This window comes from Oreochromis aureus, linkage group 3 (genome assembly GCF_013358895.1).
Source record: "Oreochromis aureus strain Israel breed Guangdong linkage group 3, ZZ_aureus, whole genome shotgun sequence".
NCBI lineage: Eukaryota > Metazoa > Chordata > Actinopteri > Cichliformes > Cichlidae > Oreochromis > Oreochromis aureus.
Genome location: NC_052944.1, coordinates 99,358,897 through 99,430,985, shown reverse-complemented (window position 1 = coordinate 99,430,985; position 72,089 = coordinate 99,358,897). Strand labels below are relative to the sequence as shown.

The following is a 72,089-nucleotide window of genomic DNA, read 5'->3' as shown; positions in this document are numbered from 1 at the left end:
GGGCTGAATGATGTTATCACAGTGATCATGAGGCTCAATGTAAAAAGTTCAAATAGACTGACACACTGTAGATAAAGGTCAGAGGTCACATTGATGCCTTCATGTTTGACCACAGAGCGGTCAGTCTGTGTAACAGACTCTGTGATCAGTGATCAGTGCTGTGGGTCCAGGTCAGAGGACATGTTGGATCTCTGATTCTTTCACGTCCATATTAAACAGCTGCTGCGATGAACTGTGACTGTTAGCAGTAACTCATTAAACATGTCTGCACACTGTGAGAGAGCCGTCCTCCATCAGTGAGGCTGACAAATACTCACACTGGGAACAGGAAGCAGATTTCTGTCTGACTGTCCTGATGGACAAAGGATGAAATCCTCTGTAACACAGTCAGCCTGGTACAGCCCATCATCCAATCCAACTTTATTTATACAGCACTTTAAAAACAACAACGTGACCAAAGTGCTTCCAATAATAAAACAGAGACAGCAGTTAAAAACCATCCATTAAGCAAACAATGAAATTAATATAAATAAAATAAATACATAAATGAAAAAGAAGATAAATAAATCAGTGTGTAAATTAAATATTAAAACACGAGTAAAATAAACAATAAGATTAACAAAATAAAAGCATTAAGAGTGGAAACAGCTGACTACAAACTGACTACAAACTGACTACAAACTGACTACAAACTGACTACAAACTGACTCTGGTACGACTCCTAAAAGCCTTTGAAAAAGGTGTTTTTAAAAGTGATTTAAACATTTCAAGTGTTGGGGCCAAACTAACATGGAGGGGCCATTTGTTCCATAGTTTGGGGGCCACAACAGTGAAAGCTCGGCCCCCTCGGTGTTTCAGTCTCCACATGGGGACATCAAGGAGTGACTGGTCAGATGGTCTGAGAGACCTTTGTGGAGTGTATCGGTGTAGAAGGTCTGACAGGTCAGAAGGAGCCATTTAAAACTTTAAAAACAAGCAATAACATTTTAAATGATTCTAAAATGGAAACCAGTGTAAGGATACAAGAACAGGGTCATGTGCTCACGTTTACGTGTCCCTGTCAGCAGGCGAGCAGCAGCTTTCTGGACCATTTGCAACGTGATAGTGAAGCCTGATCAATACCAATATGAAGTCCATTACAATAATCAATTTAAATGAAGCTGAAACTACATGAGACATTTTCCACATTTATTGTCTTTGAACAGAGAATAATCAAAATATATCAAAATCAATAATCAATAAAACATGTATTATCCATCCATTCACCTCTACTTTTCTTGCATTACATCACATAGTCAGCATAAATATGTTTTTGAATGAATGATGAGAGTGGGATGAATTTAATGAGCCCTTGTTGAGAGAGGTGGGACAGAGAGAGACAGAAGTCCCCCCCTCACCTCTTATTGGCTCTGAGAGAAATAAAAAGGTTTTAACATTTAGGCTGTTGTGTTTACAATGATATGAAGTGCTGTTAGTAAATCATCTTCATTCTGAATCAGAAGTTTAATGAATATGTTGAATGAGAATAATTGACCTGATTTAAATGTGTAGATGTTGTGTGTGTAGACTCAGCTTTGAGAGATTAGTGTGTGTGTGGCTGCAGGAATGTTGGAAGATAAGAAATGTGCCAGAACTCCATCCTGATAAAAGACAGGATATTAAGAGTTAACAACAGAGTCATAATTCATATGTGATTGTGCTGATAGTTAATCCTGCTTAACTGACTGAAACTGTTTAGAATACAATCAGGTAGAAGTTTAACCAAAGCAACCAATAAGAAACTATGATAATAACTCTGTAGGCCCCACACTGAGAGTCTGTGTGGAAAGGATGGAGGAGCCACTAATCTAACATTAACATGGAAATCAAATCAATTATACTGAATATATTTTTACTGGGAAGAAAGTTTTCCTGTGTATTTGAATCAAAAAGACATTATGTGGATGTTGATGTGAAAATGAGCTGATGGTGAATCTAATTGAAGATGAACTGCATGGGTTGATGCTTCATAAAGTGAAGTATATTCATATGCAGCCAAATGTTCATAATGGAATTTTCTATGTTAAGAAGAAAAGAAGAAAATGAAATGAAGCGATTTTGAGGCTAAAAGTCAGACACAGAGAGGATGAACGTTTATGGTTAGTTGCTCGAGTTCTTGCGATGAGCAGGAGACGTCATCTGAAGACTCGTCCCGTGAGTCCACAGTTTGACAGAAATTCATAGAAACTCTATCAGGATAAGATAGAAGATCTTTATTGTCACTGTTACCAGAACAATGAGGAGGTTGGCATAGAGATGTGGACTCCGAGGAACTTGAAGCTCTCCACCCTTTCTACCTCCTCCATCAATGTAGAGGGTGGAGTGCTCAGATGGCTTTGTTCTGCTGAAGTCGATTATCATGTCCTTGGTCTTGGCTGTGTTCAGATGCAGGTTGTTGTCGTCACACCATTGCTTCAGATGCTGAACCTCCTCTCTGTAGCTGAATCATCGTTGTTGTCCATCAGTCCTATGATGGTGGTGTCATCAGCACATTTATAATGGTGTTACTGGTGTGGACTGGAGAACAGTCATGGGTGAAAAGTGAGTATAAGAGGGGACTGAGGACACACGTTCAGGGTGAGGGTGGAGGAGGTGTGGCTCCCATCCTGACGTTCTGGGGTGTGTTGCTCAGGAAGTCCAGTATCCAGCTGCACAGTGAGCTGCTGGGTCCTAAGTTGCTGAGTTAATTAACCAGTTTGTGGGCTGGTTCAGGGTCAGGCTGAACTGTCCGCTTTTCACATGCTCGTCTTTCTTTCATGGAGGCCAGGTCTGTTTGATTCTGTTGGCAGTAGCTCTGAGCTTCAGTCCAAGTCTTTGCATCATCCACATAGTGGTACTGACGGGGACAGCATGTGGAGACAAACCAGCCTGAAAGGGAAAAAGTTTGACTGGGTCAGTTTGTAGAGACACTCTGAGTCTATCTGAGACTCTGAGCCTATCATGGACTAAGACTGATCTGAGTAATAAGTGCTGTTGTAGACGATAAAGAGCTGGACTTACCTGAGAAGCAGCAGACACACAGCAGGATCCTCTCCATGATGCTGCTGCTCTGGATTCTGTGTGTCAGCAGATTCACTCACTGATCTCTGTTTGCTGCTTAGACTCATTAACACACATTCAAAGCTGCTTCATCACTTCAGTGGAAATGCTGATGTATGCAAAACCTCACTGTGTGCTCTCCCTGCACAGCTGTGAGCTCACATCTTATCTTCCACAGTAAAGTCTGCTCACAGCACTGCTCACTGTCTCCATCCAGCACACAGTGAGAGCATGAGGGAGTGAGCAGGTGTGGTCCTGGTACTCCTGTCATGTTGTTGATCAGAGTCCAGTGCAGCACTTTGTTTCACTTTATTTGGACTCGGCTTCAGTTTTTCATCTGACTCTGAACATCGTGTCATTACTTACATTTGCCTTCAAAAGTGTGGCAGCCGTCTATAACCTGTGATAAACACACAGCTGCTGTGTGTCCTATCACACACACACATTTACACACAGTGTGTGTCAGCACCAGCTGATGTTCTAAAAATCACATACTCATCCTAAACTCTGTGTGAATGTCCATCAGCACCACTACCATCTGACCGTGGCTCAGAGCCTTCAACACAGGATGTGACATCATCACCATGATGACAGGCTCCACAGTAAATATGAGTGAACATGAACAGCTGGGAGCTCAGCTCACTATAAACAGATCAGCTCATGCAGCAGTGACGTGTGCTGAAGGTCAAATCAGTGAATCCTCAGAGGAACAGCAGCTTTCACACATGGACAAAGAGTTTGTGCAACAAGCACAATAGTTACAGATGAGTTTACAGATTTTGTGCTGCTTCATGAATCAAAATGACAGTAAGAATATTTAAACTAGTGACCTGATGCTGTCACATCACAGCCACACAGCACTCTGAGTCTCCACTGGGGAACTCTGTGCTACAAACAACATGAAATGGTTGATAAACAGCAGCTCAGCTGGATGGTGGTTTCTGTCTTCTAAGCTTCACATGGAGGAAAATGAATGTGAAGCTTCATCTGTCAGTCTAACCAAATCTCATCATTTCCATTGCTGACCTCAGAGCTTTATCAGCTCTCTGTCCTTGAAGCAACACTTTCATTTGCTTCATCAAACACAGATGTCGCCCATGTTTGAATGTTTTGCTGTTCAGCAGCTGAATGTCTTTATGAACTGTGAGTACTGAGATCTGTCCCACTCACCCAGCCCAGTCTTCCATTTACGTCCTCGTTTACACAGATGTCTTTCAGGTGTTTCAGTGCTCTTTCCATGGAGACACGGAGAAACAGGTGAGAGGAAGCAGAATGAAAGAGAAATACATGATCAGGGTGGATGCAGGACCAAAACGCAGGACTTTCAAACCAACAGGAATTTCAGGAATCAATGTGTTATTTTATTAGGTGGCAATATGTCCTAGTGCAGTCAGACGGGAAAAGCCAGGGTCAAAGGTGAGGCACATCAAGCACATAATAATAATTTTGTGTTAATCTTAGATGAGTAGTTTTATGGACAAAACCACCAGGACATCCAATGTCACCTTAGTGCTGGGTATTCCCTGGCCCCATCTCTATATACAGGTGTATAATTATTCTTTCTTTTCTTTCCCCTACAGATTAGGTGTGTTTTATACCTTTTAGTTTGTTTCTTTTGTGTTCCTTTTCATATTTTTGTTTGCATGTACCATAAATTTGGAAAAGTACAAAACAAATAAGTTAAAAAAAAATAAATAAATAGAATTTTTGTCATGTGTTAGAACATTAGATATATTGGAGTGTGTATAATGGTTCATGTGGTAACTGTTCTTAGCGTGCATCCTTTTTGAACTGGTTTTTTATAGGAAATTACCCGACACTGCTAATTCTACAACTACTGCTACCAATAATACTCATGTTAATAAAAAGTAAAATATCAGTAAAACATACATTAACAGCTCCAGTAATACAGAGTTCTGTCATGCTCATGAGTATCGGTGATTGGCTGCTCTTCCTTTCAGGGTGGTGGCTGCCTCGGGCGGTGTTTCTGGGGCTGGTACCTGTGAATCATTCTTTAGCTGTCCTGTTACCCTGACACAGAGAATAATGAGAAGTAAACTCGTGATGTCCACACAGTGAAGTTTCTGCTAAATGAAGTCATGTAGTGATCCTGCTGAGCTGCTCTCTTCTCTCACTTCTTCAGATTCTCTTGACACGCACCGAGCTTTTACACATGATACAAAGATATTTCACATGCTGAACAGACTTTATTGAAACAGAGACAATCATCAGAATACAGTGAGACAGAGCTAATCAAACAGATTGATTGTAGGATCAATGATCATTGTTGGAGTCAAAGATCTGAGATCACAGTGGGTGAACATCATTTCAGAAAGGAAAGAAAAACAATCAAACTGGTTAAACAGGAACACCACAGACTCTTTGGTTTCTGCCCAGTGAGCATTCCCAGCTCTGTTACTAAAACGAACTGAAGGTCAGGTACAGCGTATTACCTTTGTTCCCACTGTTGAGGTTTTTTTGTCTAATGAAGACCCTGGGATATCTGTACTGCTCCACAGCTGCTGTGTTGACGATCACAGAGACCGCCCGAACGGGAAGACCGGAGTCTTTCTTGTACCACAGGTACACGTAACTTCCTCCTGCCCCCTTGCTTAGATCAGTAGTTACCCTTGTAAAGCCCATATACTGAAACAACATCTCGTCTATATCATCAGTGGAGATCTTCAGATCTGTGATGGCTCTTTGAGAGTTAGTGGTCTGACGGTACCAGATGAAGACAAAGGATCCTCCTGCACCTCTGTTGGTATCTTCATCCACTCTGATGTAGCCGTTCTGGAAGTAGTCAGCATCTCCATCATAGTCAGCATTGGCAGTGATGTCACAGATGTAGGTTGGTCTCTCTCCTCTTCACCCACAGGTAGATCCATTTTCCTCTAGCTTTCGGTTCAGATCACAGGCCAGTCTCTCCCATCCAAATACAAACATCTGGGCTTCCTCTCTTGCTTCTATAGAGACATGAAGGTTCACAATGGGAACATCGTACTCTGAGTTACCTCTGTAGTACCACAGGTAGATGTAGTCTCCACTTGTTCCGGCATTGAGGTTCTTGTTAATCTTCTGGTAACCTGCAGTGATCAGACCCCTGCTCATGCCATCATTGAATGTAAGCTGAATCCTGGTGATTGGTGAGCTGCTGCCTTTTTTGTACCAAAGGTAGATGTATTTTCCTTCAGCTCCTTTGTTCAGATCAACATCGATTTTGATGAAACCTTGACTGCTAAGCTACGTCTCTTCAGCTTCATCCAGAGACACCTGGAGCTCGGTGATGTACTGGCCCACTGATTGTTCCTGCATCAAAGTTAAAAGATTAATGAGTAAACAGAAAGATTTAAAATCTGTTTTAAAAGATTGAAATCAGGAAGGTGCGTGGTAGCTGAAACTGCTGTAGCATTACTACTTTGTCTACATTTACAGTTTTTTCTGAGATATAATAAAATGACATGATTTTGCTACTAAACGGATCGTTAGTGGTTTTTTTTAAATGTATAGCTAATTAAACTTGAATTTTCTGAATGTTTTTGTACTTTATGCTAAAAAGTAAGTTTGACCCCATGTGATGAAATAAATGTGTGAAAAACTGAAAAGCAGCAGAGAGCACATTTTCACACAGACTGGACACAAAAGAGAATATGAAGCATCACCAGAGTGAAGGGAGGTCCGATCAGCAGCAGCAGATAAACCTTCAGCAGAGTCTTCATAGTCTCCATCTCTTCCTCCTTAAACCACAAACACATTAAGGTACCTGTGAATTGAACTACTGATAAAGATTTTATGCTCTCTGCCTCCCAAAAAACTTGCCTGGGAACGCACTGTACAACATGCTGGACCGAGAAATGATTTTTAATTGATTACCTCAAGATGGGTAAAAAAAGGGTAATTTTTTGCCAAATTTAAAGGAACATAAAGAGCAAACAGAGATGCTGTGTGAGCAGTTGTATACTTACGTGTGTATAGACGGCGTTTGGCTGGCTGAAAGCTGCTGATCGTTCTTTATACACGCAACAGCATCAGTACAATTGTGAAATCACCTCTGACGTGCAGTTTCAGCCCTCCTCCTTTCCTGCTTCTCTGCATTCACGTGATGATCAACTGAGCTAAACATGAATTTCAAAAAATAATCTGTTGTATATTAATGAATAAAAACACATTTGAGCACTGTGTGGACTGTCAGTAGCTACATGGGGATTAAATATATCAATGAAAAATGAAGGTGAAGTTTGATTTCTCAGAGATATTAATCTGAAATGTTTCTTTTTTTGTTTTTTATCTGAATATCTGTAAAAGTACCTGTTTTCACTGCCAATGCTGACTATGATGGAGATGCTCAGTACTTCTGCTTCCAGTGTTTATCTCCTTCAGCAGTGGCGCACTTAAGTTTCCTGTTTTCACAGTGCAGCCTCTGTGGTTTAGGATGTCTTGCATGCCCAACCACACCCCCCGTGTGTTGTTGCTGGACAGGTGGGACTCTATGCTACTTTTATGGTCCGTCTTAGCTTCTTTCAGATCGGGTTGAGCAGACCTGTACAGAACTCAGCCGCCCGACCTGAAGGCAGCATCCCGGGCTTTGAGAAGTGTGCGGATCTGGCTGGTCATCCAGGGTTTCTGGTTTGAGAATCACGTAATTATCAATAATTCAAAATAAATTTCATTATAATCCTTTGCCTTCAGTCCCACTAACTGATACAAATGGCCGTTCAAGCAAGGACACACAAGGTCGTTCAGGATCTAAATGTTTAAGTTTGAACAGAAAGCCCAGGACCAGCACAGAGGGACTCTGCTGCAGACCCATGTACAGCTACACGTGTAAAGCAGGTGCTTATCACTGCCTTTGGTTCGTGCTGAAGGCCAAGCTTAACAGACCAAAGGTTTAAACATCTGTGTGTCTGAAATAGACCAGTTTTGGTGGTGCTGAGGTTGATACAGACTGAAGACTCTCCACATTGGAACTCTGTATTATAGCTCTGAACTCTATGAACCAGGCAATATGCAGACTGGGGGCCGGCATCCGCCTAGCTCAAGATCAATCCATGTCTGAATGTGAAAGAAGGCACTCCATCATACCTTAATAAATCATACCATACATCTTTAACTGGTATCAAGCTGTTGCTTCCTGCAGTGGGAAGAGCCACGGACGATATTATCGGGAGTTGCAATTCCTCTCCAGGACTGTGTGTCGGGTCATGATGGTGAGCAGACCAAGGTTGCATTACTGCCCAGTAGTGATGTTCAAAACACCTTGAGGTGCACTGTTTAAATAAAACTGAACTAAATTGAAACACTGTAACATTTAAAGGTTTAGAAAAAATCTGACATCATCTTCACAAGTAGAATGGGAGGCAGAGCCTTCAGTTTTCATTTTACTTTACAAATGGACCTTCATGCATTCAGCTTCTACTGGGATCTTTGTGACGGACATGATGGAAGCAGGTGAGGAACTCTGAGATGATGACATTTCTTGACCTGTGTCGTTGTCATCTCAGCAGCTGTTTGGTGGAGTCAGGAAGTGAATGATGAGTTTTAACAAAACCTCTCAACATTTGAAGAAACGAGTTGTGTTCAGATTAAACTCATTTCTTCAGAGGACACAGCAACATCAGAGTTTAACTCATCCGGATCTTTAATGTTGTAAAGAAAGAGAAACTCCTGGTGGACTTTCAGGTTCCAGCTGTTTACACACTGACTGCTGTGAAATGTGTACAATGTTCAGACTTTTAAAGAAATAAATGGCTTCACAGAGAATTAACTTGACGTCTGCTGAGAAACTGTAACTGTTGGATGCTGTGAGGAAAACTGCTGAGCATGTGTGAGAGTGTCATGTTTAACGGCCTTTCAGAGAGTCACTGCCTTCACTTTCAGAGTTTCTTCATGTTCTGCTTCATCAGCACTTCTTCACAGCTTCTGACTTCAAAATGATGGGTCATGAACAAGTGTTGAAATGATTCTTACTAATGAAAGATATTTTTAATAGCAGCAGCAGCTCTTTCACTTCCTTTTACTTCTCTTTTGAGAAACTGCCTCATGAAAACCAAACTGTGTTGTAATCTCTTGTAATCTGTATCTCTTTTAAATCACAGAAAAACAAAACATCTTTAATTATTTTACGTATAGTTGGTTTTGTTTCTTTCTTTCTTACTGTGTAAGAATATTCAACACTGCTATCAATGCATTTTTCAAAAAAGGTCTCTCTGTGCAAAATGGGCCTAAAAACATAAACAGCTGTGGGATACTGTTTGTCCGTGATTTGAACCGGGGGAACAAACTGTGGCAGGATGAGTGTTGTGTCAAGTTTGGTATCACTGACAAAGTGTGTTCCCCGTGCGTCGTGAGCATTCGCTGGGCATGGAGCGCAAATTCAGTTTACTCCGCCTCCATTACAGACGATTAGACGTGGCAGTAGTGATGTTTTAGTTTTGTGAAAAAGTGAAAAATGAGTGTCGTTACATTACCATTCAGTTTTAGGGTGACAATAGAAAATTATATATTTATTGTTCTCACGTGGTATCGGACGGGATTATTTTAACAAACGAATGACATTTTGCCTGATAATTATTTTTATCCTCCTGTAACTTCCCTGTAGAGAGAGCTAAAACCTCCAAAGTTTCAGGATTAGTTGGTCGTTCTAAGAAGTGTTTGTGAACTAAAAATCAAAAATGGGGAATACTGTTTGTCTGTGATTTGGAGAGCCCAGCGTGTGCTCCTGACGCAGGGCAAACCAATTCTTTTGGGGACACCTAACTTGGCACGACAGCTGTTGTGCAGGTGAAGCTGAAGACAATATATGAAGGCAAGATTGCGTAAGGTTGCAGGTCCAGATGGCTTCAGCTCCAGGCTCCTGAGGTGCTGCGCAGATGAACTGTGTAGCATCCTATGATATGTGTTCAACCTGAGCCTGTCACTGGGGAAAGTACCACAGCTGTGGAAGACCTCCTGTGTGGTACCGGTACCAAAGACCTCCCATCCTACGGACCTCAGCAGCTACAGGCCGGTAGCCCTGACATCGCATCTGATGAAGACCCTCGAGAGGTTGGTTCTAAACCATCTGCGCCCCCTGGTGAGGTCGTCATTGGATCCGCTGCAGTTTGCTTACCAGCCTGGCATCGGGGTGGAGGACGCCATCATCTACCTCCTGCACCGAGCTATTTTTTGGTTTTTTGCAAAGGATTATTCTATTCTATCTAGTCTTTGGCTTGGAAGCATATTTGGCAATGCTAAAAAAAACTGTCCATTATGCTAACAGTGTCCAAGCATTCTTTTTCTTTTTCTTTTTAAATTCTTACTGCCCTCCCACAATGGCTGGGCATGCACTCCAGTTTGTGAGCCACTACCTTAGCTCATGTGATGAGACACATGATCAATAGTGTGCTATCAACCATCTCAAAGGACAGCCCCACTTTGCTTTAAATATCTGTGACTCTACACCAGGGGTCCCCAATCCCAGTTCTCGAGGGCCGGTGTCCCTGCAGATTTTAGATCTCACCCTGTGTCAACACACCTGAATCACATGATTAGTTCATTACCAGGCCTCTGGAGAACTTCCAAGACATGTTGAGAAGGTAATTTATCCATTTCAATCAGCTGTGATGGATCAAGGACACATCTAAAACCTGCAGGACACACCGCCCTGGTGGACTGGGATTGAGACCCTGCTCTACACCATATGGGTTTAGAACTGAAGAAGCTTCTCAGATGAGAGGTGATACGTCTTCATAAAGCTTAAAGAAGTCCATTTGCTTTCTTTCCAAGCTCCTTAGACTATAATTGTGGTTATACTTTGTAATATAGATTTCATTGATCCATCATTACATTTATATATCCAGTTGTATGTACCCTATATGCATTATCACAGCAGAGCTCAGTATTTACTCCACATGTCAGTACTTCCAAATGAGCTGTTAATCAGAGCTTTGTGTGATCTGCCTTTTGGTGAAGCAATGGTCCAGAAAGGGCAAAAAAGAGTGAAACATTAAGGCCAATTACCACAATGAGGTAGCTGATGATCTGGCAAGTGAAGGGCTGAGCTGGTCTTAAGTACACCCACATGATTGCTGCTAATGATCTGCAGGTGAGCAGGGATAGACACACAAAAACTGGAACTCTGGTCAGAGGTTGGACTTAGGCCGGATCATGACACAAACAGTGAATTCTTCCTAACTATAACTCATTAAACAAATACAAGTACAAATGTGTAGAAGATACAGACTTCCTTCTAAACTAAACATGACATTTTTGGAATCACTTGAATTATGGGAAAACTGAAGGCTCTGCCTCCCATTCAACAAGCAAGCCTGCAGTGTGAGAGCGAAGTGCTCTAATAGGGTGATATGGTACTACAAGGTCATTAAGATAAGATGGGGCCTGATTATTTAAGACCTTGTATGTGAGGAGCAGGATTTTGAATTCAATTCTGGATTTAACAGGAAGCCAAAACAGGAGAAATCTGCTCTCTCTTTCTAGTCCCTGTCAGGACTCTTGCTGCAGCATTTTGGATCAGCTGAAGACTTTTCAGGGAGTTTTTAGGACATCCTGATAATAATGAATTACAGTAGTCCAGCCTGGAAGTAATGACATTTCTTGACCTGTGTCGTTGTCATCTCAGCAGCTGTTTGGTGGAGTCAAGAAGTGAATGATGAGTTTTAACAAAACCTCTCAACATTTAAAGAAACGAGTTGTGTTCAGATTAAACTCATTTCTTCAGAGGACACAGCAACATCAGAGTTTAACTCATCCGGATCTTTAATGTTGTAAAGAAAGAGAAACTCCTGATGGACTTTCAGGTTCCAGCTGTTTACACACTGACTGCTGTGAAATGTGTACAGTGTTCAGACTTTTAAAGAAATAAATGGCTTCACAGAGAATTAACTTGACATCTGCTGAGAAACTGTAACTGTTGGATGCTGTGAGGAAAACTGCTGAGCATGTGTGAGAGTGTCATGTTTAAAGGCCTTTCAGAGAAACAGCAAACCACCTCTGCCCAGCATCCTGCTCGCGAATCTCCAGTCTCTTGACAACAAACTTGACGAGCTCGGATTAAACCCCAACAAGACATCAGGGACTGCTGTGTTCTGGCCTTCACAGAGACATGGCTGGAGCCCAACGTCCCCGACTGCGCCATCACGCCGGATGGATTCACTGTTTACCGGAGAGACCGAACGAAGGACTAAGGCAAGAAAAAGGGAGGAGGGGTGTGCTTTATGGTTAACTCTATGGTTAACACTTCTAAACAACAGAGGCTGACCCAAGTGCCTCAGAGCCAGGCACGCTCACATCACAGCTCTCTAAATAAGTTTCAAAATAAGAGCTGAAAGCTGTGTTTGCTTGTGTTAGCTTATTATTGTGGAGACTAACATTCAGTGATCATGTGTTCAGACTCATAATGATTACTCTCATAAATCCTGATCTTTGTATTTACTGTCTGTTGGATCAATAACTGAGATTCATCGTATCACACAGCTGTGCTGCTGCTGCTGGGAACTGTGACGTCAGCACATCTGGAACAATACGAGGTATCTGCTACCAGACTGAGCAGGACGTGAGACCTGTGGACTGTTTAAAGCTGTCCCTCCACAGGTCACTCAGACCTGATCCACACCTCAGTGAGATTCTCTGACTTCCTCAGTAGAGACAGAAACCATTCAGATCTGGGACGATCAGCTGACTGATGATGTCACACAGACTGTGTTTTTCAGGAACAGTGATTCTGATGTGAGCCTGCTAGCTGACAGCAGACCTGATGAAACCACATGTTCACATCTGTGAGGACAGACTGGACTCTTTGACTGCACCTTGGTTCTCCTCAGAGGTCTGTACAGGAGCATGTCCACCCCACTGAAGATCTCAGTCACTGTCAAACATAGAAACCTGCTTGTGTGGCCTCTGCCTCACATGTAGATACAGCTACAGGTTTCTCTGTCAGTCAGACTGAAACAGTGTCCTGATGCTGCATCATTCAGCTCTGTGCCCCAGTCAGCATCACTGTGTCTACCAGTGTCAGTGTTTCTTTTCCTGTAACACTCAGCACAGGCTCAGCTGGTATCCAGTGTTGGACTTTCAGCTGCTGTGATAGATCCTCTAACATAGATCAGCTCTGCTACATGTTGTTAGATAAGTGCAGCTGCCTGTCATGTCCTGATGTTTCTCTGGGTCAGCAGCTTCTCCATCAGAGGTTCACATGGAGCTGATCCAGTATCTCCAGTAACTGTGTTCTGTGCCTCACTGGTTCATCCTTCTGTCTGTGTGACGTCAGTCAGATGTTGAAGTTAAACTCTGTAATCTTCACTGTGTCACAGAGTTCAGTGAGTCCCGTTATTCACAGTATCAATCAGATCATCAGAGAACAGCTGATCAGCAATCAGTGTGGTGAGAGGATGCAATAATGCAACGTAGCATTTTTACACTGAACACTTCCAGTCATGGAAACTGTCTGTTGGATCTGTGTGACGTTGCTTTCTTGTGTTGCTTTCTTGGTTAGAGTTCCTCACAAATGTCCAGATTATTCTTCTAATGAGGCGTCGACCATGTTTTCAGTTCTTTGGAAGAAAACATCGCCCTTTGCCATCCTTACTTTTCTTTGACTTCTTCAAATGCAGCTGAACTCCAGCTGGTATTTGATTGGACTCTGCAGCTGTTTCTGGTCATCAGTTCATTCCTGCAAACCTCTGAACCTGAACAACAATGATGCTGCATTGCTGGCTGATCCCAAAAGGTTGATTCTGTTCATCTGGACGTTTTCAGAAACGTTTGCTCACTGATCAGGTGACTTCTTCAGTCTCAGCTGACTGCAGCTTTACAACCTTACAAACAGCACATTTGCACAATGACTGAAACCAGCAGCAGCTCCTGATATATATGATACTAATATAATACATATACATATATAATCCATACTAATGATGAAGGAACTGAGCTCACAGTCCATTGTTCATTCAGTGAACTACTCAGTTTATTTTGGGCCTCAGAAATGCTCACTCTGTTTGTACATCACTGATTGTCAGCAATAGACTCATTCTGCTGTGTGGACAGGAACACATGTGACATCACTTCCTGTTTGTTTGTGACTGAAGAGGAAGAAGTTTACAAGGAATCATTTAGAAGAGTTTCAAACATCAACTGATTGAATCCATGAATCTCAAAACGTGTTTGAGAGTGAAAGAGACAGACATGTACAGACTGAACTATCTGTTCAACAGTCAGAGTGTTTCTCTAACAGGAGACACTCTTTACACTCCACTCAGCACAGGGACACTGAGGAACCAGGAGACCAGACTCTAAACCCAGGATAAAGAGTTTGAGTGAATGTGGTGTTAAAGGTGTGGAGGTGGATCAGAGTGTCAGAGGAGACTCTGTAGAAGGACAGAGTGCCAGCAGGACAGTCCACATACACTGCTGCTCTGTTAGAGACAGAGGAGGAGGAGGAGGAGGAGGAGGAGGAGATGGTTGTTTGTCTCTTGTTGTGATAAATATAACGAGGACCATCATCAGAGCAGCTCAGACTCCAGGACTGATCATTCCATCCAAACACACAGTCACTGCCTCCTTTCCTTCTGATGCTTCTGTAACTCACTGATATATAAACGTCTCCTCTCCACTCGACCTCCCAGTAACAGCGACCAGTCAGACCATTTCTACACAGCAGCTGATAAAAACCATCAAATCTGTCTGGATGATCAGGATATGACTGAACCTCCTCCACACGTGTCACCTTCCTGTTGTTGTCAGACAGTTGGAGCTCTGTGTTCACTGTGTTTGTGTCGATTGTGAGTTGACAGGAATCTGATGGAGAGAACAAACACAATCCAGCTGCAGTTATTGATCCATCATCTGTTCATTGATTGACACTTTGATGATGACTCCTGACATGATGAAGATGGTTGAATGTGTGCTGCTTTGTTTTCATGAATCCCATTAAAAACACACTTACACTTCCTCAGACCTGGTCTCAACCATCGGACTCCAGCAGGCTCCACCCTGAAAGGAGGAGGGGGGTCAGAGCAGCACAGTCAGCATGCACACATGGACATTACATGGCTCTCACACACACACTGTTACACACTGAGGACGGCTCAAAGCTCGGCTCCACTGTTTTATTCAAAGAAATCTACATTTATTTATCAGCACATTTAAAAACAGGTTGAGCCAAAGTGCTGCACAGAGTAGAGATAAAATAGGAAACATACACAGTAATTACTATAAAGACTCGTCAGAATTGAAAGCTACAGAGTACAAATGTGTTTCCAACCGGGTTTCAAAAATGTCGAGTGTTGGTGACGACCTGATGTGAAGGGCGACTGTTCCAGAGTTTGGCTGCAGCGATCGATAAAGCTCACCTCTGTTTTTACGGCTAGTTCTGGTCAGAAGCTGCTTATCTGCAGACCTGAGGGCTCGACTTGGATTATCTTTGTTAAAGAGAGATAAGATGGAGCCAATCCATTCAGAGATTTAAAGACAAACAACAAGATCTGGAAGTGGATTCTACGACGTACTGGTAACCAGTGGAAAAAGCTGGTGATGGGTCACAGAGCCACTGCTGGAACCAGACAATTCATGAGGGAGAGAACTGTGACAGCGCCGTTCCTTCGCTTGACCTCAGTCGCTCTCGTCTGCTCCCTCGTAACACTGCTCTTTATTGAGGTTACATGAATATGCATAAGTTCATTAACATATGACGTCTTACACAGGTATGAACAAAGAGTACCAGTCTGTGCATAGTGTAGGTATGTGTGTGTGTGTGTGTGTGTGTGTGTGAGTGTTCCAGATGTGTGACCCCAAAGCTGGTGCTAAGAGTCCAGCGGTCCCCCTGACAAAGGGCTCTTATACTTAACCAGACACAGAGCAGGTGTCCTCCTATACCAGGGCTCAGCAACCTTTAACACCCAAAGAGCCATTTGGACGGGGTTGAAAGCAATTTTCACACTCAAAATGTGGTTTTAGTGTCAGGGTTACAATTAGGTTATGGTTAGGTTTAGGGTAAGGGTCAGGGTTAGGCATTCATTTTTGATGGTTAGGGTTAGGGTAAGCGGCTAGGGAAAGCATTATGTCAATGGGATGTCCCCACGAGGATAGCAAACCCGCACATGTGTGTGTGTGTGTGTGTGTTCCAGATGTGAAATGTGTGACCCCAAAGCTGGTGCTAAGAGTCCAGCGGTCCCCCTAACAAAGGGCTCTTATACTTAACCAGACACAGAGTAGGTGTCCTCCTACACCACACATCAGTAAGAGAAGGTACGACCTCTCTCATGACCCCAAGGTGTGTGTGGATGCCAGAGCACTCTGGAACAGTGTTGCCAATTTAGCGACTTTGTTGCTATATTTAGCGAGTTTTCAGACCCCTTAGCGACTTTTTTTTCCAAAAAGCGACTAGCGACAAATCTGGCGACTTTTTCTGGTGTTATTGGAGACTTACTTATGACGACTTTTTGACGTGAAAACGCGTATCGCTCTTACTCTCAACAAGCAGCGATGCTGCCATGGGCACCTCAACCGTGCCAAAGCACTCACAGGCGGAGGATAGTCCTCCCCCAGCTGCTATCAGGGCAGGAGATGTTCACACCTATGCCTCCAAACGGCAAATGAATCGCGCATGAGCGAAGCCGCTGCTCCCGCACTGACTGTAACGCAGTCAGTTCTTTTACTGTTATGCTGTTTTGTATGTGGATCACAAGGTTTAAAACTACTTATAAACACACACACACACACACACACACACACACACACACACACACACACACACACACAAAGTAACTCCACCAGAGTGCCAATTTCTGATCACTTTTGCCGGTCCAAACCCGGATAAAGGAGCAAGGTTGGAATTGTGACATTAAAAAACAATAATTACTAAAAGAAATTTAATTTGTAGTTCTAAATAAATTCTAACTGCATTTAGGACGTTTTTTACTCATTTTATGTCTCTTCCACGATGTTATTTCTCTTTCCAACAACGTACGTTACAATTACATTAGCGTGACCAATTATGCAAATTAGGCGATGACATCATTTAGCGACTTCTAGCGACTTTTAGGACAGCCAATAGCGATTTTCCTTACTGAGGAGTTGGCAACACTGCTCTGGAAGGCACACAGAGTCTTTACAGACTACTAAGGATCAAACCTCTATCATTATGCAATCGATTATCAAACTCTAAGCATACTGTATATGAGTAAATATTTCTAAGCATAAATGACAATCAACAATATAAACCTTACAGCGGGTTTTAATAACAGAATTCATTAATTTCTCAAATGAGAAAAAGCTATCGAGAAACACTCCTAAATCTTTAGCAAACAGAGTTCTGAACTTTTCCAGTGGGCCAAAGTAAGCATTATCCGCTAATGCTAACTGTTTTCTCTTGCATATGACAATGTGAGCAGCTATCCGGTTGTTCATTGATGACGCGACGAATCCTACTTCCGGGCCTAAAGTAGTCTGCGTTTAATATGGCTTTTGTGTTGTTAACATGTTTAATGCTTTGTATTTTCTTCTATTTAATCTCAAAAGCTCCTAAAACAGTCAGTGATCACCGTTGACCTCCCTCGGCTTTTATTACCGCTAATCATTTATTTAAGCTCAGTTTTTAAAACCTTACGATGTAACTACAGCACAGCCCATGCAACAGTATATGAATAACTAACCTCGTATTGTGGATGGATTATCTCAGTTGTTCTCCTGGCTGAAGTTTGGTCCGTTTACAGCATCCTGCCATGCGATTACATTTGTTCCTGACCACTGAGAACACTCACGTTAACTTTTATCGAGTGGAAAAAAAGTTAGCTTGTTTATATTATGCTAACATAGCTGTGTCGCTAGCGGTCACGTAGCACATCATTATATACCAGCTAGCCAAACTTCAGTAACCCTACAAACGTCACTGCTGTTTAGTTTTCTGTCTTCATTTATGTTGGAAGTGATAGAAGAGCTGTACGTTTGAATTTGTTTCTAAACCCCTGCAGTCAGGACATGCTATATTGTATTTAGATGGAAGCTAGCGAGCTAACTTCCTGCTAACTTCTAACTCCGTTAAATGTCATAAATTCCGTTTTCATGGATGCCTGGATGTTAAACTCAATTGTTACACCTGGTAGAGAAGAACGCTGATCATTTTATTAAAGATGAAAGACTTTAGACAGTGTTTTAACTCTCAGTAATGCCACAGTGATCATTTGATATATGGACCTGCAGCAGAGCTTAGGCCCAGACACGGCTAGTGACGTCAGACTGAACAACCGGATTGCTATGTAGGCTGATGTTAGCAGCTAATGCTAATTTGATATGAATTAACATTATATTAGTGAGGAGTTAATGCTAAGTAGACTGCCATTAGTGGCTAATGCTAATTTTAGGTGAATAGGACTTGGCCGTTAATGCTAACACTATATTTTCTTGCTTTATAACAATGTGACCAGCTAATTGTAAGTAGTTTGCCGTTATTAGCTAATACTAATTTTACGTGACTAAGCATTTGCAGCTAATGCTCATACCGTTTTCCTTTGCTTTGTAAGAATGACAGCAGCTACTGATACAAAGTCTATCGTTATTAACTAATGCTAATGCTAATTTGAAGTAAATAAGCATTAGTAGCTAATGCTAATACAATAGTTTCCTGCTTTATAACAATATCAGTAGCTAATGCTAACACTAGATTCCCTTCAACTAAGCCTATAGCATTAATTAACTTCATTTAGCATTAAGACGTTAATGCTAAATAGGCTACCATAGGTGGCTAATGCTAATTTTTGGTGAATAAGCATTCGAAGCTAATGGTAACACCATATTCTCTTCCTTTATAACAATGTGAGCAGCTAATGCTAGGTACGTTGCCTTTATTAGCTAATACTAATTTGAAGTGAATTAGCATTATCCGCTAATGCTAACAATGTTTTTGCTAACTCTTTTCCCTTACATTTTAACAATATGAGCAGCTAATGCTGACACTACTTTCATTTCAGTTAAGCCTATTTAGCATTAATTAACTTTATTTAACATTAACAGGTTTATGCTAAATAGGCTACCATTAGTGGCTAATGCTAATTTTAGGTGAATAAGCATTCAATTTTAACAATGTGAGAAGCTAATACTCAATAGGTTACCGTTATTAACTATTGCTAATTTGGTGTGAATTAGCATTATCAAATAATGCTAACTCTTTTCCCTTGCATTAGCACAACTCCTCACATTGTAATTAGTACGTTCCCATCCATCCTCATCCGCTTTATCCGAAGTCGGGTCGCGGGGGCAGCAGCCTAAGCAGAGAAGCCCAGACCTCCCTCTCCCCAGCCACCTCCTCCAGCTCATCCGGGGGAACACCAAGGCGTTCCCAGGCCAGCCGAGAGATATAATCTCTCCAGCGCCCTGGGTCTGCCCTGGGCCTCCTCCCGGTGGGACATGCCCGAACACCTCACCCAGGAGGCGCCCAGGGGCATCCTTGTCAGATGCCCGAACCACCTCAACTGGCTCCTTTCGATGTGGAGGAGCAGCGGCTCTACTCTGAGCCCCTCCCGGATGGCCGAACTTCTCTCACCCTATCTCTAAGGGAGAGGCCAGCCACCCTTCGGAGGAAGCTCATTTCTGCCGCTTGTATCCGCGATCTCGTTCTTTCGGTCACTACCCACAGCTCGTGGCCATAGGTGAGGTCGGGGACGTAGATCGACCGGTAAATTGAGAGCTTCGCTTTACACTCAGCTCCCTCTTCACCACGACGGACCGGTGCAGCGTCCGCATCACTGCAGCCGCAGCACCAATCCGTCTGTCGATCTCGGCTCCCTTCTCCCATCACTCGCGAACAAGACCCCGAGATACTTAAACTCCTCCACTTGGGGCAGGAACTCATCCCGACCGGAGTGGGCATTCCACCCTTTTCGGCTGAGAACCATGGCCTCAGATTTGGAGGTGCTGATCCTCATTCCCGCTGCTTCACACTCGGCTGCGAACCGTTCCAGTGCGAGCTGGAGGCCCCCACCTGATGAAGCCATCAGAACCACATCATCCGCAAAAAGCAGAGACGAGATTCTGAGGCCACCAAGTGAAAGCCCTCCGCCACTTGGCTGCGCCTAGAAATCCTGTCCATAAAATTATGAACAGAATCGGTGATAAAGGGCAGCCCTGGCGGAGCCCATCACCCACCGGAAACGAGTCCGACTTATTGCCGGCAATGCGAACCAAACTCTTACAACGGTTGTATAGGGATCGAATGGCCCGTAGCAGTGGGCCAGACACCCCATACTCTCCCGCAACACCTCCCACAGGACACCCCGAGGGACACGGTCGAATGCCTTCTCCAAGTCCACAAAACACATGTAGACTGGTTGGGCAAACTCCCATGCACCCTCAAGTATCCTCGAGAGGATAAAGAGCTGGTCCAGTGTTCCGCGACCAGGACGAAAACCGCATTGTTCCTCCTGTATCCGAGGTTCGACTAACGGACGAACTCTCCTTTCCAGCACCCTGGCATAGACTTTCCCAGGGAGGCTGAGGAGTGTGATCCCCTGTAGTTGGAACACACCCTCCGGTCTCCCCTCTTAAAGATGGGGACCACCACCCCGGTCTGCCAGTCCAGGGTACTGCCCCTGATCTCCACGCAACATTGTAGAGGCGTGTCAACCAGGACAGCCCTACAACGTCCCAGAGCCTTCAGGAACTCGGGCGGACCTCATCAACACCAGGGCTCTGCCAACCGAGGAGTTGTTTAACTGCCTCAGTGACCTCGACCCCAGAAATTGGCGGGTCATTCCCTCATCCCCAGACTCTGCTTCCTCCTCGGAAGACGTGTCAGTGGGATTAAGGAGGTCCTCAGTATTCCTTCCACCGTCTGACAATTTTCTCAGTCGACGTCAGCAGCGCACCGCCAGCACTATACACAGTGCAGGTAGAGCACCGCTCCCCTCCTGAGACGCCTGACGGTTTGCCAGAATCTCTTCGAGGCAGTCCGAAAGTCTTTTTCCATGGCCTCCGAACTCCTCCCACACCCGAGTTTTTGCTTCAGCCACTGCCCGAGCCGCATTCCGTTTGGCCTGTCGATACCTGTCAGCTGCCTCTGGAGTCCCACAGGCTAACCAAGCCCGATAGGACTCCTTCTTCAGCCTGGTGGCTCCCTTCACCTCTGGTGTCCACCATTTGGTTCGGGATTACCACCACGGCAGGCACCAACCACCCTTGCGGCCGCAGCTCAATGCAGCAGCGGCAATGGAGACGCTGAACATGGTCCATTCGGACTCAATGTCCCCAGTCTCCCTCGGAATGTTGTTGAAGCTCTGCCGGAGGTGTGCGTTGAAGATCTCGCGGACCGGGGCCTCTGCTAGACGTTCCCAGCACACCCTCACTCACGCGTTTAGGTGCACCGGGTCTGTCCAGCGTCCTCCCCGCCACCTGATCCAACTCACCACCAGGTGGTGATCAGTTGACAGCTCAGCCCCTCTCTTTACCCGAGTGTCCAGAACATATGGTCGCAGGTCTGGTGATACGATTACAAAATCGATCATCGACCTGCGGCCTAGAGCATCCTGGTGCCACGTGCACTTATGGACACTCTTATGTTCGAACAAGGTGTTCGTTATGGCCAAACTGTGATTTGCACAGAAGTCCAATAACAAAACACCACTCGGGTTCAGATCAGGGAGGCCGTTCCTCCCAATCACGCTCCTCCAGGTCTCGCTGTCGTTACCCACGTGAGCATTGAAGTCTCCCAGTAGGACAACAGAGTCTCCAGGTGGGGCACCTTCCAGCACCCCCAGGGACTCTAAGAAGGCTGGGTACTCTGAACTGCCACTCGGCGCATACGGCGCAGATGACAGTCAGGACCCGTTCCCCGACCCTGAGGCGCAGGGAACAAACCCTCTCATCCACGGAAAAACCCCAACGTGCCGGCAGCAAGCCGGGGATATTAGAATACCCACCCCAGCCCGCCGCCTCTCACCAGGGGCAACTCCAGACTGAGACAGAGTCCAGCCCCTCTCCAGGAGACTAGTTCCAGAGCCCAAGCCATGCGTGAGGTGAGCCCGACTATATCTAGCCGGTACTTCTCAACCTCACGCACTAACTCAGGCTCCTTCCCCACCAGAGAGGTGACATTCCATGTCCCTATTGCCAGTCTTGGCAGCCGGGGATCGGTCCGCCAGGGCCTCCGCTCCTGGCCACCGCCCGACACACATTGCACCCGACCCCTATGGCGCCTCCTGCGGGTGGTGGGCCTGCGGGAGGATGGGCCCATGTCTCCTCTTCGGGCTGTGCCCGGCCGGGCCCCATGGACCAAGGCCCGGCCACCAGACGCTCGCCCTCGGGCACCCTCCCCGGGCCTGGCTCCAGGGCGGGGCCCCGGTAACCCTATCCCGGGCAGGGTAAACTGTTCCCTCGATGTTCTTTTCATACGGGTACGTTCCCATTACTAGCAAATGCTAATTTGACGTGAATGAGCATTATCCGTTAATGCTAACTCTTTTCCCTTGAGTGGCTAATGCTAATTTTAGGTGAATAAGAATTGGCAGCTAATGCTAATACCATATTTTCTTGCTTTATAACTATGTGACCAGCTAATGCTGGTTGCCGTTATTAGCTAATACAAATTTGAGGTGAATTAGCATTATCCGCTTATGCTAACAATGTTTTTTCATACTTTTTAACAATATGAGTAGCTAATGTGAACACTTTTTTTCATTCAATTTGAACTTTTCCCCTGCAATGCGAAGACTTAATGCTAAATAGGATGCCATTAGCATTAGCATTTGTTCAAACTGTTTGCTTTGTAAGAATGATAGCAGCTAATGATACGAAGTCTAGTGTTATTAATTTTAATTGATGTGAATTAACATTATCCGATAATGGTAACTCTTTTCCCCTGCATTATAACGATGTCAGGAGTTTATGCTAAGTAGGCTGCCATTGGGGGCTAACTCTAATTAGGGGTGAATAACTATAAGCAGCTAATGCAAATACCGTTTTCTATTTCCTTATAACAACTTGAGCAGCTAATGGTAATTTGATGTAAATTAACATTATGTTAGTGAGCAGTTAATGTTAAGTAGGCTGCCGTTATTAAGTAATGCTACTTTGATGGGAATTAGCATTATGCGCTAATGCTAATAGTTTTCCCTTACTTTTTAACAATGTGAGCAGCTAATTCTAAGTACGCTGTTGTAAATAGCTAATGCTAATCTGATGTGAGTTAGCATTATCCAATAATGCTAACAGTGTTTTCTCTTATTAAAAATGAAAGTAGCTAATACTAATATTCTTTTCCGTTGGGTAACAACGATGTGAAGAGTTAATAATAAGTAGGCTGCTTTTAGCGGCTTATTCTAATTGGAGGTGAATAATTATTAGCAGCTAATGCTAATACCATTTTCTCTTTCCTTATAACAATATGAGCAGCTTATGTTAATTTGATGTGAATTAGCATTATATTAGTGAGGAGTTAATGCTAAGTAGGCTGCCATGAGTGACTCTTTACCCTTGCGTTATAATGATGTGAAGGGTTTATGCTAAGTAGGCTGCCATTAGCAGCTAATGCTAATACTGTTTTCCCTTGCTTTCTACAACTTGAGCAGCTAATGCTAAGTAGGCCTGCTCTGCTAAGGATTTGTGTCACGGTTCTGGGTCGGTGCGACCCAGTATTTTGAGTTCTAATGTTTTGGTTTATTCTTGTATGATCATTTTGTTACCTTTGTGATATGTTGGTTATTGTTTGAATTCTATGTTTCTGTTTATTCATGTTTAAGGATTTGTTCTTCTGTTGTATCTCAAGTTTAGTTTAGTTCAGGTTTCATGTGTTATATTCTGTCTGTCTCTCAGTGTCGAGTCTGCGTCTTTGTGTAGTGATTCTTGTTTCCTGTTTTATTGTGAAGGTCTGCGTCTCATGTGAGTGTGTTCAGTTTACCTCCCTTGTCTCATCTCGTTAATTACTCCCAGCTGTGTCCACCACCTGTGTGTAATCTCCCTGTGTTTCTCTGTGTGTATTTAAGTCGCGTCTTCTGTCATTGTAGTTGCTGGTCCGTCTGTGTATCCACCATTTTTCATTCGTGTGTTCCCTGCCGTCGTCATCATGTACCATCGTCTTCCTTCCTTTATGTCCAGATTCGTGTTCTTGTTCATGCTCAATAGTTTAGTTGTCCCAGTATAGTTTAGTTCTCCGTTTTGCCGTTTGCCTATCTATATTTCGTGTTCAGTAAATCACCTTCACGACTGCCTGCGTTTGGATCCTCCTTTACCTTTTCCACACGGCTCTTCTCACTCGCCGTGACAATTTGTGTGACCATGATGGAAACTATGATAAGCTAATGCTGCTAAGCTAATGCTGTTTATGGGCCCTGTTAGAATCAATATTTCATTCTCATTCTGTTGTTTGAGAACAATAATAGAAAAATGTAAACTTGAGAACAAATTTATTGTGAATTCAGCTGTGAATGTTTGTCATTATTTAAGCTTCCATTTCCAAATGTTAGCTGCTCCTGTCTGCCTCATTGTCACACACTGAAATGATTCACAGCCTTGTTTCATCCTTCTGTCAGTGTCACTGACTGTCACTGTGACTGTGGACATACAGCATGAGAAACACACATGGCTGACACTTTATTAGGTACACCTGTGACCTAAATGTTCCTGCACACAGACTCCTTGGAGACCCCCTACATAAATATCCATGTACAGGGCTCTAGAGTGCGACCAATTTGGTCGCAAATGCAACCAAACTTTTCAGTGGTGCTACTAAAAAAATAATTTGGTCGCACCGGTGCGACCAACTGTTCGGGTAACAAAAAAAAATCTCTGCAACTCTCCGTGTGGTCAACAACAGACACACATTATGCCCCTATCGTGGACTAAACCAATCAGAGATAGTAAGGGGCGGGACCTCTCTGATTGGCCGTGGTCCAGTTGAAAGTGCAGGTGGAAGAGGGAGGTGAGTAGCTTGAATAAAGCGATTTTGATTCATTAAATCCTGAATCGACTTTTAAATATAACTGTGTTTTGTCAGAAACGCCAGATTCTCAGATTAAAGCTCACAAAACTATTTCAACAACCACCACACAGCAAATGAGAGCAGGTACACGGACTCCACACAAAGACGTAAACACAGAGAAGACCCAACGCATCAGAATCAGCTTTGTCTTTCTCGGCTTTCTCACGTGACGGCCGAACTGTACACGGACACGCCGTCGGAGCTCAGCGATTCTGATGCGTAGGCTCCACCCTGTGTTTACATCTTTTTGCGCTGATTCTGAGCTGCAGGTTTTGTCTCTCCAACCAAAATTCGCCGAGCCAGCAGCAAAAGAAGCAGCAAACTACGCTTCACATTTGTCATGAATCCCCTCTAAATTTTGCTGTTTTGCTTCCACCACGATAAAAATCACACTTCACACTTGTACATGTACAGCTCTCTTTCTCTCTCTCTACCGTTGTTTACAGCGCTGTCTTTTTCTTTTTTCACTTAAATGACCTCGGACAAGAAAGCCTAATTTCTGCTGTTCAATACTGAAGAAATTTAAACTTCTTAAAATTATGCAAAATTGCAGAATATTGCAGAATATTTTTAAGGTTATCTGCTATAAAAGGCCAGACCAGAAAAATCTCCTTCATGTTTTTCTGTGTTTTATTCTCAGTTACTTTGACACAAAGGCATCTGCTGTGATGTTCACAATTCTGATGAAGTCTCATGTGTATCAGTACTGATAAATGATCAGAATTATAATATTTCTGATTGTCTCAGGCAAAATTGAATCAAATCAGGACTTTGAGAACCTGAATCGAATGGATTATAGAAATCAGTGATGATACCCAGCCCTAGTGAGCAGCCTAGGCCTGACAGAAGTGGATGTAGCTGTGGGTAATAAGAAAAGATGAAAAGAACTATTGATAACTTTTTTGTTAAGTTAAGGCCTGATGCATCTGAAATTCATAGCCAGCTCTGACAGGGAGCCATCAATCTTTGAATGCTGAAAAAGCAGCAGTGTATCCAGAAAACGCATTATATGCTGCAATAAATGCACTGCCCAAGTGTCCCCTCTCCCCACTGCCTTTCAGCAGCAGGCAGCAGCAAACAGGTCGTCAGAGGAGCCAAGATGATGATTAAGTTTAACATTTTCTACAATATTGAAAAAGCACTTTAAGCACAAGATTGTTAGTTAATAATTTAGAAATAAATATTGTCTGTATGGACTTCCCCCCCAAAGAAGTGCACATGTAAAACTGCGGTGTTAAGCGATGTGGTTGAAAGATTTGAGTGCGCCTATTTTGTGCCGGTGCACCTAACTTTTTAAAGTTGAGCGTACCGGTGCGCCCATGGCAAAAAGTTAGTCTAGAGCCCTGATGTACTATCCAGCTAGACTAGTGTGTCTGTCCCTGAAAATATTCCTGCATGTGTAATTGTTCATGTCTCATCTGTGGAAACAAACAGGAAGTGAGTGAAGGACACAGGAAATGTTTCCAGCTCTTCCTCCTCTATCAGACATTCTCTCCATACCTGAGAGTGTCCAGTCTCCAGCCTGGATCCTTCAGTCCAGCTGACAGCAGCTTAATTCCTGAGTCCCCTGGATGATTGTAGCTCAGGTCCAGCTCTCTCAGATGGGAGGGGTTGGAGCTCAGAGCTGAGGCCAGAGAAGTGCAGCCTTCCTCTGTGATCAGACAGCCTGACAGACTGCAGACACACAAAACAACAAACCATCTGTCAACAATTGTTTTCTCTTTATCACAATAACATCTATCCATTTACATCCATTCAATGTAACTTTATTTAGAAGTGACAACAGTCATCTCAAGCTGTTTAACAGTGTAAGGTAACAGCCTCCAATATTAGAGAGAAAGCCCCAACCATCAGACAATCCACTATGAGCAGCACTTGGTGATGGTGGAAAGGAAGAACTCCCTTTGACACAAAGATCCTCCCAGTGAAAACAGGCTCCAGGAGGAGCATCTACCACGACTGAGGGGAAAGATAAGAGATGAGCTCAGAGAGACAAGAACAAAACACAAACTAAGGAGAGAGAAGACAAAAGTTAAAAACATTCAGAGCATCATGGGAAGTCCACCACAGCCAGGCTTTCTTTGTGTTTGCTGCTTTGTCAAAACCTCAAACTGAACCTTAAGCTCCTTATTCTTCACGCTGGGATCATTTGGCCTTCAGTGGTGTCCTGGCTGACACACTGGAGTGACCAGAGTGCTAAAGAGTGAATCCGACACACCAGTGTCGTCCCTGATATCTCTACTACACTTTCAGCTTCTCCACCTGAGCTGTGGCTAAGGTGCTACCAGCATGCAGGCTCGGTGTGTCTCACTCAACAGTTACACTCGTCACCCAGACTAACACCACTCTACAAGTTCACCACTAAGAGGCGCTAAAAGACCACATACAGTGAGATCATCACTAAATGTCTGCTGTGACTGAAGGTGACTTGGTTTTTTAATAACTGGCTACATGAGCATGATTAGCTGCAGTTCCATCTTTGTAAAAGAGACTCAGCATTAGATCCAAACAGAAACATTTCTACTTTTTAGTAGAAATGTTTCTGTAAAAAATTATTTGATATTTCAAAGAAAATACTTTTTAACAATTGTTTATAAGTCAAGAATTATAGTTAAATAAAAAGAAGCAAAATATCAATAAACACTCATTAAAACCTTGTACAGCTAAAACTCATGTAGACAATACCAGGGGAGGAAGTAAAACTAAACCTTTGACACCAGAGATGATAACTACCAAAATAAAACAGGAAGTTAATAACAACCATGAGGGGAACACCTGAGTGAACCTAGTAAAGGGATGTAGTGGAGCACTGACGGAAGTAAATAAACTCAAAAATACAAACAGTAACTAAAACTAATGAGAGCTGATGGCAATGTAGTCCGTGCTGTAGCGAGAATGGACAGCCATACACGTTATGTGTCCATGAGCAAGAGGAGGGAGAAAAAGGAAAAGTAAGAGTTGTCACCGAGCAGAAACGGGAGCTGGAAGCATGTAAATATAATAATAACCACTGCAGCCAAAAAGAGTGCCTGACGAGCCCAGTTGTAAGTAAGCTATTAAGACTCGACTGTACACTGTGTTTGTGTTTTCCTCCGAAACAATAAGTTCCGTTGGAGCAGCCTTTCAACGCCTCTCTCTGTCTCTCGCAAGCAAAGTTGACCCAGACAACAAAGTAAAGCTATTTTTCGACCACTGAGCCCGACATGAACCCGACATATTAGCCAGAGGTCCCTTTGCTACGGTTCGGACCATGAGACGTGTTTTATATATGCACAGAATAGTTTTCTATACGAGATCGCTGCAAAAAGTGCAGCCTTACCTAATGTCCTCCCTACTGTTACTCATTTTATATTAAGATTTAAACATCTAGTTGGAATTGGTATGGTGAGTAACCTTCATAATAGTAATAAATCACACAGCAATAGTACATTCATGTAGCTGTAAAAAGCATGATAATATATTAAGTAATCCAAAGTATTCTGTTACGTTACTCAGTGAGAGTAACGTAACAGAATGCATTACAAAATACATTTTGGGGCATGTATTCTGTAATCTGTAGTGGAAAACATTTTAAAAGTGACCTTCCCAACACTGTGAAGATGTGAATCCAGTGGGTGGATGGCAGCATCACCATGAAGGATCAGTGTGAGAATACATCATCATCCACAATGAAAACCAGTCGCAGCTTGTGGCTGCAGTTAGCTGATTTGATACTTAGCTTGGAGTTATCTCAGTAGAAGATAGAATGCTAAACTGTCTAAACCAGGGGTGTCAAACATATGGCCCGTCGGCCAAATTCGGCCCCTGAGATAATTTGATATGTCAGTTATTACAGTATTTTCAGGCTTGCTGATATTCCATGCCAACAGGGCTGGGACTTTATTCTGATGGACACATTATGTCGCCAATCACATTAAGAGACAGACTGGGATCATGCCACTATTTAAAGAAAGGGATGGGGGCAAACGTTCAGAAGAAAGCAAGCATAGTGGTACAGCCCAGGTACACACAGACACAGGTTTAAATGCCAGCGTGTCAGGACAAAGTGAAAACACAAAATGAGCAGCATCTGGCTGAATTTCAGTGATACTGGAGACGGCAAAGCTGAGTGCAGAATTTATGAATTAGAAGCTGGATAAAGTGATACCCATGTCCGTTCTCTTCTTAGTGGTAGTAGATGCATAAAATTAAGACTAATGAAAACACTGAATTAAAATTGCTTCCCTTAAAAGCACCAAGTTTACAATTAAATTTCTAATTATGATCTTCAGCACCCAACACCATGACTATGTACATATTGTCAGGTGTGAGAATATTTGTGTTGTGTGCTGTGGATTCAACTCTGCAAACTCATCACTATTTTCCATCCATCCATCTTCATCCGCTTTATCCGAGACCGGGTCGCGGGGGCAGCAGCCTAAGCAGAGAAGCCTAGACCTCCCTCTCCCCAGCCACCTCCTCCAGCTTATCCGGGGGAACACCAAGGCGTTCCCAGGCCAGCCGAGAGATATAATCTCTCCAGCGTGTCCTGGGTCTGCCCCGGGGCCTCCTCCCGGTGGGACATGCCCGGAACACCTCACCCAGGAGGCGCCCAGGAGGCATCCTTGTCAGATGCCCGAACCACCTCAACTGGCTCCTTTCGATTTTCTATTTACTATTTTCATCATCAAATTTCTACTTAGACAGCAACAAAACAGAAAGCAGTTCCCAGGAACTACTTCTTGTTTTAGAATCTTTCAACATAAGAGTATGTTGCACATCAGAACACCTCCATATCTCCTCTTATTAAAGGATTACCTTATCATTAATTTGCTATTTCTGCCAGTTGATTAAAAAATGTTTGATCTCACCTGAGAGTTTCCAGTTTACAGTGTGGATTCTTCAGTCCTTCAGACAGAAACTTCACGCCTGAATCCTGCAGGTCATTGTTACTCAGGTCTAGCTTGATCAGATTAGAGGACTGAGAGCTGAGACCTGAGGACAGAGCTTCACAACTTCTCTCTGACAGGTTACAGAGACTCAGTCTGAAAAATAACAGCAAAACAATTAAAAAAATACTTTTGATCAAGTGTAATGAGATTATATAACATTTAGGAATATTCCATTCTCTTTTGTCAGGAAAGTAATGAGCAACATGTGGAGACAATCAGAGAGAGAAGAGAGAAGTGAAGAGAGAACAGAGCAGTAAAAGAACACTGGATAGTTCAAATTTGACACATTTTTGGTATCAACAAAATGTGTCAAATTTCTTTATTTTGTAATCGTTTCAGAAGAGTTCATGATTAAAACTTACATCAATAACCACCCAGAAAAATTTCAGAAATGCCGACATGTATTCAGTGTTGAACAAAGTGAGTACTGATTATCACTTTATAGACTTTTCAGACACCAGCACTCATGACTGTATTTTGGGGGTTATTTTGTTAGTTTTTTTTAGTTGATCGCACCTGCTTTTTACCAACAACCATATAAGTTGAAATGTACTCACAGAGCTTTGTTGGAGGCTTTGACCACTGGCAGCATTCTCAGAAGAGCCTCCTCAGAAGCAGAGTATTTCTTGAAGTCAAACTCATCCAGATGTTCTTCTGATGACAGTAAGATGAAGGTCAGAGCTGAGCACTGAGCAGGAGACAGTTTACCTGTGGAGAGACTTCCTGAAGTCCTGTATTGTTGGATCTCCTCCACTAGAGAACGATCATTCAGTTCATTCAGACAGTGGAGCAGATTGATGCTTTTCTCTGCAGACAGATTCTCACTGAGCTTCTTCTTGGTGTACTGAACGGTTTCCTGATTGGTCTGAGAGCTACTTCCTGTCTGCGTCAGCAGACCTCGTAGGAGACTGTGATTGGTCTGCAGTGAAAGACCCAGGAGGAAGCGGAGGAACAAGTCCAGGTGTCCATTTGGACTCTGTAAGGCTTTGTCCACAGCACTCTGGTAGAAGTGTTTCTCTACAGATTTTACTTCTTTTTCTGGTTCTTGTTTTCGAAACAATATAGACCATGTGGATGTTGTTTGTTTCTGTTCAAGCAGATTGAGTCCAGAGTTGATGAAGGCCAGATGGACATGAAGAGCAGCCAGAAACTCCTGAACACTCAGATGGATGAAGCAGAACACCTTGTCCTGGTACAGTCCTCTCTCCTCTTTAAAGATCTGTGTGAACACTCCTGAGTACACTGAGGCTGCTCTGATATCGATGCCACACTCTGTCAGGTCTGATTCATAGAAGATCAGGTTTCCTTTCTGCAGCTGATCAAAAGCCAGTTTTCCCAGAGACTCCATCATCTTCCTGCTCTCTGGACTCCAGTGTGGATCTGTCTCAGCTCCTCCATCATACTTGACCTTCTTCACTTTGGCCTGAACCACCAGGAAGTGGATGTACATCTCAGTCAGGGTCTTGGGCAGCTGTCCTCCCTCTCTGGTTTCCAGTACATCCTCCAGAACTGTAGCAGTGATCCAGCAGAAGACTGGAATGTGGCACATGATGTGGAGGCTTCGTGATGTCTTGATGTGGGAGATGATCCTGCTGGCCTGCTTCTTATCTCTGAATCTCTTCCTGAAGTACTCCTCCTTCTGTGGGTCAGTGAACCCTCTGACCTCTGTCACCATGCCAACACACTGTGGAGGGATCTGATTGGCTGCTGCAGGTCGTGTGGTTATCCAGAGGCGAGCTGAGGGAAGCAGTTTCCCCCTGATGAGGTTTATCAGCAGCACATCCACTGAGGTAGACTTTCTAGGGTCAGTTAGGATTGTAGCTTTGTGGAAGTCCAGAGGAAGTCGACACTCATCCAGACCATCAAAGATTAACACAACCTGGAAGTCTTCAAAGCTGCAGATTCCTGCTTCTTTGGTTTCAGTAAAGAAGTGATGAACAAGTTCCACCAAGCTGAACTTTTCCTCTTTCAGCACATTCAGCTCTCTGAAAGTGAAAGGAAATATGAACTGGATGTCCTGGTTGGCTTTGTCTTCAGCCCAGTCCAGGGTGTATTTCTGTGTTAAGACTGTTTTCCCAATGCCAGCCACTCCCTTTGTCAGCACTGTTCTGATTGGTTCATCTCTTCCAGGTGAGGCTTTAAAGATGTCTTCTTGTCTGATGGTTGTTTCTGGTCTGTCTGGTTTCCTGGATGCTGTTTCAATCTGTCTGACCTCATGTTCATCATTGACCTCTGCAGTCCCTCCCTCTGTGATGTAGAGCTCTGTGTAGATCTCATTCAGAAGGGTTGGGTTTCCTGGTTTAGCGATCCCCTCAAACACACACTGGAACTTCTTCTTCAGAGCAGATTTAAGGTTACGATGAGAAACTGCAGCTGGAAGTTCTGAATAATAATAATAAAAGTACAACTTCAACAATCCTATTTTACAAAATGCTGATGACATTTTCTGACCCACTGAGAAATGACTCAACACACTGGTATCACAGGTGTCTCATTTATCTAACAGGTTAAAACCTTAAGTAAGAAATCCTCTTACTGCTCTGCAGACGGTCAGCCAGCTCCTCCTGCTTCATTCTCCTCAGGAAGTCCACTGTGATCTTCACAAATGCCTCTCTGCTGCTTCTCTGCTCATCATCCTCCCTCTGAAACTCCAAGCACTTATTTGGATTCAGAGCCTTCTGGATCTTCTTCAGCTCGGTCTTCACAAAAGTGATGATGTTGTCCTCCAGCAGCTGGAACAGGATACTTTACGAATGAGCCACCACTCTGAACTTCAGTCTCCACAACAGCCACTTCTTTATGATCAAGGAGCATATCATCCACGATCTCCTCACCAATTGTAAGTCTGACTTTATCTGATTAACTGAGACTTTGTCCACAACTCCATGATCCCAAAACGTTGATTCTGTTCATATGAATGCAGTGATTTCAGTGGGAGAAACATTTCACTGGTGTTCAGAGCTGAACTATCAACGGGTTGATGATCGAAGCCAGAAACCTGGAGATGTTATAAGTGACTGAGATGATCATACAGCCAACTGGTCTTAAAGGTTCACTCTGTTTACACATACAGATCAGTATTTAAGGTTTGACTCTCATCATCCACTGGAGCACAAACTGGGCGTCATCAGGACGCTACAACACAGAACAAACACCATCCCCACAGACACAGCAGCCAGGGAAGCAGAAGAGCATCACATCCAGAGGGTCCTGAGTAAATGCGAACGCTGGTTTGAGGGCGGAGTCAGGGAGGCCATTTATATGAAAAGGGAAAGACCATCTCTGAATGGAGGAGGGGCCTAAGGGTACATCTGTCACCATCTTACAATGCTGTGATTGCAGCGTACCAATATGTGATATGCGTACCAATGATTAAGGAACTGACCTCCCAGTCCATTGTTCCTTCAGTGCTGCTGGTTTCAGTCATTATACAAATGTCCTGTTTATAAGGCTGGAAACCTGCAGTCAGCTGAGACTGAAGACGTCACCTGATGATGAAACGTTTCTCCCACTGAAAACATCCAGATGAACAGAATCAACCTTACCTGGATGATTGAGCATCAAGACACAACTCTGTGACTTTTCGCAGTTGAATAAATCCTCTCCTCCAGGTTTGTTTACATCTACCAGCCCTGTGGCTCTGCCCAGGGACAATAATCTATGTGAGAGGTGGAAAGTCATACAGGTGTCTGCTCCTGCCTTCAGTTATTTTTATCTACTGTGTGTCAACTGGCTGAACCTACTCCAGCTGTCTACCATCCCCCTAAACTCAACAATGACTTAGTGATCTATCCATTCTCTGACCAAACACATCCTGCTGCAGGATGTTAACATAGCAGCCAATGATGATCCCACTCACTGTGAACAACACATTTGGACCTGATTTGCTGCTCTGGTTTACACGTGAACTTTGACTGCTGTCACCAACTTGAGAGGCTCTACAGAAAAACTGGACTTGTCCACAAAAAGATGTATAAAAATCATAAACTACATTACAAGGACAGCATTGCTCAATCAACTCTAATTACTATGGCCATGTTATCTCTTCTAATTAAGGTACAGACACTCAAACTTGCTGCTTTCAGTGAGAAGTCAAATGTCTGAATATGAGCTGGAAGCTGCTGAGAGTCCTCCCTCCTTCCAATGGGGTTTACTTTCTCTACTACTTTCACTATAAACACGCCCCTTTCATGCACCTGCAGAGGACCACCAGCAGATGGAGCTGTCTTAAACAAATCCACTTGGATAGTTAGCTGTAGATGATTTTCTCAGTAATATTGTAGGATTTTGAGTTCCTCTTTAGATTTATTTAAACTCTTATATTGTGCACAAGTGTTAAACGACCCATAATTTCTCTGTACTTTTCATAAGAGCAGCCAGACTTTCAGCTAGTTTTTCTTTTGCTCTGCAGGCTTTATGAAGGTGTGTCAAAGTTGTTCTTTGGACATCGGCTGCTTTTTAAATCATTTTCAGTCCTTGTACAGGAACCTTCTTCAAGCTAAATCCAAGTGTGTTAGACCACACTGTAAAATGTAATATTGTGTTTAATTAAAAATATTAAATAGGCTGAACTCAATTTTTATCAATTTGTTATTAGAACTCGATTTAAATAAGTCACCAGTACTTTTTATGTAAAAATGCTGATAAACTCAATTTATTTGAGTTGTCTTAACTTAGAAAAACTAAGTAAGCTGGAAGTTTTGCTTCTCAGGGCGGAAGGATGAAAGATGTGTTTTGAAAATTCCGCCAGTCCTCCTCCCTCGCGGATCAGTCCGCATGTTCATGGTGCCTTTTTTTATGGAATATGTTGAGCAAACCTGGAGAAGCGTCAGCTCAAGAGATTAATGTTGTCATTGCTGTGGATCTTTACCTGATACACTGACTTGGTGAGTAAATGTTTACACTTATTCAAACTGATTTTGTGGCTTCTCTTAGTTTAGCACCAGGTTTAAAATCTTGCTAGCTAGTTAGTGTTAGCCTAGCGTTGCTGCTGCCGCTGGGCTCATGTTACTTAAAAATTAACACCACAGCCTTAAAAACCTTACATAAAACTATGTCTGTGAAATTTTCTGTTGATTGTTTGAAATAAATAAGTGAGATAAGAGCCCAGACAAAATTCTTCGGGAGGTGCAGCCGTTAGGGGTAGGGTGGGGTGTGGGGGGTATTTTCAATCCATAACCTTAACTAAGTAACTATATATATATAGATATAGATATATATAGATATAGCTATATATCTATAGATATATATAGATATATAGATATATTTAGATCTATATAGATCTCTCTCTCTCTATATATATATATATATATATATATATATATATAACAACACCCATCTCGCCCCTGCGGGCGGTTTATCCTTCAAGCTCGGGTCCTCTACCAGAGGCCTGGGAGCTTGAGGGTCCTCTTGCAGTATCTTAGCTGTTCCCAGGACTGCGCTCTTCTGGACAGAGATCTCCGATGTTGTTCCCAGGATCTGCTGGAGCCACTCGCCTAGCTTGGGAGTCACCGCACCTAGTGCTCCGATTACCACGGGGACCACCGTTACCTTCACCCTCCACATCCTCTCGAGCTCTTCTCTGAGCCCTTGGTATTTCTCCAGCTTCTCGTGTTCCTTCTTCCTGATATTGCTGTCATTGGGAACCGCTACATCGATCACTATGGCCGTCTTCTTCTGTTTGTCTACCACCACTATGTCCGGTTGGTTAGCCACCACCATTTTGTCCGTCTGTATCTGGAAGTCCCACAGGATCTTAGCTCGGTCATTCTCCACCACCCTTTGGGGCATCTCCCATTTTGACCTTGGGACTTCCAGGTTATACTCGGCACAGATGTTCCTGTACACTATGCCGGCCACTTGGTTATGGCGTTCCATGTATGCCTTGCCTGCTAGCATCTTGCACCCTGCTGTTATGTGCTGGATTGTCTCTGGGGCATCTTTACACAGCCTGCACCTGGGGTCTTGCCTGGTGTGATAGACCCCAGCCTCTATGGATCTTGTACTCAGAGCTTGTTCTTGTGCTGCCATGATTAGTGCCTCTGTGCTGTCTTTCAGTCCAGCTTTGTCCAGCCACTGGTAGGATTCCTGGATATCAGCCACCTCCTCTATCTGCCCGTGGTACATACCGTGCAGGGGCCTGTCCTTCCATGATGGTTCCTCGTCTCCCTCCTCTTTCTTAGGTTTCTGCTGCCTGAGGTATTCACTGAGCACTCGGTCAGTTGGGGCCATCTTCCCAATGTATTCTTGGATGTTCGTTGTCTCATCCTGGACTGTGGTGCTGACACTCACCAGTCCCCGGCCCCCTTCCTTCCGCTTAGCGTACAGCCTCAGGGTGCTGGACTTGGGGTGAAACCCTCCATGCATGGTAAGGAGCTTTCTTGTCTTGATGTCAGTGGCTTCTAGCTCCTCCTTTGGCCAGCCTATTACCCCAGCAGGGTACCTGATCACGGGCAGGGCGTAGGTGTTGATGGCCCGGATCTTGTTCTTACCGTTCAGCTGACTCCTCAGGACTTGCCTGACCCTCTGCAGGTATTTGGTGGTTGCAGCTTTCCTAGCGGCCTCTTCATGGTTCCCATTCGCTTGCGGGATCCCCAGGTACTTGTAACTGTGCTCTATGTCTGCAATGTTGCCTTCTGGTAGTTCAATCCCCTCAGTTCTGACTACCTTCCCTCTCTTTGTTACCATCCGACTACACTTCTCCAGTCCGAACGACATTCCAATGTCATTGCTGTATAGCCTGATAGTGTGGATCAGTGAATCGATGTCTCGTTCACTCTTGGCATACAGCTTGATGTCATCCATGTACAGGAGGTGGCTGACAACTGCTCCGTTCCGTAGTCGGTATCCGTAGCCAGTCTTGTTAATGATCTTACTGAGGGGGTTCAGGCCTATGCAGAACAGCAGTGGGGACAGAGCATCTCCTTGGTAGATCCCGCACTTGATGGTGACTTGTGCTATGGGCTTGGAGTTGGCCTCTAGTGTTGTACGCCACATCCCCATTGAGTTCCTGATGAAGGCTCTTAGGGTCCGGTTGATCTTGTACATATATATGCACAAGATCAACGGGACCCAGATATACATATATATATATATATATATATATCAAATATGTGATATTTTGATAAATTAAGTAGATATTTGAGCTTTACACAGCTACATTCTCGCCTGAAAATATCTTAAAAGGTTATTTTGTGACCCAGAAAGGGTAGTCTGGGGAAAAGGAGGATCGCATTTGTCGGCCGGTTGTCGGAGCCTGTGCGTACTTGTAAGCGCGGCAATGGCGGAGGAGCGCGGCTAAAAAACTTATTACTTTTTCTGGGTCACCAAACTTTTAAGATATTTTCAGGCGAAAATGTAGCTGTGTAAAGTTCAAATATCTGCTCGATTTATCAAGACAGCACATATTTGCAAAAATGCTCCGACGTTTTCGGAGACGTCTATTGTTTTTTTCATGCTTTGTGGCAGCTTTTGAACATCTGTGGCATCTATTAATGTCAAATCTAGCCTTTATTTAACAACATAATCAAACTCTATGTTACAATGATTGCACAGCCATTAAGGATCAAATCGGTTTCTGAAAAATGTTCTTTTTTCTCCCTCTGCTTGCTTCTTACTGTCTTTGAGGCCGATCGGGACCAGCACTCCTGTTGTTGGACAGAAAGACATCAACTCAGTGGTAAGTATTTTGGTTTTCCAATAGCAACTGTCAGTGACATTTATATTAATCAGGCTGAACTTTAATCATACTTTAGATCCGCCTGTTTTACTTATTGTTTTATTTGTGCTTTGGTTTGGGGAAGTTGTTTCTTCACTGATCTTTTCCTTTCTTCTGTTATTAGACTTGAGATTTGACTGCACTATGCTGTTGCTAGTGACTCCAGTTAATTCTACAAGACATGCTGTGTAAGTAAACAAACAGCAACAGTTTGGTCTGCATTTCTTGAAAGATCACGTCCCCCAAACTTAGTTTAGAGGGTCTACACTGTATATAGTGAAGTCTGCAAGTTTTCTAACAGCAAAATTTGTTTTGTCCCCAAATCATTTTGCACATCATTAGAATGAAAGTTGTTGGCCATGTTTGCATAGCCCTGTGATGCTTTCATGACATTATTGTATTTTGGGTGGTGGTCACGGCTATCCAGACTGACAATTGGGACATTGAATGTCACCTCTCCGGTGGGGATGGGGCCTGAGATTGTCTAAATTGGAGTTTGTTTTATACCAAATGCAGAAAAAAATGTTTTAAGAAAGCAATTAAGTTCATGTTCCAAAAAATATGATTGTTTGCTTGCAGGACACCAGGAGAGATGAGTCCTCCGTCACAGATGGTGTGGTCAGTGAAGATGGTCGCCTGTAGGTTCAAGCTCATTGCATCTCCAACCCACATCCACTGCCACTGTACTTAAGGGAAGTTAAAGACTTTCTTCTGCACCTACATTTGGATCACCTCGATCCATGACAGTCATTCAGGCAGTAATGCCTGGACTGGAAACAAGCCATTCTTAAAATAATACAACATTCCAGCTCATGTGTTGGAATGGAAAACAAATGTGTTGTTTAAATCAGAGACTGCACTTGTGACAGAACAATAAATATTTTATTTTGATTATATAAGTAAGTACAAAACAAACTTGTGGTAGGCCTGAACTTATTTTGAGAATAATTACATCTGAGACTTTGTTTTATTGTAACATTATAACAGTGATGGCAATATAATTGTTTGTTGTTCAGCAGAACAGTGTCCAGTATGTTGGCTGTTATACTTTGTTGTGTTTGAAAATAAAAGTTGGGCTGATTTTAACATCATTACAAAAATTGTTGTTAATTATTTTTAATCATATTCATGGTACCACAAATTGTTTTTTCATGTAGTTGAACTTGAAATGTTTGTCAGTAGGTAAACAATTAGTATTGTACAGTCAGAAATATCAAGTTATTCTTAATACTGCATACTTGCAGTGATGACTGTTATCCTAACAGTCATCTTAAGTAAGCTTTACTTAGTTTTTTTGAGGCAACGAGTTTCCTTAATTTTTTTGAGTTCTGGGAACTAACAAGGCTGTACAGTGTACTCAAAATGAGTAAGTTGCCTCAACTTGGTCATCTTACGTAAACTTGATCCAATTTTTTTGAGTTCTGGGAACAAATGAGCTTGTACAGAGTACTCAAAATAAATAAGTTGTTCTAATTTAGTCATTTTTAGCTAAGCTTTACTCAGTTTTTTTGAGGCAACGAGTTTCCTCAATTTTTTTGAGTTCTGGGAACTAATTAGATTTTACAGTGCAGAGTTAACTTGATATGTGTGGGTGTGTAACTCTTAGAAGCTGATTGGCTGCTTTTTATGGGGGCTGGGTCTTTGGAAAGTGAGCAAACCACAGTTTTAGTAACACATCCTGAACTGCACACTTTAACAAACAACATGAGATTTTAACAGTAATGTAAAAATCCTGTGATTCATTGTTATTAAGCACAAACACATCTATGGCCCCGTTTCCATTAGTAGCTGCTCAGATCGACTCACCACAGGTCGCCACGACCGGACTGGATCCACTGGTTTCCATTACAGTTGAGGACCACCTAATGTGGTCAACTCACTTCATTAGTAAGTGCTAATGCTGCTAATTTCCATCATATCTGTCATTGACAAAGTTATCGTAGAAACAGTTATTCAGCTTCATTCCCACTGATCTCGACTACAAACTGTTTCACTTTGGTTTTTGTTTAAAACCTCAATGTTTAAAACGTTTCCCTGTGATCACATTTGCACCGTCTGATTTCAAAGTTTGTTTTCTTTTGGTCATTTAGTCCACAGAGTCCTTGGTGTTCTGAAAGGGACCTATAAATAAATGTATTATTATTAGGGATGCAACGATACCAATTTTTTCAAACCGATCCGATACCGATACTTGGATCTGAGTACTTGCCGATACCGAGTACAAAAACCGATACTTCTACCACACACAAGTTAAACTTAACCAGTAGTAAAGAAATGACCCCAGACAACTCTTTAACACAAACGAAACGTTTACTGAACGTAAGGGCAGAGACAAATACTGTACAACACATCCCTTTTTTAAACTCAAATGATATTCCAATTCCTTAACCAAATGAAATACACTGTATAAATGAAATAATTCCCTTTCAAATTATATTAAACAACCCAACTTATGTTATCACCTTTTGGTAAGTGACTCACTAATATACACTCCAAAACACGTTATATAAATCCACTAAACATACAATATTCACACATGGGCCCCACACACACTCACATTCACACTTGTTGCAGGCCTGTTTGCTGCTCACCCCGGACGATGGAGAAAATCCTCTTCTCCCCAGTAAGAGCACAAAAGTCTGACTTACAGTTCCGTTGCTCGGTAGGTCGCCATTCACCAGTCCCACACTAAATCCACTCCCTGCGGACCCGATGCTGTCTCTGCTACAGCGCGTTAGCCAGTCACTGTCCAGCTCTCTGACAGTCCTGCCTCCGTGGCGCAACCAAGCAGTCCGGGCTAGCCTTTAGCCTCGGCGGTCATGGCTGGAAACACAGTTTTCCACGGTGGTGCGACCGTTGAAACAAAAAGTCACTTCACCCACACTCTGTTGCGAAGCTCTCACACGGTTAGCTTTCTAGTCACACACTCTTTTGTGCTAGTTAACCTCAGTAAAACTAGCCGAGTCTCTCACTTTGGTTTAGCTAACCTCGTGCATCTCTCCATGCCGTTCTCTTCTGTGAACTGTGAACACCTTATGTGGCATTCAAGTCCATGGGAATTATGAGTATCTACTCCCAAATTCCCATCCGGGCTACATTAGTATCGGTTCATGGTATCGGTTGACTTTTACGAGTACGAGTACGCACACATTTTACAGTATCGGCCCCGATACCCGATACCAGTATCGGGATCGGTGCATCCCTAATTATTATTAATATTAATAATAAAGTAGTTGTTGTACATGTACAGACCATAAATATGGAGTCCAGCTGTGTTTGATGCTGCTGGGCAGACTGACCACTGGGAACCTCTGAGCTCTGCTGGTCCACTCTGTGGAGGAACCATGGACACACACACACACACACACACACACAGATGAGGCCACTTTGATTACTTTGATACTCCAGAGTCCTTCCACTCCTGATCACTGACACTTCTTTGTTGGGTTTTAAACTCTGTAAAAACACAAAGATCATAATTCCCTGAATGACTTCAATGTTTTTCAAACTGAACTTTGATTCTAAAGTTAAAGCCGTTTCTCAGTAAATGTACTTGTGATACGTCATCATTCACAGATCAAGTACCTTTAAACTCAAAGTACGTATAAAGCCAAGTGTGTAAGTTTACCTCTGAATATTTGTGAAGCATTCCTTTGTTAAGCTTAACAACCGATATATGAAGCTCGGACATCTGTGTTGTCATTGCTGAGTCTGTTTGTTTGTTAATTCCAACCACCAAACTGTTTACCTGCAGCACAGTTTGATTTTTTTTTCCAAGTAAAACTGTGAAACACACTTTTTTTCATACTTGTGTTGTTTTGTATAGAAATGACGCAACATTCAGTGTCAGGTTAAATGTGATAGAAACAGCTCACACTGACATCCATCCTGATAAAAGATGAATGCCGGAAAACCGTGTTGGCATTTATTTGCACTGCTTTCCACCTTGAATGTCTATTATTTTCTGCTTTATGTATAAAAGGGTCCATTCTACAACCTGTTTTTGTGTACTTGTTGAATATTATTATTTCGTGGGCGATCATGGCTCAAAGAGTTGGCAGTTCGTCTTGTAACCGGCTCGGACAGTCTCGGTCGTTGTGTCCTTGGGCAAGACACTTCACCTACCGCCTACTGGTGTTGGCCTGAGGGGCCGATGGTGCTTCTGTCACTCTGCCCCAGGGCAGCTGTGGCTACAACTGTAGCTGCCTCCACCAGTGTGTGAATGTGAGAGTGAATGAATAGTGGAATTGTAAAGCTATATAAATGCATCCATTAATTTAATTATTATTATTTCGTGCTGATATTGCACTTTTTTTTCAGAATCAAGGAGTTGTTGAATCTGCATATAATTGCATTTTTAATGAGTTTTTGAATATTACTTTAAATACTTAGACTTTGTTTTGCTAACAGTTTATATAAAAAGATCAGTGTTGCTGAACTGTGAAATATTTTGGGTGCAGTGTAGTTTTTGCATACAGGAATAACAGAATAGCTTTAGTGGGTTTTTTTTTATTTGACTACAAAATGCAGCAAGATATATTTTTAAGAAAGCAGTTTTAGTGATTATAAAATAGACTATATCAGACTCGGCAGATATCCAAATTTATGATATCAGTAGATAAAAAAGTGGTGCCATCTCTGCCAAGAACACAAAAGAGTATTTGTTGGTCCTGATCACATTTTAATCTCATCTCTCCTCCTTGAACAACTGAGTGAAAACACTCTGATAGAAATCTGAGCTCATCTTTGATCAGCATGTGAATGTTAAGCAGCAAACAGAAGTCTAGTTCAGTCTCATTTGTACAGGTTACAAAGGTTTCTAGAGTGCGATCAATGCTCCTGATCAGCTGATCCACACCATCATTTCCTCCTGATCACATGATTTCAGCTCAGTGTATTCAGGCCTAAATGATGCAGCAGTGTCTCGTCTACAGTCAGTACAACACACAGCAGCAAAGCTCCTACACACACTGAGGACAGTGAACACATCACTGCAGCTGCACTTTATATCTCAGAGCAGCTTCAAGCTGAGACCCTCAGACCAGAGAATAAATGACTGTTACAGGGTCAAAGGTCAGGGTTCAAACACAGGACTGTGTTTCACTGTTTCAGCATCAACACTGTGGAACAAACTTGCTCTCACTGTGAGATCAGCACAGTCAGTAATGTGTAGTAAACTCCTCTGATTTGATCCAGCTGTCTGCAGATTCATCACTGTGGTCGGCAGCAGCTTGATCACTGCTTCATGTTTGAAAGGAGCTTTATCAGTCACTTCATTATAGGAACAAGAAGATCATCAGATCCTGTCTGTGTGACACTGAAGGTGAGATTAACAATGAAAGATGCAGTGTGAGCGACTAACAGTGTGTTATCATTTATATAGAAACTCACAAGAAAAGAGTAAACGCACTCGTATAAATGTGTGAATGAGGCGAGTGTCAAATTGATTTGAGTTTGACTTACACATGTTTGCACTGCAGTTTATATCCAACAACATCAAGCAGTTAAATTAAATATTTCATGTTGCTAACAGCTCACCTCTCTGCAGCAGACACAGGCTGGACTTTAAAATGAAGTGGCCAATCTTTAGACTTGTCACTCTTTAAAGACATAGAGCTGGGTTCAGGTTCATGTTTGCATTTAGTTCCTCGTTTCTTCCTGTGAATAATGATGGAGCAGTGATGTGAGTGCTGAGCTGTGACATGGAGAAGAGTCATGGACAGTTAGAGATGGTCATCTCACCTCTGAGCTTTGGTCTGGCTCTCATGTTCCCCACACAGAGTGCTTTTAGAGGGAGGGCCTCCCTCCTCTCTGTGCTCACACTGATCCATGCTGCTCAATTCACATCAGCTCACACACACTTTCTACCTTCACCTGCAGAGGAAACACAAATCATTCATGTGCACATCAACTGAAATCCTCCTTTCCATCATGTGTGCTGTCCAAATATCAGCTGCTTCTTTCCTGCTTCATCTCAGTGTCAGCTGAGAGAATGACAAACCCACTATGTGTCAACATTTGATGGATGATGACTCAGAAATGTGAAATGATGTTGACCTAAATCTGTCCTGATGATAATGAGAAGCTTTGATGAGTTGTGACTCTCTGAGGTGTCACTAAAGCAGGGGTCAGCAACCTTTAACACCCAAAGAGCCACTTGGACCCGGTTTCCACGCAAAAGAAAACACTGGGAGCCGCAAATACTTTTTGCAATCTAAAATGAAGATAACACTGTATATATTGTTTTTTACCTTTGTGTGAACAACTAAGGTGTGTTGCTTATGAAATCCATGAAGTGCTACAGAGAAAATTACATTTTATTTATGTAATTAACACATTTTGAACTCTTAAAGAAATATAACAAAAGGAAAGACACCCAGCTGAACTAAAATGATCCATGTAGCAAACAAAAACTGTTGTGAGCCGCCACCCTTATATCGCATTTGGGCTTTTGGAGCCTTGACCTGACTCTTAAAAAGTAATTGGAAAAAAAGCACTATGCTGCTAAAAAAAATAGATATTTGCAAAATTCTGCCTAAATATGTATTTTACTTTGTTAATGTGTGTGGCGGGGCGTGGTCTGCAGCGCCGCTGCAGGGGAGTCGGACGCACCTGAGCGGCACCCGCAATCGCGCCTCGCCACCTTAAAGTCTGTGCTCTCTCTGCTGTTGTGTTGTCGGGCTGTGAGCTGAAAAGTTACAGCCGGCTGTATGCGTACTGCAACCATGTGTGAAAATTGGTCAATAAAGAGATGCTGAAAAGCGTGTCCATGCAAACATCGTCGGGTCTGCCGTGATATGTTTACAATGAGACTTCTGGTCCCGAACCTCTGCGCACAGCTTACTTTGAGCGATGAAAAAAATAATGAGACATAATTTTATTTTTATATTTCAAAATCACAATAATCTTCCAATTTAGAACTACAAGTTAAAAAAAAAGAACTAAACACAAATAAAATGCACTTCAGCTAAATACTTCTTCTATTTTCCCAAACCACCCGGAGCCGCAAAATAAGGACTAAAGAGCCGCGGGTTGCCGACCCCTGCACTAGGATGTAGAAACACTGGGGCTCAGCCCTGAAATCTTTGCTATTTTCACTTGATAACAGCAGCTGTTTAAAGTTACTGAGTGTATTTGACAGTAAAGTGAATATAAATGTGAGACACTGTGTGCTCACAGCTAAAGTCTGCAGTCAGCTGTGTTAGAGCGTCTTTCACACAATGATCCTTTAATAAACACTCAGAGCTCCATGTTGATGAAGCAGTCCTGTGTGAGCTTGTGTGCTGACATGTTGACAGTTTGACTTCAGCTTTTACTGAAGAAAATCCACAGAAGGCTGAAAGTGAAGCATCACTTCCTGTTTGAGGAGAGCCAACAGTCTGTTTACATGTCAAGTTACAGCTGGAATAAATAATCATTTGCAAAGTCTGCTGCTCTTTCTGTAACCATCTGACCATCAACTAACTCTGTGCTGTTGTTGCTGCTCTCATTCACAAAGTGCTCAATTACATTTTTAACTTGTGTCTGTAAGAGCTCTTAGCGTTAGCTTAGCGTTAGCATGCTGTCTGGCTAGCTTAGCGTCAGAGCTCTGCAGGTGTCGTGTGTAAATATTAATCACAAGCTGTGTCCCAAAACGTCGGCTGCATCCTTCGGAGGACCCGGCCTTCGCGGTCTACGTGGGCCGGGTCCTTCGAAGACCGAGAATGCCGGAAGTGCGAGGCTGTGAAATGGGACGGTCTAGCCTTCAGATTAGCGTCACCGCTGTGTCGGTGGAGTTTAATAAACTCGGCCGTCTGCTCCTTGCTATCTAAAATATAACAGGACACTGGCGTAAATTCTCGACCGTCTCACACTTCTGTTTAATCAGTTTTCTTTTTGACGTTTATTCAGCTGTGTGAAAATCCCGGAGGAACCCACCCGATGGATTAATAAAGTTTTATTTAATCTAATATTCTAATAACTTTGATCTCAGCCAAACCGATTTACTCACGAACAAATAAAACACCGAAATAAGGCAAACAATTACATTTTTAAGTTATCTGAGTGACTTATATATCATGTTTAACCTGAGTAGCGAAAGAGCGGGGGTCTGAAAACGATGAAGCCGGGAGTCCGCTGCTCTCGCCGGCTCGGCGACCATTGAACCCCCGGTTTGCTATCGGCGGGTGGGTAACAGACATCGAAAGCGTCGGGCGCACTTTTGCAAATATGCGATGTCGTGATAAACCAAGCAGATATTTGAAATTTACATCGCCACTTTCTCGCCTGAAAATATGTTAAAAGTTTATTTTGTGACCCAAAAAGATTAATAAGACTAATTTTAAAACTTAGTAGCGGCCGCCATTGTTGGCAGCTGAAATTTGGCTGGACCGCGCTATGAATTCTGGGATATGGTGGGCCACGAAGGACACACCCGACCCATCCTTCAAATTTGGGAAAATGAAGGACGCATTTGTCGGCTGCATTTGAAGGAGTCGACGAATTGGGACAGCCTTCGTCGCCGGGCTGTGACGTAATCGGCCTTCAAATGTGGCCTCCGGAGGATGCAGCCGACGTTTTGGGACACAGCTACAGCGACAGTAAAACACTGCAGCTGAGTTGTGATGTCATCACGTACGCCACGTCCTCTGTGCTCTGAGTGAACTCACGAAGTACAAACTACAAGTGCACAAACACGAACGTAGCTCAGAGTGGCGGACACACTCGGCCTCGTTGGTCCAGCTGTGAGTCCGTTACCGTGAACTATGGAGCGGCAGATTTGTGCTGAACTAACAGCTGATGTTAGCCAGGAAAACATTACACACTGACTTTAATTGAGAGACCGGAAATACAAACACACACAGTTTGTTGTGTGAAGAAATCAAACATGAGCTGAACAAACAGTAAAGTTCCTAAAGACAAACTATTAAAGGAGGAAACGAAGCAAACTTACAGTTTCTTCACACACCAACAACAAGCTCCACTCCACGAAGTTCAGGAAAGCGAAAGTAAACTGAGCAGGTAGAAAAAACCCAGAGAGGCGTTTGAGGACACTCGGGAGCAGTGGCGTGTCCAGCGGAGTGTCCTGGGGGGGGGGCACAGGCCACCCCCCAACCAGACTGGCCACCCCGGGTGCCACCCCAAAACTAAAACAATAACATTCAATCAAATATCAAATGTACGATTATGTTTTCACAGTGAAACTCAGATATCCGAGTGTAAGTGAATGCAGCATTGGCTTCTGCACTATGAGTCTACCACTGTCTGACATTAAAGCGGTTCGTGGGCACCGCTGCTATAGGGTATATATATGAGTGAAAAGTAATGAAAGTTGGCACCGAGAAGGTAACCCAAAGGAGTGTTCAACTGACAGTTTCATATCAACAATCACAGATGGTTTTTAATAAATGTCTAACATGAGTTCATCACATTCCTTTAAAGTTAATACATTTGAGCAGACTTGGCCTTTAATTTCTCGGGAGCATGAATGCAGTTTGGGATGAAACTGAGCAGGTGTAGAGCAGGTGGAGCAGAGGAATGATGTGTTTAAAGTTTCATGTCAACTATCAAGGATGATTTTTAATGATTTTTTTTTAATATGACGCAATCAGGCTGCTTGTTTGTGTGAGCGCGCCCTTTTGTTTGGTGCGTGGCGTGCGTCCATGTTTGTGATCAGCGCAGGAGAAAAGGCGCTGCCGTAGGGGGGATTGGAGTCAAGATGGCGACCGAGGTAGACGCTCTTCTCCGTGGCTAAGCGTTTTTTATCTGAATCACAAGTGAGTTATCCTACTGACTGTTTATTCAGTACACGTATGCGACACTTCTAAGTAACGGCTTCCTGAACCATACTTCAAAGAACTTTTTAGAGACCCTAGCCTCTTTGCAAAGCGATAGCTCAGCTAACAGCAGGAAAGCTCTGTTACCCCAGCGATGTTTCCAACAACTCAGGGTAGCAAAAGGAAGGAAAAAGAAACACCCATGAAATTTAAAAGTCTAACCAAAGGAACATCCAAGGAAATGGAGAGAAACACAGGTGTAGCTGGCTCAAAAACCAGCCCCAAGAATGCCGTGACTGCCGAACATGACTACAACCACAGCAAAAGTCCTGAACTGATGCCACTGCCGGACTCGGACCCCGATACTCCAGCCAGACCAGATGGTAAAAAACACAAAGGTGATATAACTCTTGCTGATGTGCAAAACAACATTGCTACTTTAATTCATGAGCGCTCAGATAATCTGGAGGCTATGATCAGTAAGAATACTGTTAACATCGAGGCCATGAAGAAGTCTATTGACTTCATGTTCTTCGAAGTAGAATCTTTGAAGAATGTCACCAAAACAGTTAAAGCTACTTGTGAAAAAAACAGCAGCAGAATGTCTCAAGTAGAACTGAAGGTCAACGAAGTTGAAAGATACCATCAGAGATGGAATCTCAGGCTCTCAGGTGTCCCTGAGGAAAAGCAAGAAGACATCACCAGAAAAGTTCTTGACATCTGCTGCACTGTTGCCGGGGAAACAAGTGCAGGATTCAAAAACAGCATGGATGTAGTTCATCGCCTGGGCCGCTATAGCGAAACTCAGAAGAAACCAAGGCTGGTTATCATTCGATTTGTGACAAGATCAGCTCGTGACCTGATCTGGAGGAAAGCTAAAAACTGCTCCTTTCTGAAAGAAAATTACATGAGGTTCACTGAAGATCTGTCCTCTGCCGACAGAGCGACTTGAGAGAAGCTTTGGCCTCTTATTGATGCTGCGAGGAAAGAAGGAAACGAGCTCACTTTGCCGGGGTCCGTGTGATCATTGAAGGGAAAGAGGTGCACCCAATGCTTACTTCGCCTGAGGATCAAGCTGCACCTGCGTTGATGGAGGTTTCATGCCCTCCTTGAGGTATAAAGTTACAGATGTCAAAGGAGTTATTTACCAGTACCAGTTCCATGTTAACTAATGGAAGTAAACTGTTCATTATTTTGTCTTAAAGCCGCACTGTCTATATCACTTTGTTCTCTCAATGTCAGGGGCTTAAGAGACACTGTTAAGCGAAAAGCTTTGTTTTTGTTTGCAAATCAACAGAATACTGACTTTGTTTTTTTTCAAGAATCACACTCTGTTATTAAGGATACTGCTTTTTGGAAAACACAGTGGGGCAAGCCCTATGGTTCTCACATGGTTCAGAAAGATCGCCTCCCTGAGGGCTGTGAAGGTTTACAGCAGCTCTTTTTAAAGTTAAGCTCTGCAGGCATTAACAAGAAGACTGAAGTCCATTGATTCTGCTTCAGGCAAGAAAACATTCAACCTTTGAATCAGAATGCATACTGTGATTGGCTGCAGGTACTTACATAAGCAAGTGACTGAGTTGTTGCATTATTCGTTTTTTTGTTTTTTGTTTTTTAAAGAGTCTGAAGTCTAAATTTAAGCTGTTTATTTCAGTCCAACTGCAACACTGCAAATGCACACAGTATGTAATAAATACATAACATATGATCCACAGAGGTGTGCAGGACTGTATTTAGTCGCAAGCCTGTCATAACTGATCAGACTGGTTTAGCTGTTTTGAAGGTTCGCTCGCTCTGTGGTATAGTATCACTTCCTGTTCCTGCTCAAACACAGTGGTGTTTCTGAGTAGCTTTTCTGCTTAGCAATTTAATTTAAATCTTTTGATACATCCCTTTTTCATAGTATAATCTTAACGTGCTTCATCTGAATCACCCTTTCTGTGTACTCACTACCTAATTTATAGCCAAAGTATTCACTCACTGTCTCTTTACTGTTTCGCTAGCTTAGCTTAGCTCGTAGCCGACTCGTTAGCACCATGGCTACTTCACCTGTCCCTCCTGCACTTTCCTGCTCATTGTGTCAGATGTTTAGTTACTCCTCGGCCTCCTTTAGCAGTAATGATACCTGTAATAAATGTAGCATATTTGCAGCTCTGGAGGCCAGGATTACTGAATTGGAGACTCGGCCGCACCCTTCATTCACCCGTAGCTAGCCAGGCCCCTGTAGCTGGTGCAGCCGAAGATAGCGTGAGGCCCGCTAGCTGTTCCCCGGCAGACCCCAAGCAGCTGGGGAAAGAGGCGGCTGGGTGACGGTGAGGAGGAAGCATAGTCTTAAACTGAAGCCCCAGGTACACCACCAACCTGTTCATGTGTCTAACCGTTTTTCCCCCACTCGGCGACACACCCGCCGGGGTCAAACTCTGGTAATTGGTGATTCTGTTCTCAGACATGTGAAGCTAGAGACACCGGCAACCATAGTCAATTGTCTTCCAGGGGCCAGAGCAGGCGACATTGAAGGAAATTTAAAACTGCTGGCTAAGGGTAAGCGTAAATACAGTAAGATCATAATTCACGTCGGCAGTAATGACACCCAGTTACGCCAATCGGAGGTCACTAAAATCAATATTGAATCGGTGTGTAACTTTGCAAAAACAATGTCGGACTCTGTAGTTTTCTCTGGTCCCTCCCCAATCAGACCAGGAGTGACATGTTTAGCCGCATGTTCTCCTTAAATTGCTGGCTGTCTGAGTGGTGTCCCAGAAGCGATGTGGGCTTCATAGATAATTGGCAAACCTTCTGGAGGAAACCTGGTCTTGTTAGGAGAGGCGGCATCCATCCCACTTTGGATGGAGCAGCTCTCATTTCTAGAAATATGGACAAATTCATTAAACCCCCAAAATATGACTATCCAGAGTTGGGACCAGGAAGCAGAGTTGCAGTCTTACACGCCTCTCTGCAGCTTCTCTCCTCCTGCTACCCCCAAAAACCCATCTCCATTGAGACTGTGTCAGCTCCCAAAAGACAAAAACAAACTAAAAACCAGCAATAAACAACTTAAACATAAAAATCACAAAGAAAGAACAATACAGTATCCACATCTGAACCAAAGAGTAAAACAGTGAAATGTGGATTATTAAATATTAGGTCTCTCTCCTCCAAGTCTCTGTTAGTACATGACTTAATAATTGATCAACAAATCGATTTACTCTGCCTTACAGAAACCTGGTTGCAGCAGGATGAGTATGTTAGTTTAAATGAATCAACACCCCGAGTCATTCTAACTACCAGAAATCCCGAAGCACAGGCCGAGGGGCGGTGTGGCAGCAATTTTTCACACCAGCCTATTAATTAACGAAAGACCAAGACAGACTTTTAATTCATTTGAAAGCCTGATTCTTAGCCTCGTCCACCCCAGCTGTAAAACTCAGAAACCAGTCTTACTTGTTATCATCTATCGTCCACCTGGGCCTTACACAGAGTTTCTCTCTGATTTCTCAGACTTTTTATCTGATTTAGTGCTCAGCTCAGATAAAATAATTATTGTGGGTGATTTTAACATCCATGTAGATGCTAAAATGACAGCCTCAACATCGCATTTAATCTGTTACTAGACTCAATTGGCTTCTCTCAAAATGTAAAAGAACCCACCCACCACTTTAATCACACTCTAGATCTTGTTTTAACGTATGGCATAGAAACTGAATATTTAACAGTGTTTCCTGAAAACCCTCTGCTGTCTGATCATTTCCTGATAACATTTACATTTACAATAATTGATTACACAGCAGTGGAGAGTAGACTTTATCAAAGTAGATGTCTTTCTGAAAGTGCTGTAACTAAGTTTAAGAATATAATCCACCCACTGTTATCATCTTCAATGCCCTGTACCAACATAGAGCAGAGCAGCTATCTGAACGCTACTCCAACAGAGGTCGATTATCTTGTTAATAATTTTACCTCCTCACTACGTACGACTCTGGATACTGTAGCTCCTGTGAAAACTAAGGCCTCAAATCCAAAGTCCCTGACTCCGTGGTATAATTCTCAAACACGTAGCCTAAAGCAGATAACTCGTAAGCTGGAGAGGAAATGGCGTGTCACAAATTTAGAGGATCATCATTTAGCCTGGAGAAATAGTTTGCTGCTTTATAAGAAAGCCCTCCATAAAGCCAGAACATCTTACTATTCGTCACTGATTGAAGAAAATAAGAACAACCCCAGGTTTCTCTTCAGCACTGTAGCCAGGCTGACAAAAGTCAGAGCTCTACTGAGCCAACCATCCCTTTAACGTTAACTAGTAATGACTTCATGAACTTCTTCACAAATAAAATTTTTATCATTAGAGAAAAATTACCAATAATCATCCCACAGATGTAACATTATCTACAGCTACTCTTAGTACCATCGATGTTAAGTTAGACTCTTTTCTCCAATTGATCTTTCTGAGTTAACTTCAATAATTAATTCCTCCAAACCATCAACGTGTCTTTTAGACCCCATTCCTACAAAACTGCTCAAAGAAGTCCTGCCATTAATTAATTCTTCGATCTTAAATATGATCAACCTATCTCTAATAATCGGCTATGTACCACAGGCCTTCAAGCTGGCTGTAGTTAAACCTTTACTTAAAAAGCCATCTCTAGACCCAGCTGTCTTAGCTAATTATAGGCCAATCTCCAACCTTCCTTTCATATCAAAAATCCTTGAAAGAGTAGTTGTCAAACAGCTAACAGATCATCTGCAGAGGAATGGCTTATTTGAAGAGTTTCAGTCAGGTTTCAGAGCTCATCACAGCACAGAAACAGCTTTAGTGAAGGTTACAAATGATCTTCTTATGGCCTCTGACAGTGGACTCATCTCTGTGCTTGTCCTGCTAGACCTCAGTGCTGCGTTCGATACTGTTGACCATAATATCCTATTAGAGCGATTAGAACATGCTGTAGGTATTACAGGTACTGCACTGCAGTGGTTTGTATCATATCTATCTAATAGACTCCAGTTTGTACATGTAAATGGAGAGTCCTCTTCAGACACTAAGGTCAATTATGGTGTTCCACAGGGTTCAGTGCTAGGACCAATTCTGTTTACATTATACATGCTTCCCTAGGCAGTATCATTAGAAGACATAGCATAAATTTTCACTGCTATGCAGATGACACGCAGCTCTATCTATCCATGAAGCCAGGTAACACACACCAATTAGTTAAACTGCAGGAATGTCTTAAAGACATAAAGACCTGGATGGCCGCTAACTTTCTGCTTCTTAATTCAGATAAAACTGAGGTTATTGTACTCGGCCCTGAAAATCTTAGAAATATGGTATCTAAGCAGATTCTTACTCTGGATGGCATTACCTTGGCCTCCAGTAACACTGTGAGAAACCTTGAGTCATTTTGACCAGGACATGTCCTTCAATGCACATATTAAACAAATATGTAAGACTGCTTTCTTCCATTTGCGCAACATCTCTAAAATTAGAAATATCCTGTCTCAGAGTGATGCTGAAAAACTAGTTAATGCATTTATTACTTCCAGGCTGGACTACTGTAATTCACTATTATCAGGAAGTCCTAAAACTCGCTGAGAAGCCTTCAGCTAATCCAAAATGCTGCAGCAAGAGTACTGACAGGGACTAGAAGAGAGAGCATATTTCTCCTGTATTGGCTTCCCTTCATTGGCTTCCTGTTAAATCCAGAATTGATTTCAAAATCCTGCTCCTCACATACAAGGTCTTAAATAATCAGGCCCCATCTTATCTTAATGACCTTGTAGTACCATATCACCCTATTAGAGCACTTCGCTCTTGCACTGCAGGCCTACTTGTTGTTCCTAGAGTATTTAAAAGTAGAATGGGAGGCAGAGCCTTCAGTTTTCAGGCCCCTCTTCTGTGGAACCAACTTCCAGTTTGGATTCGGGAGACAGACACTATCTCTACTTTCAAGATTAGGCTTAAAACTTTCCTTTTGCTAAAGCATATAGTTAGGGCTGGACCAGGTGACCCTGAATCCTCCCTTAGTTATGCTGCAATAGGCGTGAGGCTGCCGGGGATTCCCATGATGCATTGAGTTTTTCCTTCCAGTCACCTTTCTCACTCACTATGTGCTAATAGACCTCTCTGCATCGAATCATATCTGTTATTAATCTCTGTCTCTCTTCCACAGCATGTCTTTCATCCTGTTTTCCTTCTTTCACCCCAACCGGTCGCAGCAGATGGCCGCCCTCCCTGAGCCTGGTTCTGCGGAGGTTTCTTCCTGTTAAAGGGAGTTTTCCTTCCCACTGTCGCCAAAGTGCTTGCTCATAGGGGTCATATGATTGTTGGGTTTTCTCTGTATTTATTATTGTGCTATCTACTGTACAATATAAAGCGCCTTGAGGCGACTTTTGTTGTGATTTGGCGCTATATAAATAAAATTGAATTGAATTGAATTGAATTGAATTGAATTGAATTGAATTGAATTGAATTGAATTGAAGGTGTCACTGTTGACTTTAGTGGGGAGTAGATGACCCCTGGCTCTGATGGAGGATCTGAACACAAACACACAGATTAAAGAAATGTTTAGATTTCAGATGATAAAAACTTCTGGGACCCATCAGAAAACTGGCTGTTTTATTTCCTCATCGCTTCATGACTCTGTGAACTGAAAACAAAACAATCCAACAAACGACTTTTAACTGAAAGTGGATCCAGAGGATTTCGATATTGGCGCTCGAATAGAGATGATAAAAGTAAGTGTCTTACCTCGACTTCTCTATTTTTTTCAGTCACTACCTGTTGATATACTTGAAAAACAATTTAGATGATGGGACAAAATTATATCTAAGTTTATATGGAATGGTCACAGACCGAGAATCAAATTTGAAACACTACAGATAAGAAAGAATAAGGGGGGTTTGGCATACTTTTATGCTGCACAAATCAGGTATATCATTTGTTGGTGTGACAATGATTATGAAGCCAAATGGAAGAATTTAGAAGAATCAGTACAAGTAAGAGAAATTCAAAGCCTTATAGGAGACAGAAAAGAAACAATGAGATTAATTAAATAGCTGAACTCAGTCACTCAGTTTACGCTAAAAATATGGTTTAACCTGATATGAAAATACAAACTAGACAAAGAGCTTGGATTAATCCGATGGACAGCCTATGATAAGGGTTTTACACCCGGTTCTATGGACCAAAGATTTAAACAGTGGATTCCTACTGGATTAACAGCAATATGTACACTAATTAAAGATGGGAATTTTATGAGTTTCCAGGAGATTAAACAAATATATTAACCAAGTAATGAAGATCACTACAGATATTTGCAGATTAGCGACTTTTTAAATAAAGAAGTAAAACATAATGTAGATCTGGATAAAAAATACGATAATTAAAACCATAACTGAAGTTTATAAAGCAAAGAAAATGAGAATAATCTCTACAATTTACGAGCATATAATGGAGGCAAGAGGGTGTACGACAGCATATGTAAAACTGAAGTGGCAGAGAGAGTTGGGAGTGAACATATCTGATGAGGAATGGTCACCAACCTGGAAAATACAGCAGTCAACAACATCATCATGTGCCTGGAGACTGCACTGCTGGAAAAATGTAATTAGATTTTTTACAACACCCAAAATTAGGAACAAAAATACTTCATTACCACAACCGTGTTGGAGGGGCTGTGGAGATGGAAATGTGAATCATTCCCATGTGTTCTGGTTCTGTCCCAAGATTACAACATTTTGGGAAGATGTTCATTTAGTTATAGGTAAAATTCTGGGTTATGTTGTATCTAAGACTTGTACATTATTATACTTTGGTGTCATTACGGGAAATGTGATGAAAGAAGATACATATTGAAAATTATGCTTGCTGCCTGTAAAAAGGCAATTACAAGAAAATGGAACAAGATAGACCCACCATCACAGGACGAATGGATCACAATTATAGATGAAATACAAACTATGGAACAATTGACCTACAGAATAAGGACTCGGGAAGATCAATACCATAAAAAGTGGGAGAAATGGACTGAGTACATAAACTCAACAGGATAAAGACCAACACATTGATAATGAGAAATGATCAAATTGTAAAACAAGGTGATCCAACATGGGTTTTTGTTTTGTTTTGGTTTGGTTTTTTTGTTGTTGTTCTGTTTTGTTGTTACCCCCTACCCCCCTGTATAATGTTTTTAAAAAAACAATAAAAAGAAAGTTAAAAAAAAAAGAAGAAAGATCGCCAGGAGTTATTACTCTGAAGAACAAATTTAATGGGCACTCTGAAAAGGACTCAGAAGGACACTATGTGATAATGATTGTCAACATTGATGGTTCACTTCTTCTTCTTGCCAACGTGTATGGTTTTAATTCTAAGTCTGATAATGACTTCTTATTGGATGCCCTTGAAACACGCTTTTTGTTCTGGTTATCCAAATACCCTAATCTCCTATTATTGGAGGCGATTTTAACATTGCTCCAGATCCTTCACTGGACAGATGGCCACCTGGTTCAAATAACTCTCTGTCCTGTTGTTTAAATACATTTATGCAAAAGTTTCATTTAATAGATATTTGGAGATTTAAAAACCCTAAAGCCAGACTATTTACACGGAGTAACAAATCCAACTCTTCTAAATCCCGTATTGACTTCTCGTTAATCTCTGATTGCTTAAATAGGGATAATGTTATAACCATAATGCAAACTCCACTCACGGACCACAAAGCGGTATCACTTCAGGTCTTTTTCAATACTAATGCTGCCCAAACTTGTAGGAGCTGCTACTGGAAACTTAATAACTCCCTTCTAAAACATGAAAAAGTGACTGAAGATATTTTGTCATTAATCAAACGTTTCTGGGATAAAGCCCTAAGCAGTCATCTCTACTGTCAAAATTGGGAACTCTTTAAATCTGAAGCCACTAAATATTTAAGAGAGTATGGCTCATCTGCAGCAAAACAAAGGAAAAATGAAGAAATAATGTAATTACTAGTATATCTGCTCTCACTCAGATCCCACCAGAGAACCTATCTGAAGAAGATAAAACTGACTTAGCTTTGCAACAGAGTAAGTTAAATGACATCTATAAACTGAAAGCAGAGGGAGCCTTTGTGAGATCAAGGAGAAGGTGGTTAGAAGGTGAAAAACACTCATCCTATTTTTTTAAATGAGAGAAATCTCGTTCTAAACTTAGTTCTGTTCGGAGACTTAATATTAACGGCATTATAACTGATGACCCCCGAAAAGTCTCCACCTATTGCTCCAATTTTTATAAGGATTAAAACAAGTCAGAGTTTGATGAGAGTGCTGCTCTGAACTTTATGGATCAAATCCCTGATGTGCGAACAGTTAAAGAAGATCAGTTGAGTTTCTGTGATAGGCCGATATCTATTAGTGAAGTGCTGCCTGCTATTCGACGTCTTAAACTTAATAAATCCCCAGGAACCGATGGCTTAACCTCTGAATTTTACATTACTTTTGCAGATCAACTGGCTCCATTTCTTCTTACTGTATACATTGAAAGTCTTATAAATCAGTCTCTTCCCCCGACTTTATCACAAGGTCTGTTAACCCTAATCCCAAAGCCAAAGAAAGATCCTACTTATATTGACAACTGGAGGCAAATTTGCCTCCTTAATCAATCAATCAATCAATCTTTATTTATAAAGCACTTTTCATACAAAAAATGTAGCAGCAAGTGCTTTACATGGTTAAAAGCAGCCCCCCCCACACACACACACACACACACACACACACACACACACACACACACGCACACACACACTTAAAGAGTAAAATTGGGCTCGGTACGCATTAGCCAAAATTGCTCTTCTTCAGAAGGGGCCTCACCACCGCCGTTTTAAAGGCAGCAGGGAAGACACCCAACTGAAGAGAGCAATTCATCATGTATAAAAGCTCAACTTCAAAGAATCCATAAAGTGTTTTAAAAAGTGAAGAGGGGATTGGATCTAAAAGACATGTGGTGGGTCTCACTGTGGAGAAAACCTTCTTAAGGTTCTCAGCATTAACCAGGACAAAGCTGTCCAGTGTCTCCTCAGGTACAATCGAGCCCTCAGATGTGTTTAAAATCATATCACGAGAAGATAAAATATCACATCTGATGGTGTTGATTTTTCCCCTGAAGTGGTCTGCAAACTGCTCACAGAGTGAGTCTGTGGGGGTTCTTTGGGAGCTGTTAAAATCAGGGTTAAATAAATGATCTATGGTGGAGAAGAGGACCTTGGGATTATTTTTGTTATTACTGATTATTTTGGCGAAGTATGAATTTCTTGAACTCCTTAGTGTATTATTGTAAATTTTAAGTTGCTCGCAAAGTATTTGATGGTTGATTGCATTTTTATTTTTCCTCCATCTCCTTTCTGCTGTCCTGCAATTTCTTTTGAGTGTTTTGACTTCTTCGTTTCTCCAGGGTGATACACGTTTTATGTTAATCTTTTTGGTGGTGAGTGGAGCACCGGAGTCAAGGCTTTTCTTCAGTTTGCTGTTAAAATGATTAAAAATAAAATCACAGGGTGCAGGTAGAATCACAGGGGGGTCTAAAACCCTGGTAAAATTTGCAGCCACTTCAGAGGTTAGATAGCGCCTCCTCACAGTTCGCACCGAGGTCTCCCGCTGAATAAAACCGGTGATGTTAAAAAACACACAGTAGTGGTCAGAGACAGCCAAGTCAACAACAGAGGACACACTGGTGGACAGCCCATGGGTGATGACCAGGTCCAGAGTGTGTCCTCTGTTGTGAGTCGGCTGCGTGACTTGCTGGGTAAAATCCATACAGTGAAGAATGTTTAAGAATTCTTTTGATGTAGGGTCAGAAGGATTATCTATGTGCAGGTTAAAATCACCGGTTAAAATGATCATATTATACTTTGAATGTATGTTTGTTAAAAATTCTGAGAATTCCTTGATAAAAGCAGCACTGTCTTTAGGTGGTCTATAAATTGTGACAGATAAAACTGGAGGGCTGCTAAAAACAATAGCGTGGAATTCGAAAGTGGTAAAATGATCAAATAAGATTTGTTTGGTGGTGAGTGTGTTGTTGGTTAAAGATGCAGTCCCACCACCTCTCTTACCACTTCTAATAGAAAAAGAGAAATTAAAATTTGGTGGGGAGGCCTCAGTGAGAACAACTGGTGCATCCGAGCCCAGCCATGTTTCAGTTAAAAATAAACAATCAAGTTTATTATCTAAAATTAAATCATTAATAATAAAAAACTTGTTCAACAGAGAGCGGACATTTAAAAGTGCCATACTGATCGAGACTGGTGGATTTTTGACAGTGGAGTTCAATGGATGCTATTGAACTCCACTGAGGCCGGAGGTTATTAATGTTTTTGGAGTTACTGGATTTATGATAATTGTGTTGCTCTCTGTTTGTGATTATGACGGGTATTGTGTTGACTGTGGGAGAGAGAGGTCCGAGTCCGGAGTTTTGTGTATTACTGTTAAAAGTGGAACAAATATATGAGCTGGGACCAGGGGGACATCAGTCAGTGGCGGACAGATCAGCAGGTAATGTCGGTTTGGGGTAATGACAGGGCCGTGTGCGGGAGTGCTGTACGCCAAATACCAAATTGGCGGACAGCAAACGGCGTCTCCAGGCGTTGAGGTGGAGCCCGTCTGCCCCAAAAAGATGCCTCCTCTCCCAGAAGGCATCAAAACTGTTGATAAAACCCAAGTCCAGCTTCAGCAGCTCTGATTGCTGTTTGGGGATGTCATTGGTGCCGATGTGGATGATGAGCCGGTTGGCCTGTGGGTGGGACGCCAGGATGTTGGGAATTCTGTCCACTATGTCGACGACGGTGGCTCCCGGGAACGACAGCGTGAGCGCCCCCCTCATCCGCACGTTCCTGATGATGGAATCCCCGAGGACCAGCGTGGAGAGAGGAGGTGCCACCGGGGACTGCTGACCATCTGAGACGCCCGCGCCGCGGCACCGGGGGTGTTCAAATGGAGATGCACCAGCCGGACCACGTGAGTGACTCCCAGGTAGCCGCGCCGTGGGTCCTCTTCTCCGAGGAGCCGGGGTAAAGCACAGTTCTCCGCGGCGAGTTTGCACCACAGCGTCGGGCTGCCCGCCGCGGCTCCGGGGACGTAGTGGTGGAGATGGCGCAGACCTCAGCGATGGCGAGGGCTAGCGGCCAGAGGAGGAAAGTGCACAGGATCCAGGACACTGAATTTATTCTCCAGCACTACCACACTGGAGGGGTGAGGGTGCGAGAGACGGATCCTCCTGGCCCCTCTGCAGCCACCGTGCGTCTCAACCACGGTCCATGGCGCCGGTTGGAGTGGAGTGGAGCTGACCAGAGCCTTGGGTCTGGCCCCTAGTTGAAACCAGCAGTTCTCGTCCGTGGCAGAAACACCAGCGACACAAGTTGAGAGCCTGGGTTGACTGTTGGCGGGATCTTGGGACACAGCAGCTGGGTGGTGCACTGTGTCGGCTAGCTCAGCGCTAGTAGCGGTGGTTTGAGCTTTGCCAAGAAGGATCGTGTCAAGTTCGCGTTCAGCCCCCTGGATTTGGTATAGCGTGGATATCCTTTGTTCCAGCTCGATCACTTTTTGGCTCAGGTTGATGCAGCTTTCACAACTGGATGTTGAGGTAAGTGGCGCCATTCCGAAATCTCGTACCGGTGACAGCTGGCAGACATTAGCTAGGATCTTATAATAATGATTATAAGATCCTAGCTCAGATCTTTGCCAAAAGACTGAAAGCTGTTTTGAATGATATTATTGATGAAACTCAGTCTGGCTTTATGGCCAACAGACACATATCCAACAACATTAGACTTTTTTTGACCTAATTGATTATGCAGATTTGTGTAGGGATGATGATGTAGCTTTATCTGATTCGTAGATTTCTGCAAAGCGTTTGATACGATTGAACATGGTTTTATTTTTCAGGCTTTGGACAAATTTGGCTTTGATCCTTATTTTCAGAATGCAATTAAAACAATGTACAAAAATGTAAATTGCTCCATCAAACTACAAGCAGGTACATCACCTAGGTTTAACTTGAACCGCGGTATCAGGCAAGGCTGCCCCATCTCCCCATACTTATTTCTCATCTGTGCTCAACTCCTCTCTGATTATATTAAACGCAGTCCTCTGAAAGGTATAACAATTGCGGATGAAGAAATATTCATTAGTCAACTTGCTGATGATACCACTCTCTTTTTAAAAAATGCTTCACAGGTGCAGATGGCTATTAACACAATTAATGCCTTTTCTTTAGCTTCAGGACTCCACCTAAACATTGGCAAATGTGAACTGCTTGCCCTTACAAATTGTACCAGTCTATCTATCGCTGGCATCCCAGTGAAAAAGTCTGTCACTTACCTTGGTATCGTCATTAATAAAAATCAATCCACCAGGTGCTCCCTTAATTTCACTCCAATTTTGGACAAAACACAACATAAGCTAAGTGCTTGGCTGCAGCGGAATTTATCTATTAAAGGGAGAGTTTTACTGGTGAAAGCAGAGGGTTTATCTCGTTTAACTTATGCTGCTTTGTCTCTTGATGTAAATAAAGAAACCCTGGCAGATATCGACAGACTTCTTTATAATTTCATATGGAAGAATAGAATTCATTATATTAAAAGATCAGTTTTATCCAACTCATACTAACATGGTGGAGTAAACTTTCTGGACTTAAACAATGTGTTTAAAATAAACTGGATTAAACAATTTTTCAGGAACTCAACCTCAATTTGGAACTTTATTCCCAATTATATTTTCTCACAATTTGGTGGTCTTAACTTTCTTTTGCTTTGTAATTACAATATCGATAAAATCCCTTTAAAACTATCCAACTTTCATAAACAAATGCTTCTTTCCTGGTCATTGATTTATAAACACAACTTTTCTCCACACAGATACTATATTTGGAACAATAGAGACATTTTATACAAACATAAGTCTGTGTTTTTAAGTAACTGGTTTGATAATGGGATTCATCGTGTTGCACAACTTATAAATCCTGTTGGAGGTTTACTCTCTTACTCAGAATTTTTGAATACATATGGTCTTCTTGCTCCACCAGAGGAAGATGCCATAGTGTTTGATGCTATCCCTGCTGGGGTCTTAATGTTGTTTAGAAATCCTGTTGTTAATGATTTGACCCCTTTACCGCTGGATCCTGCTGTTTCAAAAAGACAGAACTTGTGTCCCAATGGCTGTCGCCTACTGGAATAACTTACTCCAGGACCTGGAATGGGAGAAGATTTGGACCTTGCCGTCAAAATTTCTATTAAATAACAAAGTAAAGGAAATATCTTTTAAAGTTATTTACCGTTTTTACCCAACCAGATCTTTTCTTGTACGTTATAAAAGGACATTGATGTTAACTGTACATTTTGTAATTGTGAAGGAAGATATTTCTTATTTATTTTGGTCATGCTTATACACAAATCTTTTCTGGCAAGAATTTTGTGTTTTTGTTGTTTCCTTAATCTTTTCTGAGTTCTCTCTTTGTTAATAGAAAATATTGTTTGGTTTCTTTAAGTGCCCCATGCACAGGGCAAAAAAAAAAATTGATTAATTTATTGATATTATTGGCTAAATTTCATATACATAAGTCAAAATTTTCTAATGCAAAACCATCCTTTCAGTGCTTTTTAAATGAAACCAAACAATATGTAAAAACCATACAACATTCTCAACATTTAAAAGCTGTCAAAACCATAAACTTATGTTCCCTGTTCAATATCATGTGATTCTTTATTAGACTGTTTTGTTTTTCCATAGAAACCCCCTGACGTTGTTATTTTGTATTTGTATTCTGTGCTTTGTCAATAAAGCGTATTCAAAAAAAAAAAGCCGCTGCCGTAAAGCGGAGTGTAGAAGTGCAAGAAAACCTGTGCGGCGGACGAGCCGCGGCTCACAGTGACGAACAAGAAGAAAGGAGAAAAAAAGAGCACGAGCGCATCGTTAAAGCAGACTAACGTGAAAACAGGTGAAGAGACGAAGGTAGGCGGTACGGTTTGGTGACGTCACAGTGAAATCCAGCGTCATGACTTTAACATTGAACAAATCCAGTCCGCACAGGCTCAGGAACAGACTTCATCCTTTTACTTTAACCATGAAACATGAAGCTGTCGCTCATAATGAGACAGGAGCTCAGCTTTCAGCGTCACAGCTGGAACAACATCAGCTGACATGAAAGAAACACAGACGTTTGTTCCCTGTTAGCAAAGATGAAGATGGAGAGCGTGAGGGAACTACAGAGAGGAGGAGGAGGAGGACACGGGCTGTGAGGGATGCAGTGGACCAGCCCTCAGACCTGTGTGTCTCACACTGTGATTACACTCCACACACTCAGTTTCAGTAACACTCGTGAACAACAATGAAAAGATAAAGTAATAAGTTACTGTAGTTCTCAGTTACAGCCTCGTGTTTCCTCCACATTCGTCTCTTTTCAGACATCAGCAGGAGGGAGGACGACCCCCCCAGTCTGAGGACGTTCCCACCACATGAATGGGGGACAGGAGGCGCAGCTTCCAGCCCAGCTGGTAGGAAAGTCCTCCTTGGGTGGACTTCTCTGTAACTATGGACTCATGCATGCAGACGTTTCAGTCCACAGTGATGTCAGTCAGTGCTTTTTAAAGATGTGCACGTGTGCAGGATGTGAAATCTTCACTTTGATTGTTAAATGTTCGTTCACTTTGTTTGTGCTTCAAATAAATTCACTTCATGGATGAAACAGTTTGTTTTGGTCCTGTGGCCCCATGAAACCCCCCCTGAGCCCACCCTGGTCAACCTGCTGTCAGACTTTATCTATCAAATATTTTACATCAAAATGCTCCTTCCACTCATGTTCATGTCCTTTTCCTGCACACTAAAGTCTGAGGCCAAGCTTAAACATGAATCTGTCAACACCTATAAACACACTCGAATCACTGCTTCTTCTTCTCATGCACATGAATCAGGGTCTGTCCTTCAGCACAGAGACTTAAATACACGAGTACAAAACAAGCAAGCGGTCCTTCCAAATCTGTGAGCTGTGGTTTAAAAAACACTTGACATGTGAAAGATCATCAGTGTCTGAATCTTCACAGAAATGCAAAAATAAAAATGTAGAATAGAAAACAGCAGATTTTTTAGTCACAGAAGTGAAGAAAATGCTGTTTTCATTTTGCTTCAGCATCAGAAGAGTGTGACATGATAGTGTGTAGAAACAGACACGTGTAGCTGTGCATGGACACATGATTCCATCTTTCTCATGCAAACACTCACCTACAGAAGCTGTAAACAGGCAGAGAAGCTTTCCTGCACATGTTTGTGTTCTCAGCAGTGACGCTGCTCACAGCTGCTTCATCCTCGTGGGTTTGATGATGTGAGGCTGCAGGTCAGTAACCATGGTTACAGGTGACGCTCTGATGATCAAAGATGTCAGGTTATTGTTTCCATGCAGAATCAAGACTGAAGTCAAGTAAATCCACTGTGTGTTTAGATAGTGTGTCAGTGTTGTTTCCATGGTAACACTGACTTATAAAAACAAAGGCGATCCATCAGTCCAGATCAATAATGTGAGCTCATTTAAGTGCACATGTATGTTTGTGTATTCAGAGCATGAAGGCTGATGTCCACTGATGACTGCTGACATCTAGTGGACATTTGATGACATTACAACAACAGTTTGTGTGAAATAAACAAAATGCAGACAGAAAACATTGATTCACACTAGGAGAAGTCATGTGACTGTGACGACAGATGTCATTGGTGGAAAGATTGGCGCCATCAGAACGCTGACTGACCTGCAGCCTGATGGCCTGTGGCAGGAAACAGTGCGTTCATCGTTCAGCTGTAACCTGATGGAGTCGTGTGTAAAATAAGGCAAAGATGTGGATGGAGCAGAAGAAGAGCAGACGCTGAGCTCCCAGTGTTTCAAACATACACACCACTGCGTTTGTGCTGTTCCAACATACGCACAGTGGTGACAACAAAATAGTCTCGTCCAATAAATCTGATGGTCATTTTGTGTGACATCTCCGAGAAGTTTGAACTTTTTCATGCAAACATTAGTAAACGAGGCCACACAGGTGATGACTTCATGCCTGTTGCTCTCTAATCTGGAAACACAGAAGAAGAGTCAGACGTGTTGCAGCAGGGAGACGAGCGCTGTCATGAAGTGTGATGCTTCCAGCCTGCAGTCAAACACCACCTTCAGCATGTTTCAGCCTTTTATCCACCATCACACCATGAAGCCGCCTCCAGTCAGAGACGTTACTCTGAGCGCTTTGTCATCGGGTCTCCTTCGCCTCCTCGTGTCCTTGTCTCCTCCCTCCTCGTGTCTCAGGTGAAGCTCCACAGAAACCTGCCCAGCTTGTGTGATTCATCTGTGCAGAGCTTTAAACTCACACTCTCCTGTCACACAAGCTCAGTTAAAAAGTTTTTTCCTCATGTGAACAAAGTGAGTGTGTGTGCTGAAAGCAGCTGCTGTGTGTGTGTGTTTCACTTCTTATTGCACACTAAAACACACACACTCTCTTTCAGCTCAGTTTAGTGTGTGCAGCCAAACATCACGGCAGACTGCCACAGAGTTCAGCTTCCTCATTGTTAATACAAAACTGTCCAGCAGCTATCAGGAGGGCCTTTAATTTGAAATAGATGGAAAAGGAAGCAGAAAAGGTCAGCCAGCTTCAGCGGTCAGAGGTTAAAGGTCATGTGAATGAAGAAATGCTGTTCATACTTTGGTTATTTTTTCTGTCTGAACTGGCAGGAAGTCCTCTGTGAGAAGCAGGAAGTCCTCTGTGAGAAGTAGGAAGTCCCACTGTTGTTGTTTCTGGTGACTTTCAGAAATCTTCCAGCCACTATAAAATAAAGTGATGCTGGAAACATGGCTGTGGCAGGTGGAGGGCTCAGCCGCCTCCAACCGAGTAAAGAGGTTCAGGCTCAGCAGCTCTGATCGTTCATTGGAGTCAGCACAGAGTGTGGAGACATCTAGTGGTGGTGGAGAGAAGTGCAATCAAAGCTCTGCTGGTGGATGTAGTTACTGTAAGGTCCCTGATGGAGCTCTGTGATTGGTGTCCAAACTAAACTCAGTGATAAAGTTTCCTCTGATAAACAATGAAAGGACCGATCAGCTGATCAGCATCGTGACACGAGCACTGGATCCAAATTTAAAGTTCTTTTCTCTGACCAATGAAATCTGACCTGGAATTTGGGGAAAGTCCTGGAAAGTTGTTTTCCTGCATTAAGGATTCTGCTCACAGCCTGGGTGACCTTTGACCTTAAGCTGAAGATTCAGCTCCACATTAATCATTAATAATAACTGACATATGAAAGTGTATCAGGGCCTGATGTGGCCCGCTGGCCGTATGTTGGACACCCCTGCTTTAGCTGCTGAGTCACGGCTGAACGAGCACAAACAGCTCAGACTTGTTTCTCACTACTTTCTGTGGAAAAAGAAAGAAAACAAACCCACTCATGATCTTCAGAGTGAACATTTGATTCTGTGTCACAGTGTGACTGTGGGGATGAAGGAGCTCTCAGGGCCTCCACAGCCTCCTGTTTCTAAAAGCAGCAGCAGCAGCTTCAATGACAGGAGGGGGAATAATTATCTGTTTAGTTACAAACAACAACGTCTCTGATTTGATGCTGTTTCATTTTAATGCAGACAGAATATCAACAGCATCACAAAGGCTGCAGATAAAGTGTTTTCATGTCCCTGAGTGAGGAAAGTATTAGATGCTACAACACACACACACACACCTGATCTCAGCTCATGTGTGGATGAAGCACAGCTGTGCACAGAGTCACTTTCTTCTGCTCCACCCTCTCCATCACCACAGGACCAAAGAGCTAAACCACGCCCCCTCACCCTCATCACTGCTAACCTCTTACAATAACACACTTATTGACTCAGGCTGTGGAAACTCTTTGCACGTCACTCCTGCCTGGATTTTGCACTCAGCTCATAATCATCCATAGTTCATATTTTCTCATCTATATCTGTGGGCAGGTCTGGTCTGGAACAGGTGAGTGATCAGCAGGTGTGACCAGCCCACCTACTGACCAATCAGCTGTCATGAGGGTGTGTCAGCACTGTGTGGGGAGAGCACAGCTGTTCACAGAGTCTTTGTTCCTCTGATGAGCATCAGTGTTGATTATGGAAGCTCAGACACAACTTTACTCTCTGATTCTTCCTCCATCAGCTGCTCTGTGAGCAGTAATATAGGATCCTGTCTCTGACAGACAGATGATGACCTTTGATGACCTTTGTGCCTGTGAACTCTGTTTTTTAAGTTTACTCTGAGCGTGAAACAGCATGAAAACTCAAATTTAAACATTGATTTAATGAAACACGATTCTTCCTCACATTCTCCTCGTCTTCATATTGAACATCATTAATACTTCACACACACCAGCTTTGTCTCAAATGTCCAACATATTAAATCCCTGTGTGATGTGTGATAAGCTTTAGCATCACTGTCACTGCTGTGGGCGGAGCTGAACTCTCAGAAGGAGACAAACGAGCGTAAAACTGCGAGTAGAAGAGAAACTGACTGAGACTGAATGAGATCCAAACATCTGGAGCTGATTTTACATTCATCTGTTTAAACTGTAACACACCTGCATCACTGTGATTTTATTATTACGGACCCTCACGTGTGATATGTGAGGAGTCCAGCACACACCTGCTTCCTGCTCTCTGCTGACATCGTGACCCTGAGCAGTCGTGTAACTGTGCAGAAGGTCGAGCAGCTGCTTCCTGCTGCGTCTGAGATTTATTCAGGAGGAAGAGAAGATGTGTTTGTCTCTTCTTCTCTGGAGCCAACCACAGTCCAGCTGCAGCCCTGATACGCTGCCTTCAGCTGCAGATACTGAGTGTGTGTAAACCTGCTGTGTGACTGTGTTTGTTGAGCCTGTAGTTTCAGACTGTTGTTAGTGTAACTGTGCTGCTGCCTTAACTCGGCTACATTACAGGACGTGGCCACGATCCTATAGGTCCAATGAAAACTCTGCAACACTAAATGTTTTTAAAGTGTCAGCCTCCTCTAGAGCAGAGCTGTCAAACATAAGGCCTGGGGACCAGAATCGGCCAAAGACTTCAGCCCATTGGACAGCTTTGGAAAATATGAAGCAGGGCATCAGTTTCTGTAACTTTAAATATATTAAATAAGTCTTACAGCGCCCTGCGACAGACTGAAGAGCTGTCCAGGGGAAGCCCACCTCTCCCCCCGTGGTGACTGGGAGATTCCGTCCTTGTCCTGTAGAAACACTGAGACGTGCTGCTGAAGCTGCTCCTTTATATTAACATGTCTCAGGAATCAACAGTGACTTAAACATCTTTGCACTGACACAAAGAGGAGCTTCACTCGTCCGGCCCACTGACCATCAACATGTATGTGTGTAAAATCAGTGTGACGCTGCGCTCTACAGGAAGAGGACGACACTCCACACACAGAATCCAGAAACTAGAAAAGCTGAGGACAGAAACCCGAGACGGGCGCGAGCAGAACCAAGGCGTCAGCGACAAAGACGAGAGCACGATCAGATATCTGCTGCACCGAGACGCCGAGCCAACAGCTGGATGTGAAGAACATGTGAGAAGATAGCGCGTCCCAGAGGCCAACGAGGGAACAAGATGTTCCCACAGCAGCTGAAACAAACACGTCTTAAACTTTACATCCTGTATATTTAACTTCAGCTGTGCTCTCAGACCGACCGTGGACCCAGCAGAACTGGGTTCAGATCTCTGGGGCCACTTACATCACCTTCATGTCCCGGGTCCATGAGAGCTCTTCAACACCACCTGGTAAAGAACTCTACAGGACCAGTGACTGTAGTACAGAACCATCACTGTGTGAGGACACAAACCAGTATGTTTGATGGTGAGGAGGGACACCCCTGCCCTGCTGTGGATTGCACCCTGTGGGAGGGGCCGCATTACAGCCTCTCCAGACTGAGAAAACAAAGCTGAAACAGAAATAACTCTACACTGTCAACACAAAGGTTAAACAAATGCGCATATTAAAATTCATTTTCCTCCTGCAGATGTTCCTTATCTGAGACAGGAGAGGAATTTCTCTTCGGGATGAAACCACGCCACCCAGAAGAACAAGGGGCGGGCCTTCCTGTCTCTCTGCAGCGTGTCACCGCACACCCCCATCCCCTTTAACAGGTCAGCCTGGCGGCTGATAGGATGCCTCTGTGGGCACGCCCCCACCTCCACAGGTGCTGCTATTGTCCACTTAGTCCACAGTGGATTAAAAGAATATTGTGCAACAACACCAAAACTACACAATATCAGGATAAAAAACCTGATATTTAAATAAACAAACATATAAATAATGACAATAAAATGACAATATGCATGCAGGTAAAATCAACACTATGTACCAATGCACAGTCTGATCAAACTGTGTGACATCAGCATGTTTCAGACAGCTGTGACATCAAAGATCTAATCAAACTAATAATGAATCACTTTGTTTGTGCAGCAGCGTCAGGAAATGTTCAGGAGCTCGTCTCTTCCTTCCAGCTGCTCTGATGGATCAATAAACCTGTGATCATGTTGTAAAGTGAAGGCTGTTTGTTTCTGCACTGTGTGAACTTGACACACACACTGAGTCAGTTTCTGGGTGGAGCATCCAGCACACAGTCTGACTGCAGCTCTGCTGGACCTGAGCGATCCCTCTGATCTTCTTCTTTCTAATCCTGTCCATGCTGCTCAGCTCCAACCAAACTCTCAGCATCTTCAGCTCTGCCACCTGCAGCTCCTCCTGTCTGTGTGCCACCGTCTCCATCACAGCAGGTCTCACTGCCATCTCCTCCTCTTCACTCTTACTGCTCTCCTCCTGTCATAAATCACTCAGCCCTGACCTCCTCCTCATCTCTCCTTGTTTGTACTTTCTCTTCTCTCCAGACTCTCCTCCTCACTCTCACTACAGATCATAACTTTGTCTGCAAACATCAGAGTGTTCATCAGCACTGCAAACGGGCTCAGACCCACCTCTTTGTGACCCCACTGCCTGAGCCTGTGAGTATTTAGAAAGTAGAAGGACAGAAACTCCAGGTGTGGACGAGGCTCGTTGCATCAAAAACAGCTGCTGCTGTGATTCCTGCTGAAGGGCTTCAAATAAGTGTCTGAATACTTCAGGAAACATGATGTTAAAGAAACAATCGTAAAGTTGTGTTTCCAGTTTGTCATTATTAGAAACATTATCAGCCACAGGCTGAATGGATTAAATGGAGTAAACTGATACTGGTCCCACCGTGACCTCTGACCTCTGACCTGCATCTACAGCACTGAGCCCTGACAGTGAGCAGCACTTGTTTCTTCAGCAGGATGTTTCCCTCCCTGCTGCAGACGGTGCAGGTGGAGGTGTTTGTGTCTCCATCTGTGGGGTATTTCAGGGTCAGACTGAGGTCTCCAGGTTACAGCAGCTTTCTCTTCATCTTCGTTGGGTCTCTGTAAAACTTGTGTGTCTCAGTTTGTTCCTGATGTGTTCCTGACTCGTTCTTTGGTAACTAGTCTGCAGCGTCCTGTAAAGTGCTGCAGACATGTTGGATGAAGAGCAGAAGAACAGACAGACTGAGCCTCCACAGTCGGCCATGTCTCTCACACGCTTCCTTTCTTTGGGCCTCAGCATCAGCAACGTGTCTGCGGAGGATGTAGCTTTGAGTGACCACAACTGCGTCTTTGTTGACCTTCACTTGAGGACGTGCCATTGGATAAATGAGTCTATTTGAAACTTCAGAAACAAAACTCAGATCAGAAAATGGGAGAAATCCCAAAGTTTTGTTTGACACAATCAGCTGTTGCGTCTCGAGCTGCCTCACCTATAAATGTGGCTCTAAAGCAGACAGCAACAAAAGTCTGATTTTCTGTAGATAAGATCAAAGAAATCAATGACAAACCCCCCCAGAGCGTTCTTGTTGTGGCAGCTCACTGCTGCTCTACTTTTACACCTGTGACATTTGATGAGAATCAGCCGTCTTCAGCTCCCTCAGATATTCTCCCCACAAAGCTTTTTGCCTTGTAAACCTTTTTAATGCTTTTCTTCAGACTGGAGTGTTCCAGCTTTTTCAAACATGCCGTTGTGGAAGCAAAGCTCAGCAAACCCAGCTTAGATCCAACATTACATCAACATTATAGATCAGTTTCTCTTTCAGGTCAAAGCTTGTTGAGAAGCCGCTTGCTGCCCACCTCACAGCCTGCTTGAAGAAACACCACATCTACTACCGTTTCCACTCTGGTTTTGGTCAAATGCATCCACTGACACTGCACTACTAACAGTAAGCAGTTATACTGTGATGTCAGCAGATGGTGGAAAATACACAGTCCTGGTCTTGTTGGAGCTCTCCTGCTCTGAACATCTGAAGCTCTGCACCACATGACTGAGCACAACTCAGGGAGGAACATTTACTGAAGCTGCTGCAACATTTGCTGTCAGCACATGATTGTGTGACAGTCAAGGAGCCACCAGAGGACACCTGCTAACAGGGCTGGGTATCCTCACTCATTTCTACAATCCATTCACTTTGAATCGCTGAAGTTTGCCTCAGACAGTCAGAAATATTATCATTCATTTCCATATTTTTATATCTATAAAAGAAAGCTGACACTGTGAGACTTCATCAGAGGTGTGAGCATCACAGCAGAGGCCTTTGTGTCAAAGTCACTGAGGATAAAACAGAAGAACATGAAGCAGATTTTCCTGGCCTGGCTTTTTATAGCAGATGACCTTAAAAATATTCTGCAGTAGAACAAAAACACATGTGAACATGACCTGATGAAGTGAAGCAGAGCAAAGTTACAGAGGTTTGATTACAGACACAGCTGAGAGTTTTGCAGTTTTGCATCATTTTACAAAGTTTGTTCAGTTTTGAGCAGCAGAAATGAGACTAAGTCAAAAACAACAACAAAGCCAGCGGCCGACAGCGCTGTCAACAACGGTAGACTGGTGGGTAACAACAAGCCAATAATGCAGGAAACAGAGATTTTTAGATGAAACTGATTCTGATGCGTCTTTGTGCAGAATCCGTGTTCCTGCTCTCAGTTACTGTTTTAGCTGTTTGATGGTTGTTGAAACTGTGGGAGCTTCAACCTGAGATTCAGGCGTTTCAGCTAAAATACATTTATATTTAAAAATCGATTCAGGATTTTAATTAATCAATATGATGTTATCCAAGCTAGAATAGATTTCAATCACTAATCAAAGCCCACCCCTACCTGCTAACCATCGGCATTATGGGTAGTGCAGTAGGAGACACTCACCTGACATGAAATAGTGCCGGAAATGAAATAAAAGACCTCCAGAGATGATGAGAACAAGAACCAGGAGAACCAGGAGAGCCAGGAGAACCAGCAGAACCAGGAGAACCAGGAGAGCCAGAAGAGCCAGAAGAACCAGCAGAACCAGGAGAACCAGCAGAACCAGGAGAACCAGCAGAACCAGCAGAACCAGGAGGACCAGGAGAACCAGGAGAACCAGCAGAACCAGGAGAACCAGCAGAACCAGCAGAGCTGTGGCCCAGGATGGAAATGGTTCTGTAGAGAAACACAAATTGTCAGGTGACCTTTGACTGAATGTGATGAATTAAAGAATATGCTTAGATTTAAAATGGTTAAACAAGCATGCTTATTGTGACAATATTAAAAGTTCAGTTTGAGTGATTGTGATCGTCTACAGCAGGGTTTTGG

The 72,089-nt window shown here is 43.0% G+C and overlaps 1 protein-coding gene and 1 long non-coding RNA gene across 2 annotated transcripts; both read right to left on the bottom strand.

Moving 5' to 3' along the window:
- Positions 1–6,002: 6,002 nt before the first annotated feature.
- On the bottom strand, positions 6,003–8,631 carry LOC120437812. The gene is made up of 4 exons (XR_005611418.1): positions 7,387–8,631; positions 7,044–7,167; positions 6,741–6,815; positions 6,003–6,387 (listed from the first exon to the last, which is right to left on the bottom strand). It is a non-coding gene; the product is annotated as an uncharacterized LOC120437812 (long non-coding RNA).
- A 6,232-nt stretch (positions 8,632–14,863) lies between these two features.
- Positions 14,864–30,577, bottom strand: LOC120438572 (ribonuclease inhibitor-like; the record flags this gene model as incomplete). The annotated part of the gene is made up of 5 exons (XM_039608974.1): positions 30,525–30,577; positions 29,887–30,060; positions 26,537–26,710; positions 15,017–15,063; positions 14,864–14,868 (listed from the first exon to the last, which is right to left on the bottom strand). Coding segments are annotated over exons 1-5 (435 nt in total), but the record flags the coding sequence as incomplete, so codon positions are not given.
- Between the last annotated feature and the right edge of the window lie 41,512 nt (positions 30,578–72,089).